Source organism: Gymnogyps californianus, chromosome 4, assembly GCF_018139145.2.
Source record: "Gymnogyps californianus isolate 813 chromosome 4, ASM1813914v2, whole genome shotgun sequence".
Classification (NCBI taxonomy): domain Eukaryota; kingdom Metazoa; phylum Chordata; class Aves; order Accipitriformes; family Cathartidae; genus Gymnogyps; species Gymnogyps californianus.
Genome location: NC_059474.1, coordinates 64,550,881 through 64,617,948, shown reverse-complemented (window position 1 = coordinate 64,617,948; position 67,068 = coordinate 64,550,881). Strand labels below are relative to the sequence as shown.

Genomic DNA, 67,068 nt, shown 5'->3' with positions numbered 1-67,068 from the left:
TTCGGCAGAGGCTGCCTGGCGCCACACACAGTAAACAGGGAGGGAGAAATGACAACAGGAGAGCTCAAGGCTCAGCCTGAAAAAACACATTTCTTCCCAGAAGAGCAGGCAAGCATGAACACCTTGCTGAAACTGCTCTGCTCAGTGAGGAGCATTTCAGGCACAAAACAACATGGAGCAATACTGGGGCCAAGGAGGGGCTGTTCCCATCCAGGGCCTGGCCTGGCACAGCAGTTGTCCCCTCCTGGCCGCCAGCCTCACCCTGACCCTGCCTAGGAGCGGGGCTGGGGGAGCCACAGGCTGCGCTTCACATCCTGCTAAATGTCATTGCCAAGCCAAGTGCTAAACATCAAATAAAGCTGAACCAAGCCAAGTGGGTTTCAGGAGGGGCCCAGAACAACCAGGAGCCTCACAGGGGAGGACAGGGCTGTCCCCAGCCTTGCCACAGCCAAGAGCCACACCAGCGCTCGCCAGGGGCAGGCTGGGTGGTCACTGATGGCGTGGGAGAAGCCACCCTGGGGCAGCTCTGGCACCAGAGCTTGCCTCAGCTTCCCCCACAGCGACCAGTCCTAGAACCATGGGGCACAGCCCCGACCCCTGGCCTGGCCCCGCCGCAGCTGGGACCCCTGCCCAGGAGTGCTGCTGGTGCAGCCCCAAACCACCCCACAGCAGGACACGCAACACCAGAAGTCACAAGCAAGAACGTTTTCCTCCCAAGCAACAGCCAGGCAAAACAGAGATGCGAGGCACAGCCACAGCCACGACCCCGACCCCGCTGCAGGTGGGGCCCCTTCCTGGGAGCAGTGGCAGCCCCAAACCACCCCGCAACAGGACCAGGACTGGCACCAGCACCAGAAGCCACAAGCAAGGCATGTTTTCCTCCTCAGCCACAGCCAGCCACAGCTTCCTCAGCTCACATGCATTTGGGGTGTTCCCACATGCCTGACCCTGCTGGACTCCCCCAGAGCATGGCAAGCCTGCCCGCCTGCTTCAGAGCACTCACCCAACATTTCCTACTGTGTCAGTGTTGCCTGGCGCTGCCTGTGTGTTCTGGTTTTGGCTGGGACAGAGTTAATTTTCTTCATAGTAGCTAGTATGGGGCTATGTTTTGGATTTGTGCTGAAAACAGTGTTGATAATACAGGGATGTTCTCATTATTGCTGAGCAGTGCTTACACAGAGTCAAGGCCTTTTCTGCTTCTCACCCCACCCCACCAGCGAGTAGGCTGGGGGTGCACAAGAAGCTGGGAGGGGACACAGCTGGGACAGCTGATCCCAACTGACCAAAAGGGATATTCCATACCATATGACGTCATGCACAGCATATACAGCTGGGGGAAGAAGAAGGAAGGGGGGGATGTTTGGAGCGATGGCATTTCTTCTTCCCAACTAACCGTTACGTGTGATGGAGCCCTGCTTTCCTGGAGATGGCTGAACATCTGCCTGCCAATGGGAAGTAGAGAATGAATTCCTTGTTTTGCTTTACCTATTAAACTGTCTTTATCTCAACCCATGAGTTTTCTCACTTTTACTCTTCCGATTGTCTCCCCCATCCCACCAGGGAGGAGTGAGCGAGTGGCTGTGTGGTGCCTAGTTGTTGGCTGGGGTTAAACCACGACACTGTGTCAGGGCCACGCTCCTCACTCAGGCTCATCCTCCTGCAACAGCATTGCCTGTGTCTGCTCGTGCCAGGGCCATGCTCCTTGCCCAGGCCCAGGCTGAGCCTTTCTGCCACTCGGCTGCTCCCTTGCACCGTTGCCTGCACTGAAAAAGCCCTTTGTGAGGAAGTGGCCGCAGTGTCACAGCCGGGAAGATGCAACTGGCCCCGGCGCCCGGCCCACACCATGGCAAACCGAGAGTCGACACTGGACCACAGCTCAGCATCCAGAAAGCAGTTAATATGGCACTTAACATCAGCCAAAGTCTCTAAGCACCTGCCAAGAGAGATGTTATAGCATGGGTATTGCGTTCCCTTAGTAGCACAGAAGTTTCAGTGATCCCTTGCAGTACAAAAGGTATTTTTAGCTATCTGTTGCTTATGTTTGATTCAGCTGTTTTCTTTTCATTACCATATACATGAAAAGGAAAGACAGAATCCCTTGTTCTTGTTAAAAAAAATGTTTTACAGGTGAATTACTATGGCTGAAGGGTTAAGGTAAAAACAAGAGAAAATTATGAGTAAAGCAAATTAAGAACCAATGAATCCTATTACAGGTGAAAACTTACTACTCTTGATGAGGGATGGTAAGCCTCCTGTTAACCCTTGTGATTATGAACATGAGTGCATCTTCTTCCCCCCATGAGGTTTATAGGCAAATTTCACAAGTCGTCAGTAAGAATATTTGTGTTGCCACAGTCAGCGGTGTGTCCCTAACGATGTTTCCCATCTCATGGCCTCTTGCCTGGTGTGGGAGAGAAATGATCTTGACCTGACCTATCTCCCTCCAGTGGGATGGGCATTGGAATAACCCAAACAGTTTAAGGGGAAATAAATTCTGACATGATTTAAAACATAGCTTTTTCACATCATAGAAGAAACTTTTAACATCACTAAGGTAGACAGCCAGGCCAGTCATGGTCCAGCATTTACATATTTTTTTGAAAAATATCACCAGTATTGATACAGCTTGTATCAAACCCAGCTGTTCACTGCTGAGACTGCCCCACGACAGTAAATGCTGGGTAGTGGTCTCTCGCCACAAGCTCATCCCTCCTTTGTCTGGTAACACACATTGTAACAGTGCCAGTGATACTGCCACAGAAAAAATCGAGTTGCTCTGCAGGCTTCTGAGCTTCCCTGGCCCTGAGGGGAAGACCTCCTCTCCTGCCGGGCACAGGCCCTCGCCAGACTAGGGAACAGGAAAGTGCCAGGTGAGAGCTGCAACGTGCAAGTGCAGCCCTATAGCGCCTGCATCGGGTCCGAAGGGGCGCAGGGATCACCTCAGGGCCTCACCCCACACCCTACTGCCCCAGCCAGGGAGCAGGGGAGGCGAGGGAGGGGGTGGGGGGTGGTGGAACTGGTGGGCAGCCTCAGCCCAGGACTTCAGGCACCTATGTGGGGACACAAGTCAGTAGGTCGTGGCTGAGACCTGCTGCTGTTACCCCTCTTCGAATCATGAGCTCTGATGACAAATATACGTCGCTTTGTTCTGAAATAAGCAGTGCTCTCACTGAAAGAGGGGAAGATACAATCCCAGCAGAGTGATATTTGCTCCTTTAAGCATATCTGATTAAAAGATACTTATTGTTCTAAACCGATTGTTCTAAGCCTTTGGTTGAAATCCCATCTCTGTGGTCTTTCCGATTATATTTATACTCTCACTTGACACTGGGTGGCAGCAGTCCTATAAACACACTATTCACTAATCCCTTTCCTCCTCCTCTTCCAATATTTTCACAGTACAAGTACCAAAGCAATAAATTGGAAGTGGTTATCAGTTTTTGACACTTTTATAAGTATTTATGCAAAATATTTAACCAGTCAGCTGTTCTTTCCCTCCTCTTGATGGCAGAAAAGTGTATTTCCATAAAACTCTTAGCTCAAATGTTCCTCAGAGTAGTGGGGGGGAGTGAAAAGGCTTTCTCTGGTTTCTGACTTTTTCCTTGCACCTGACTGATTGGCCAGCCCTGCAATGGAAACGGCAAATCCACAGTATTTCCCTTCTGAGGTGGTTTGTTTCCAGATCCTCTGCTTTGACTGTTGTGCTTCTTGGTTGCAAATTTCAGTTTCCCACAGGCTTCCCCTTGTCCTTAATGTGGCTGCATCTGTTAAATTAATTGATTATGTTGCCATTACTCCTTTAGCATATTATACCATCCCCACTGCCAGCCCCTTCAGGAGACAGCTTTTTGTCTGCAATGAGCAGAACTTCCCTAAGAATCTGCCTATTTCTCCTGCATCTACAGCAAGAGGCCTTGAAGGAAATCTTTAGTGATTTCAGTTCCAGTTTAACCATTATTTTGCAATTTAACCGCATATTTTCAGGAGAGAAACTGTTCCTTTTCTGAAATACAACTCTCAAAATGCGGCTGTGAAACCTTTCTGGCCTTGCTTTGTCCCTGGAGGGCTTCTGGCTCTTCTGCAGCACATCGGAAAGGCCTTTCCCAGATCTCCCAGGTAACCTAACCCTAAGGCTGGATTATTAGTGGTTTGTTGTTTGGGCTGGGGTTTTTGGCCTTTGATTTTCATGAATGTTCATGTGATCTTCTATTCAGGCAAATTTGTTTTCAATTAATCTTGCTAAATTATCTCAAAACATAATTGTTCAGTCTGAGTCACTCAAAAAGTAACCTTTGATGCCCATAACAAAGCTGAAAGAAACCCCAGGCCCCAAAACCATTATAAGTGAAGATGCACATCATTCACAGTATATCTAGTTACATTCCAGCATTGTTCTCCCTCATTGGCTTGATCACTCTGATTTATTTCTACGTATTCGAGTCAAAGGATGTTCAGCCCGTGATTTCTGTGACAGCTGTGTCATTGTTGTGGGATGTTTCTGGGATGACACTAGCAGCCCGTGTCTTGCTTAGGCCAGGCCTCACAGTGAGCTCTGCTTCAATAAAAATCCTAAGACAGAGCCTTTTCCGGTTCTTTGCTTGTGGGTACCACAACAGTGAGTGGTTTTCCATCCCTTGTGACTCTAAAAAGAAAGCTAGGGAGGGTCAGATGATACGCGAGTTACAGCTGAACACTGACAATTCTGGCAAGCACACTCTTAAATTATGGCCGAGTCTGTGCATCAGTTTCTGCACATGACCGTTCTTTTCTACTGTCAGTTAGCGAAACCGCTGAATGACCAGACCTCCAGCTGATATAAATCTACTTACCTTCAGTGCTTCCCATAGAGGTGTGCCGATCTGCAACTTCTGAGGCTCTGGATCTGGAGGAAAGATAGAAGCCGGAATACATAAAAGAGATTGGAAAGATAAAAGCCTTGAACGCAAGACTTTCAGTTTGCTTTTGAAAGCACTTTTAATCATAGCATCGCTAAAGGAACATGTCATGCAAATGAGTCGTTTAAAAAACTCAGGTTTAATTGGCAGGTCCCTCTAATGATGTTATAGTAAAGCTATACAGTCAGCAATTACTTTAAACTCTCTTTTATTGACTGAATTTCAAGTAATTTTAGGTATTACACCTGCCTCTAGGCCAATTCTTGTGGTTTAAGAACTATGTTCTCTTCCTTTTCAAAATGCTTTTCTTTCCTTTGTTGTGGTATGAAATGCCCATGCAAACAGGGGAAATCAAGTACTGCGCAGGGAAACCAGCTAGTCAGCAGCCGCCATCAGCCTGTGAAAACCAGTATGGGCCAAATTCTAGCCTCTTTGAGCTCTAGTAACACTAAGGGTCTCTTGTAATGAGCACTTTAAAACATTCAGGCAGGAGACAGAACGTGGGGTGTTGGTTTTTTTGCTGTATCTCTATAAATAAAATGCAAACAGCAGCATTCTGGTAGTTTTTAGGCAGAAGGAACCTGAAAACCATTAAGCTATTATTTGGGCAGGCTGGGCCCACAGATGCGCCACAGACGACATAGTTCAAGATAAGGTCCGGCATGTTTCTGTTGCTCTTCCTCTCAGTCAGGGAAGCTGATCAGAAACACCTCTAATGTAAGCTCTTGGCAGCCAGGCACTACAGCAGTGTAACGGTACAACGTTGCTCGGTGCCCTTTTGAGTCCCATTAGGGTGGGTTTCAGCTTTCTTTTTCTGGAATGCTTTTTGCTTAGCAGGACAGCATGGAAAACAATCTGCCCGGGGATGGACTTTACTTCCCTCCTGACTAGCTACACTATTCAGCAGCCGTGCCTCCTGCTATTAGCCCCATAATTTAATTGGAATATTCATTCTGTCTTTCGATGTTGCTGGCCTGCAGCTCGGTACGGGTAACAGCTTTTGGCTCTGCAAGCATATCAGATGAGCTTTAAAATTACATTTGCCACTTCTCAGCTGCCACATATCGATGAAATGCTGGCTAGTGGAGGTCAGCCACAGTATACCCCTGACTTCTGTGGATCAGGAGTTCACCTTATTTCAGTAGCTTTGTCCCAACTCCCACCAACCACCAATGAGCCACAGCATACCAGGAGTCACAACGAGCTCACATTTGGGAGTTCTGACAAAGGATGCACCTGAACACTGATGTAAATCTTGCTTCTGTGTTGCTGCTATCCCCAAAATAGACCACCGGGCAATATTTGTGTGGCAAACAATGGATCGTGGATTTGCGGGAAAATAATTACCCACCTTTTCTGTGGCTGGTGTGCAAGCCAATTTGCTTTGAACCTATAACTCCCTGCCTAGCATCACCTTGCACACAATGTACAGAAGAACCAGGCCCTCACCTCTTGCCCCTGATTACAAGAGGGTGACAAGAGTGGAGACTCTGACTCCTGAGGGGAAAAGATGCTTCTGACTGCTAAATCATTCCCTGCTGGCCTAACCTACCAAGTAAATTTGTGTTGGGTCTCAGAGTAACACCCTGCCCTCTCGTCTGGAGATGACCCAGGTTCCCAAGCCACAGGGACAGAAAGGTTCGAGAAAGACAGGTCGCAGCTGTGCACGATTATGGATGCATTTAATTTCACATCTTCACCTCTGCTCTCTGCACAGCCTCCTCCTTGCTTTCCACCTTTGGGAGGAATTATCTGGTTTTACTGACACTGCATTCTACCTCTTTTAGCACTGCCTCCCCTCTCTCCCTAAAACTGCACCACACGCAAAATATGTTAATCATAATGTGGTACAAATCCATCTTCCTTGGCCTTTCACCTCAACAGATCTTACACGCTTGAGGAGTACCACATCCATAGGAACCATTTATCTGAGTGTGGAGATGCAGCCACTTCAGCAGTGAGACATGAAACTAGGAAACAACATTCTGTAACACGCATATTCAGGTGTGCGTGCCTGTCTGTATCTCTTGATTGTTCAGCCCTAGATCAAGAAGTAAAGAAGTCAATCAGAAATGCTCAAACCCATGCCAGGAAGCAAAACAGCTGTGCTACAACATTCAAGCACAAGGAACTCAAGAGATACAGAGCACCAGTCTTGTGCTGCCTTGCAAAAAATGGGAAGGGAGGATGGATTTAGGGCAGTGTGCTACGCTACAGTTGAGAAGGCTGGCTTTAATTGTCTCTTCTTTCCCACACTTTCTACATAATCTTGAGGAAGCCAAATTGTCAAACTGTCAAAGGTGTCTAAAACCAAAGCTACACACAGCTGTCTAGAGGGCCTTCAAAAATCACCAAGAGGCTTAAATCTCTCAGAACTTCAGCTCCCACTTTGTCCTTGGGGACCACAGCAGGGGAAAGCTGTGTCTGTTCAGAGATAGCTTGTTGAGTAGTGGGAGGAGAAAGGGATCTCAGATGCTTTTCATTGCAAGTGAGACCTGTTAAATCCTGCCTGAAATCACAGAGATTCTCTCTAAATGTCAGGACAGTTTCCTCTCATTCAATGCAAAAATCTCACAGGCTTATGCTCTCTAACATCCACCCCACACCCCTTTATGTATGAATTCAAACCTTTGGGGTACTGAGGTTACTTCTTCCCCTTTCTATGAACAGATGATGCATTCAGGCATCGGAGTGGCCAGCCTCACCCTTCTCAAAGCCTGAAGGGGCAGCTCTGAGGACATCGTGAAAATTCATCACTTGCACTAAAAACTGGATGGAATTATCATATGTCTGGGAATTTTCTCTTTCACTCTGCTGCTGCTTCTGCCTACATGGCTCTCTGAAATGCTCACCTGCATCTCTGCTCTGATGTGGTAGTTGGGAAAAGGCGCTTCCATCTACGCAGCCCAGGCTAATCGCTCCTCATCTCTGTCCTCTGTCAGGAAGAATTGTCATCCCTCCTGCCTCCCGAGGCATGTTCTCTTGTGGCAGAAATACAGGGAAAGAAGCATAGCTATAGCTGGGTTTCTCAGCGCGCCACACATTAAAAGCAAAGCTGACAAGACAGAAAGGCAAAACACAGAGAAGGACACCAAAGACAGAATTCAGACAATTACTAACATATCCACAGCATGCCCAAAACCTGAATGTCAAAATCTGTCTTTCACTGACCTTAAATTAGAAAATGCAACAATAAGCATAATTTGATCATCATCATAACTGTCCATTCAATTCTCCCATGATCTCCCGCACTGTGAAACTACTTGAGCCTGAATCGCTTATTTATCGTCTTGTTTTACCACAGCATAACTCCACTGATGCTGAGTTGAAGTCTGAAGTACATCTGTCTGTTAAAGACAGTTTGGGTTAGTTCAAGTAATGTTTAGCCCGTACCGTATCAGCTTCTGCTTCTGTTTCTGGAAAACTTCAGCTCAGTCAACTGCATACACGCCAGAAATGAAATGAATCAAAGGTACATGGGAACTCTACATAAATACAAAACGATCTGTGACCTCATTTATTGTAGCTTCTTATGCATTCATTTTCTCAACATCCACTAGGGAGAACATAGTGTGAGTGGGGGACATGCTGCAAGAAATTACATCAGTGACTCTCTCTCCAGGGCAGTCTTTTCTACCTCAGTCTCTTCTGAATCATGTGGACAAGAAGTATAATTCAGGGCTAAGAATCCAGACTGCTGTATGGAGTGCGATTATAAAAAATGAATGTACTGCCCGTTGCTCTGTAAGCTTTATTTGCACACACTGTAAGCTTTGTTTGCACACACTGCAAGTTAAACAAGCTTTATAAAGAAAACTTATCCTGCAGCTGCACAGACTTAATGCTAACTGCACTAAACTTATCATACGGCTATTTCTTCACTTAAAAAACATATATATACACACTTATTTATATATATATAGAGAGAAGAAAACTACCTATAAATACAATGGAAAAATACATTCAAAAGCTTTTTATAAAACTTGGTGCAATATTATTTTGACTGTAATAAAAATATTTATGAGAGAAAGACAAACACACAGAGGAACACACATAGCTAATGTCTAGTGCTTGTCTAAATTCTGAAAAGAAAATCTGGTCTTTGGTATTGCTAAACAGAGCTAGTTGCAAGTGTCTAAAGCATCTACAGTCCCAGCTTACAGCCTCTGCTCCACCCTCTCTGACTATATATGCTTACCACCATTTTGCACAGGCTTTGCTGGCTGCAAGTTTCTGCAATAGTTTACAAGTAGGCAGGGAAACAAAACCAGCTAAACAGGTAGTGTCTTCCTCCAAAGGCTCAATCCAACCTTCATTAAATTCAATGGAAAATACTCTACTGCCTTTATTTGGACTAAATGTTATACAAAATATTTAAATTGATTTGCTGTCAAAGCAATGGCCACCCAGCAGTAAAAAATAATTGTAACCATGGAACAAACCATGGAACTGCCTCTATGGCAGTCCCTCCCTCACCCAGCTGGGATAAGTTATGACCAGCAGCTAGGAAGTCTAGCCAGCAGTCGTGCGTAACTAAACCCTTAGCACACATTACAAGTTGCCTGGGAGGTTTTCCATCCAGCATGTGAAATGCAGCGTGCTGTGGCAGCTTTAATATCGAAATATAGATTGGACTTTGTCTCAGTGGGAGCTGAAACAAATCCTAGCAGAGGTTGCAGATGCATTGATCCCATAAGCCCAGCATGACACCCAGGAATTTCCCTGTTTCTACAGCAGTTGTGGTTCATAACAGAGCGCAACAGAATTTTTCTGTATAAACCATGAATGCACAACATCCAACTGCATTTATTATCCAATCAACATTTCAAACTAATTCCCCTATTTTAACAATTTAAAGGTTAAGTGGCAAAGCCCAGGCATGTATAAACTCATATGGGAACATGCATTGTGCTATATTTTGATCATACAAACGGCTGACAGATAAAACTAATTCCTAGAGTCACAGAATCACTCAGGCTGGAAGGGACCTCGGGAGGTCTCTAGTCCAACCTCCTGCTCAAAGCAGGGTCAACACTGAATTCTGATTGGGTTGCTCAAGGCTCTGTCTGGTCCTGTCTTGAAAACCTGCAAGGAAGGAGACTGCAGAACCTGTCTGGGATCCTGCTTCACTGGGGAAACACTTTTTTCCTTTTGTCAGGTCAGCACCTCTCCTGTTCCAGTTTATGACCCCTCCTTCCTGCGCAGCTCCGTAAAGGACCTGGTTCTGTCTTCTCAATAACCTCCTTGTAGGCACTGGCAGGCTGCTGTAAGGTCCCCGCAAAGCCTTCCCTCCTCCAGGCTGAACAAGCCCAGGTCCCTCAGCCTTTCCTCACAGGGCACGTGCTCCAGCCTCCCGACTATCTTAGCTGTTTGCTGGACTCTGTCGCTCAGGTTGTTTGATGGTTCTGGTTAGCAATTTGTTAACTTGTACCAAAGTAGGTGAAGACAGAGCTTGAAGAATTGGGCTACAAATCACAATTATATTTTTATATTGTTTTTGAGAGGAGCTTGGAATTTCTTGCCTTTCTAAACCTCGTTAGTAGCCATTAGAGAGAAGGGAAGGCAGTCAAAAGAAAACAGAATATTTAAACTGATTTGTGAATAGAATTCCTTACAAGAGAAAAAAAATAAAGTTTTTGCTCTCTTATTCTCCCCTCCTATATGAGTAGAACTCAGAATAATTATATGTTAATAAGATGTCTGATGAAATACGATTTGAAATGATAGTTCGTATCTAGTGATACCAACTGGAACATTGAAATGGGTGGGAGATTTAGCATTGATGTGAACAGATGTAGCATTTCAGCAAAATATCAATGAAAACAATCTGAAAATATATTTGAAGGAAAAAATATGATTCTATACTTACATAGTTTTTTCCTGCAAGATAAATGCTTTTTGTCCATCTATTTTATCTTCACACTACATAAAAGCAAAACATTTTAAGAAATGGACACAGCTCTTTGAAGCAGTAAGGGAAATACATACCAGTCTGCTTCTCCAGGCAACTTCTATTATTTATATACCTTGTTTCCTACTGGATTTTCATTTGACCTGTTATACCTTGTCCACATATTCTACCTGGTGCAAAAATAGACTGACAAGAGAGGCAGCTTCCACAGTGATACCCTTTTAGCTGCAGCATGAGGTTAAATCAACCTTTCAGTAAAAGTCTCTTTTCTACATGCTTCTGGATCAATGCAATACTGGCCATTATGGGAAAAAGTGAAACACACAGCAGACTTCAGATAAAATGAAAAATAAATGCCTAGAGTGTCAGCTGTTGACAAATGCCACAGAGTTACTGACTTCCAATACTCACCCTCTCCATTCAAAATAAAGACATATGGTAATCTTGTTAACATAATTATTATCCAAACAAGTAGATGCACAAATGCACAAATAAATGTGCATTATCCAAACAAGTTCTGGTTGCTGTACTGTCTTTTATCCTTCAAGGAACATTGTGTTTGTCACAAACCTTGTGTAATTTGATTTTAAGCAAGAAACAAGAGAGCAGGTTTTGAACTGATGCCTATGAGTCTCTATAAATGTCCTGGAAGAAAAAAATATCAGAAATCCTTGTCCCAGCCTGAAAGTTCATCTGGAGGGGTTCCCTCTTCAGGTGGATAGCTGTCAAAGTAGCTGTAATCAGTCGGTCCAGACAACTAGGACATTAAAAACACAAACAAATGGTTGTTTCAGAAGGTAACTTTTGAAAATACTCTCCATTGATTATGCATCATTTTTATTGCTACCAGTGGAGGAATGAAAGGCTAACATGACATGGATGACTTCTTTCAATGGATGCAATTCCTCGTTCTTTAAAAGATAAACCTCCAGTAATTAAATTGTACAACAGAACAATGGCATTAGCCTCCTCATACAGAAACACTCCCCAAATACTATCAAATCCTAGATTTCACCCAGAGCCCTATAAAGTCAGTAAGAAAACTGGGCCACACTGCGTACAATTTTGATTCAAATTTGTTTAAGACCAAATCTACACTCATGGGTAGCTACTCAAAGCAGATCTCAGAATTATTTTTGGTTTCAAATCGAGTTCAAAGTGAGTTTCAAATTCTTTACCCTCAATCTTTTTTCATTTTAGGGCAAAGAGAAATGGTCCATTTAAACCAGGAAGCTTATTCAAGGACATACTGTAACTCAATAGTAAGAGAATACAGGAATTTGTACTCTGCACAGTAATATGAATAGTGCATCTTAATAATGTGCCCATTACCGAGGAAAATATATTTTTTCAGTATTTGTTTCTGACCAAGCACCATTTATTCTAGCAATGGCGAAAATCTAATGCAAAGTACACAGGCAGAATATTTTCGTTATTTAACTGAATTTAAGTTATGTATCACTTGCTGTCTCTCTTTCTTTCATTCAATTTTCACTAAAAATGGCGAGCTGTAATAATTCGAGTGCATCTTTGGGAAATTTCACTCTCGCCATCAGTTGTTTCTTTGTAGCCAAGCACCTTTATATTAGTAAAGCATTATGATATTGAAAGCCAAAGCCAATACCTCTCTTCTTAAAGGTGATGTTAATTTCCTCACTTTCAGACCATCCCAGTTAAAACCACTCAACCACCTGATTAAAAAGAGATGAGAGACAGACAGGGAGAGACCAAGAGAGAAAGACAGATTGTTTTCTGTCATTGTACTATTAACAGCTGAAAAACATGTGAACAAGGGCTATGAGACATTTTTTCATGACAACTTCTCTCCATGTGACAACACAGTTGTTAGAAGGAGGAAACTTGAGCACTGTCATTGCCATACAAGGGAGTGGTAGCGGGGGGGCTTCAGGACCACCAGATACATTGCATCTCCTCTGTATAGAAGTGCCAAAGTGACGGGCAGGCTAATATATGCATAAGCACAGCCATGAAAAGACGTATGCGTCCCCTTGGAATTCCACCTTCTTTTAACAGCATGAGAAGAGGGAGTGTCATGGTTTAACCCCAGCCAGCAACTAAGCACCACACAGCCGCTCACTAACTCCCCCCTGGTGGGATGGGGAAGAGAATCGGAAGGGTAAAAGCAAGAAAACTCATAGGTTGAGATGAGAACAGTTTCATAATTGAAATAATAATGATAATGATAATAATAAATTGTAATGAAAAGGAAAATAACAAAAAGAGAAATAAAATGCAAAAAACCCAAGTGATGCAAATGAAAAACAATTGCTCACCACCAACCAACTGACGCCCAGCCTCTTCCCAAGCAGCGGCCCCCTGGCCAGCTTTCCCCCCCGTTTATATGCTGAACACGACGTCGTATGGCATGGAATATCCCTTTGGCAAGTTCGGGTCAGCTGCCCCGGCTATGCTGCCTCCCAGCTTCTTGCACACCTGCTTGCTGGCAGAGCATGGGAAACTGAAAAATCCTTAACTTGGGATAAGCGCTACTCAGCAACAACTGAAAACATCAGTGTGTTATCAACCTTATTCTCATCCTAAATCCAAAACACAGCACTGTACCAGCTACTAGGAAGAAAATTAACTCTATCCCAGCCGAAACCAGGACAGAGAGACAACAGAAAAGTCAAAGCACTTCTTTTCCCAAGCACAAACTGCAGGGCTTAGAAACAACTCAGATAAAAAGAAAAAGCAGGAGATGTTTAATCCACAGAGGACTTTCTTCATTAGAAGAAAGAGGACAAAAACCTAACATTGCTCCAGAGCTCTGAACTACCATTCTTAAAAAGCAACTGTTTAAGGGTCGGGAGGTCTGAAAGGCAGATGCTGAACTGGCATTGATTTCTCTGAGAACTGAATTAAACCCCTGCACCAGCAACTTGTGACAAAACCACTTAACAATAAGATGGTTCTAGATAATCATGCTGAGGATTTATGTTTATATCGTTGCTTGCTGTAGTCGCAAATATACTTGATAGCAACAGAGATCTCTCTTGCGCAGTCTGCCTGGAAGTACCTGGAACTTTATGGGTTTACCAGACTGGATTCTAAAATATGAAAAATATTTTCAAATTAAAACCCAAATTTTCGTCTTGGCAGTCTCTTTCACTTACCTGTGCTTCTTGATGTCATTAATTCCATTCCTCAGATTGCCTAATCTTTCTGTAGGGTTTTGCCTTAAAAAAAGAGAAAAAGAATAAGGATAAGAATTTTAAAAATATTCTCATTTTTTTAAAAGAGCATTTATAGGTCCTAACTGCTTGCATTTAACAGTTGCACAGAGACAGAGCTTGCATACAACATGTGTTCTCATAAGGAGACATACTGAGGTGTTGCTCACTGCTCCTTTCTTTTGAGGATGGAGAAACCTTCCAGGAAGCCAAAACAGTGTCATTTTGCTGTGAGAAGCAGCAGAGGGAAATCAACTGGCTGAATTTTAGTTCCACATCTTTTTTTTCTTGGCCAGCAGATCTGGTCACAAGTTACAAAAGGAGGCAGATCAAAATTTGCAGCTACAAAGATCCTTTCAAACCTGCTGCACAAACACAGTGTATACTGTTCCTAGTGCTGTGGATGAAATCCCACTGGAGCTGGGAGTTCAAAGTCAGCAGTGTCACCAGCCACTGGTTGTGCATGCCACTATGCACTAATTCTTCTGAGTTATGCTGACCCTTTTGAAATACCACCTTTCTGCATGTTTTCAAGTGGGCTTAAGTCAGTCTTCAAGTTAATACTTAATAAGTTTTCCTAAGATGTGTTTCAGAAAAAATTCACAGCTACAGAGAAAGCCCAGAGCCTGCATTTGTAGATGATACCTCTGCAGACTGAGGTGTGACACACACTCAAAGGCATGCATGCGTACTGAATATAATCAGAATAGACCATGCTAGACATAACAATTTTAAATGAAGTTGTCAGGAATTCAACACTCTAGCCTGGATCTTAAATAGCTCAATCTATCTACGCCCAGGCTCTGCCACAAACTGCCCCTCCTACCTGCAGAGTCTGCGGATCAAATCCTCGGGCCGCCTTGTTATTAATTTAGGAAAATCCAGCTTTTCAATGCCTTTGAGAATCAAATTATATGTCATCATTTGATCAGCCCCAGAGAATGGTGGACTAGAAAAAGAAAGCAACGCAGATAAATGGAACGGCTGCCAAGAGCAGATGTGGCCATTTCTCATCAAAGTAAATATTTGAGAATATGGAAAAAAACCCCACTTTCCTAGTTTTACAACCTTCAGCCTTTCAGTCTGTTTAAGATATTAGAAAGGTTTGAACCTGAGAGGCTGCCTGTAGGTACCAGGGAAAAGGCATGATCATATGTGTCCCTCTAAGCTACCTCTGCCTCCAGCCTAGCTCAGAGAAGCTTCCATGTTCTACTACCATTGAGCATTCGCAAAGAGTTGTCATGGAAGTGTGCATGGAGGCAAAGAACAAGCCCTGCTTAAAGTTCACCCACCCCACTGTACACTGTCACCCACTAAAGGCGAAAAGAACAGTCTGTTGTCAGCTGTTCCTCACAGGAAACATCATCATCAGTTAAAGGAGCTCTACACCAGCCACTTATAGCTGGTGTCTGGCCCTTTCCTTGGATGGATAAACCAGAATTGAGAATATGTCCCATACTTTGTCCGTGGCGTTTCTGAAATGATGGAAGATAAGACATGCATAAGAGGCAAAAAGAAGTATAATTTTGCAAGTCATTCCTGCTTACTGATGGGAAAAAACCCAAACTCTTTATTTTAAAAATAACCTTGAAAACATTTCTAAAAACAAACAAGGTAAGAACTTGGAGTAGGAGGCACGTACCTGCCAGTAAGGAGTTCATACACAAGGATCCCAAGGGACCAAAAATCCACGCTGAAGTCATGGCCTTTACTCAGAATGACTTCAGGGGCAACATACTCAGGGGTTCCACAAAACGTCCAGGTTTTCTGCCCTGATCCGATCTTCTTTGCAAATCCAAAATCAACCTGATCAAAATCAACATATGCTGCATAATGCGGAGGTGTTTTGCACTGGGAAGCCTTAAGGTCTTAATTGCTTCCTCACCTCCTGCAAAGATGTCAGAGTTGCCAGTTTACAGCTAAAACAATTACACAGTGTTGTTGTGAAGGAGAAAGAAGTAATTGACTGGATTACTGAATGTTATAGAACAGATCCATTTATTCTCATGAGTAATTTCCTGAATTATTTTGCTTTTGGATAGTACAACCCATGCTCTCCTTGAGGACATGAGATTTACAGCCCATGGAAAACGGTGGGTTGCTCATTGTCCTCACAGTGGATATTTCAAGCTCTTTGAAGGGCTCTTTGCACTTTTCACTGTCACAGTCAAGTATGGCAGGAGCTCTTTACTGTGTTCCCTCTCTCTAGAGACAATGTAGAACCTACGATTGCTTGAGGCTGGACAGGGAGGTAATTCTGCACCTGGGAAATGTGGTTCCTGCCTTTAAGATTGGCTGCTGGGAGAAATTATTTTTGCTCTTTATGCTGTGGCAAGAGCTCTCAGAAGCTGCAAATCCCCAGTTTGTCTGTGGCTTGCAATGGCTTTGCAATGCCTTTGTTTCTCACTGTGCAACGAGTAGCCTGCCCTCTTTTCTACTGAAGCGTAAGGGTTATTAAACTCTGGGATCCTGGTACTATAATTACATGCTGTCTATTTATATTCCCCCTGCAAGGAAACAGGATACAGGCACAAAAGGATAACATTACAAAAGAATTACATCTTACCAGTTTTATATATCCTTCAGCATCCAAAATTAAATTTTCTGGCTTCAGGTCTCTGTAGATAATTCCTATGTGATGTAGATAGTCAAAAGCCTCTGTCACACACCCAACACAGAACTTGGTAGTAGCTTCATCAAAGCTGCCTCTGGAACAAAAATAATCACTATCCTTGCAGACAATTAACTTCTAAAAATGCCTCACTCATTAACCAGATAACATATAACACCCAAAATATTAACAGCTTTTTTGCACTGACATTCAGTACATCACTTGTGGTTGAAAACTGAACCAAACATCTTTTCATCGGACAGCCCTTGAATAGAGAACCTACTCAGCAGACATATGGAGCTGACTGGTGATTTTAAAGGACAAGGTTCCGCTTCATTTGCTGTTACCTGTCTCTCAGCAAGCTCCACAATTCCCCTCCAAGGCAAGCCTCCAGTAGCATGTATACATACTTACTGTCTTTGAATGTGCGATATAGTCTGTGGAGACAAACGGCAGCAATTTAGGAAAAGCAAAATAAAATGCGAGACTTGCAATGTCTTTTCTCCAGAACTCATATATGCCAAACCTCATTCTTAATAAAGCTGTCCAGTGGGTCAGCTGGGGGTCAACTTTCAAGGAAACCTTATGGTCAACTTACTTTACAATGAATGGAGAACATATCTGCTCAAGGATTTTCTTCTCAGAATAGATATGCTCTTGTTGTTTGGTGTCCACTATGTGTTTCTTCTTTATACACTTCATAGCAAAAGCCGTGTTCTCATTTTTCACTTTAACCTGTGAATAAAAATGATGAGTACATGTGAGGCAAAGAAAGGATGTTTTACCGATCTGTTCTCAATAGGTACACTGATATCCATCTTTTTCAACACAGCACAGGACTGAAATTGATGACTGTAACAAGGGACAAATTCCAGATTTTCTGCAGAACTGTTCTGTATGATTTTAAGTCAAGCATCAGATCTTTTTAGTGTCCCAGTCCCCACTTGTAAAATGAAAACAAATGTTCCCTGTGTTCATTTTATATATACAAAATAGCAGCAGTTTGGAGAGGTACTATATTTTACAATGAGTTTATACCACAATGGGTCCTAATTTCAATTTAAGATTTCTAAACACTAGCATAATACAAAAGAACAAAAAGCAGAGGCAGTTTATGAAGAATGTTTACGAATTATTTTGCATTACACTGAAGTATTATCCAATATGCAATAAAAAGATAGAAGTTTAAACAGGGCTTCCAGGAAACCAAGGAAGCAGCTATCGGTGTTCTACAGCTGGCTGAGCATTCAATTTTTAGCTTATTATTCAGGTGATGCTGTAGAATTTCCAAGCTGGCAGTCAACCAGTGTGGAAATTTCTTTTGTGAAGCGTGAATCGGAATAAAACAATTGATGGTCTACCTACTGTAAAGGATTATTGACTTCACTAAAATCACATGGTCTGCTTTAATTTACCATTACCTTCAGCAGCCTGCACAAGAAATGTTCACTTTTTTTTCAGATGTTTGCTACTCAGCCAGAGGACAGTGGAATTTAAGACTTTAGTCTAATGAGGCTCTTCACATCCCAGAAACACAGCTGTTCATGCTGATGAATATGACTCAAAAGAGCCATTACAAATTGTTGGAAATTTCAAAGTCAACACAGTTCAGAGCTACATCACACTGGTTATAGTTGCTGTGGGGCATACCAAAGCAATTCTAACACAGACTATGTGATGCGGGAGATTACTTCAGGTCCAGGCAGAATCTTGGGAAAAGGCCTGCAATTCAGGGAACACAATGCAGGTAGGCACATCTGTAAACTCCACATGCACAAACTGATGAATATACGTCTAGTGACCAGGAAGATACTTTTAACAGCAGGAGATGAAGGCACACAAGAACGGATTTGTTTCTTTGAACATCGACATCCTGAAACTATTTTTTAACTCTGCATTGCTTTATATAGAATTACCTCTGCCTGAGAGGCAGGAGCATGCAGAATACTGGAATCCTTCACATTTTTCAGCGGTTAAAACAATCATCTAAGACAGAGAACTACTTGAATATGTTTAAAACAAACTCTTACAAGCTCAACCCTTCCGAACCCACCAACACCCAGAGTTGTGACAACTTCTAAATTCTGGAATGGGGAAGGAGGGAACTGGGCTACTTTCTCCTTCAGCTCTATCATCTCCAAAGACACCTCTTTGGTCAACTGTCCACAGAAGGATCTTCCTCTGCATTAAGAAAATTAACACAGGTTAGTGCTTTCCTTGCCAGCAACCTGTATCACAGTACTCTAATACTCCTAAAAAAAAAAAAAAAAAAAAAAGCCTTCTTATTTCCTAACAGAATCTTAATTTTATTTTATGCAGAAGCACTTTCTTTCTGGACATCCTATGGAAGCAAAACACTACTGAAGTTCACTGAGTACAATAGAGTATTTTTATCAAGAGCTGATCCATGGTGAAGTCCCTAATTATGCAGACAGCTGCAAAACTTTGGGCACTCCAAGTTGGAGAACCACTTTCTAAAGGACTGTGCACCAGTTCCAGTAGAATGATCAGAAATAAAAATGCAGCTATATTTCTAAACAGAAGAAGAACATACTCTGCTCATCTTCCAATAATGCTCAAGTTGAAATCAGAGGCAGATAAACTAAAAGTGTGGTCCACAAGCTAAAAGCAAACTCTTTAATAGCATGAGTGCTACACAGAAACATTAAAAATAAACTGTTTCTTTTATGTCTGCTTATTTCTATTTGAAATGGCAATTAGTCTTTTGCACAGTAATACAGTTTCACTAACTCAATCAGGAGTTAAAGTTGACCTTTAGGAGTTTTACCAGTCAAAGAATTTCCCATCAGAATGCAAAAAATTATTTGAGCACACTTTCGCTTCTTTTCTGTGCTCAGTTTTCTTGGGATAGAGTGAATTCTTGGTTGGAAGTCAATATACTGAGATTCTATGTCATTTTTGTTTCAGAAAAAATTTCTTGGACTCCATAAGCATATCCAGATAGTTTTGTTACAGTGATTGCTATCACTCCTAGGGGCCCATCTCCATCAACTACCATCCATAATTTTACTTACATATCTATTACTCTTTTTTATGATTACCTGCTAAAGATGTGACTAACAAATGATCTGACTTACTTTGCATGTCGCTTTTCATCAGCCCGGGCCAGATTAGCCACATAACCTTCAAGGTAAGTTTGGAGCTCCTCATAAGTTCCAACAGTTTGATTAAATGTCCTAAAAACACGAATGAAACAGTATAAACTACTGAACATCCAGTGGAAAAAGAAAGAAACCAGTATCTGTGCTGCTGCACAAAGGCTTTACATTGCCTCTAAGTCATGACCCACGCTAAGCTTTACACTATCACTTTGACAGTACAGATTTTAAGAGCTTTGAAGAGGTGGTAACCAGCTGAAGTATCAAACTTGGTTTGCCAGAGGGTAGGGGGACAGAGTGCCTGATCTCCTCAGGTCATTTCATGTTATGTTTAAATAATTCGGAGCAGGCTGGGTGTATTTTGACTCCCACATGCACTATGGTTATTAAGTGTGGTTCCACCATCCCTACCACAGGAACCAGCTTGGCATGAGTCCAGGCTATCAGTCCTTGCATCCCAATGGATAGAGCCCTTGGTACACAATGCCAAAGTGATTGAGATCACCTCTCCTACTTCACAGGTGCGTAACAGCACTGTGGGAAAATAGACTTAGAATAGACTATTTCATTTGGAAGGGACCTACAACAATCATCTAGTCCAACTGCCTGACCACTTCAGGGCTGACCAAAAGTTAAAGTATGTTATTAAGAGCATATTGTCCAAATACCTCCTAAACACTGACAGGCTTGGGGCATCAACCACCTCTCTAGGAAGCCTGTTCCAGTGTTTGACCACCCTCTTGGTAAAGAAATGCTTCCTAATGTCCAGTCTAAACCCTCCCTGGCGCAGCTTTGAACCATTCTCATGTGTCCTATCACTGGATACCAGGGAGAAGAGATCTGCACCTCCATCTCCACTTCCCCTCCTCAGGAAGCTGTAGAGAGCAATGAGGTTCACCCCTCAGCCTCCTTTTCTCCAAACTAGACAAACCCAAAGTCCTTAGCCACTCCTCATTGGACATATCTTCCAACCCTTTCACCAGCTTTGTTGCTGTCCTCTGGACATATCCAAGGACCTTAACATCCTTCTTAAATTGCGGGGCCCAGAACGGCACACACTACTCAAGGTGAGGCCACACCAATGCTGAACACAGCGGGATAATCACCTCTTTTGACCGGCTGGTTATACTGTGTTTGATGCACCCCAGGATGCGGTTTGTCCTCTTGGCTGCCAGGGCACGCTGCTGACTCATATTGAGCCTGCTGTCAACCGGCACCCCCAGATCCCTTTCTGCAGGGCTGCTCTCCAGCCACTCCTCTCCCAATTTATACTTGTGCCTGGCGGTACACCATCCCAGGTGCAGAATCCAACACTTGGACTTGTTAAATTTCATGTCATTAATCACTGCCCAGTGCTCCAGTCTACCTAGATCCCCCTGCAAGGCCTCTCATCCCTCAAGAGAGTCAACAGCACCTCCCAGTTTGGTATCATCAGCAAACTTGCTAACGATGCATCGTTGATAAATATATTGAACCGAACTGGCCCTAGGACTGAGACCTAAGGAACACCACTGGTGACCAGTCGCCGGCCAGATGTAGCCCCATTCACTACAACCCATTGAGCCCTGCCCTTCAGCCAGTTTTTCACCCAGCGCACCGTGAACCCGCTCATCCCATACTTGGACAACTTGTCCAGAAGGATGCTGGGAGGGACAGTATCAAAAGCCTTACTAAAATCCAGAAAAACTACATCCACCGCCTTCCCTTCATCCACTAGGTGGGCGACCTTATCATAGAAGGATATCAATTTAGTTAAACAGGACTTTCCCTTTGTGAACCCATGTTAACTGTGCCTGATGATTGCATTGTTCTTTAAACGCCTTTCAATAGCACCCAGTATGATCTTCTCCATAATTTTTCCAGGAACTGAGGTTAGACTAACAGGCCTGTAGTTCCCTGGGTCTTCCCTCACGCCCTTCTTGTAAATTGGAATAACATTGGCTAGCTTCCAGTCAGCAGGGAACTCCCCAGACTCCCAAGACCTTTGGCAGATGATCGAGAGAGGTCCTGCCATAACATCCGCTAGCTCCTTCAGTACTCTGGGATGAATCCCATCAGGCCCCAGGAACTTGTGAACATTCAGCTGATACAGCTGGTCCCTTACAATTACAGTGTCCACAAATGGAAAGTCACTGTTCCCGCCCTCGTGGTCCTCCGACTCAGGGGACCAGGCAGCCCAAGGTCTACTGGTATTACTAAACACTGAGGCAAAAAAAGCATTGAATGCCTCTGCTTTTTCTTCATCCCTATTAGTCAGATGACCATCTTCAGCAAGTATCAGTCCAATGTTTTCTTTAGACCTCTTGCTATTGACATACTTAAAAAAGCCCTTCCTGTCATCTGACACAACACTGGCCAGTTTCAACTCTAACTGAGCTTTGGCCTGTTGTGTCTTCTCCCTGAATATATGAACCACAGCTCTGTAATCTTCCTGCGAAGCCTGACCTCGCTTCCAGAGATCATACAATTTCTTTTTCCTCTTGAGGTCCACGAGGAGTTCCCTCGTGTTCAGCCAAGCTGGTCTTCTGCCCCACTTGCTTGACTTATGACACAGTGGGATTGCCTGCTCCTGTGCTTTTAAAAGGTGGTTCTTAGACCTGACCAGCATTCGTGGACTCCTACGCCCTCAAAAGCAGATTCCCAGGGTACTCTGCTAAGTAGCTCCCTGAATAGCTTAAAGTTTGCTTTCTTCAAATCCAGGGTAGCAACTCTGCTGTCCTTTTTTCTCATTACACCAAAAATTTTAAACTTAACCATTTCATGATCACTGTGGGCAAGACAGCCACCTACCATCACATCCCCCCTGGTCCTTCTCTATTCACAAATAGCAAGTCTAGGAGGGCATCTTTCCTAGTTAGGTGAATACCTGTGACAAGAAGTTATCTCCTACAAACTTCAAGAATTTCCAAGACCTGCTCGTCACAGCAGTATGATATTCCCAGTTGATGTCTGGGAAGCTGAAATCTCCCATAAGGACAAGGGCTACCAATCCAGATATTTCTCCTAATTGCCTATAGAATAACTCATCAGTGCTTACATCCTGGCTGGGTGATCGGTAGTAGACACTCACTACAACATCTCCCTTGTTTTCCATCTCCCTAATCCTCACCCAGAGGCTCTCAACCACATCATCACTAACTGTAAGGGTTGTACAATCAAACCTCTCCCTTATAATACATAAGGTGCAACACCTCCACCTTGCCTGCCCTGCCTATCCCTCCTGAAGAGCCTGTAGCCCTCCATCCCAGCAGCACTCCAATTGTGGGACTCATTCCACCAAGTCTCACTAATACCAATGATATTGTAGCTCTGGGAGCTGACCAACGCTTCCAGTTCATCCTGTTTGCTTCTCATACTGCATGCGTTGGTGTACGAGCATTTCAGATATGCTCCTGAGCCCTCCGTGCTCCCAGGAGCAGTGTAAATGTTCCCACTAGCATTGCCACCCACCGGCAATGCCATGCCAACCTTTGGTTTACCTACTGCAATCCTGTTGGTATCCCCTTCCCCTAGAACGCATCAGCTTTGGCATGCTTCTCTGCAACCTATTTAAACAAGCTAAAGAAGAGAAGAGGAAAATGCATTCACAGCCCAAGATGCCATTTCCTCGGCTGGTGTAGAATCTTAGCCCTCAGTAGGAGCCTTTTTGGGATTCAGCAAGGAAAAGGATGGTGGCTGTCCACATTCCAAGTAAGCATCTTTACAGCTAGCCCTGAGAAATGTGGGTTTGCTGTTTCACTTTCCACTGGGAGCTTCCTTTCTTGTATCTTCCATCTGTTCCATTCTTTTCCACTTCAGGAAGTGTAAAAATGGCCTCTCCCTGACAAAACCAGGAATTTGGCTCCATGTCCCCCTTGGCAAAAGGACATCCTGAAACCAGGGACACACAGGGTCTTTTATTGTTCCCTGAGCCAATGAATAGCACTTAACAAATGTGAAACATCACCACCACAAGGAGAGAAAGAAAAGAATAACTCTGAACTGCTCTTAAGCTTCTGTGCTCCTGCACGTTCTGTCAGCCTCTCTCCATTAGGTCTCTGTCTAAAGCATAGCCACAGCTCAGTATTCCAAAAACATAACCACTCATTCAGTATTCACTTAAGAAAACATTGTGATTGTGCCTACAGTGAAGCCACATCTTATTGTTAACCTACTGAAAGAGGATGCAAGTCTTCCATTAAACTGTAGCATGATACTTACTCTCTATCTATAACGAGGCACTCCACATTGTATTCATCTGCAATAACGTTTGCTGATCTGACATCATCACTAAGAATTGAAACAGATTAGAAGAATTCAGAAGCATATCAAAATCCTCAAAGTACCTCACACTGTACTCATGGAGGGTCACAGCTGCTAGAGGTGAAACTCCTCGAAGGCCTCTGCAGCCTGTATCTGGATTAATATTGCTGAACCAAATACACAATTATAGCATTTTACTAGTCATTATTATTGTCTAGCACAGTATTTTTTCCAGTTTCAATAGAGTTTGGATCATGACTTCCTTTAGCAACCTTCCAAGAAATCAGGATGAGATGTAATTAGCATTACATCAGGATTTACTACTCATTTCTGAAATGATCCTCAGATGTAAAATATTCCAGAGACCAAACAATCCCTACTCAATCACCCACATAAATATGTGCTATATGAGCTATTTGGCTCATAGGTCATATCTTCTCTGTGCTCCTTTTCTCTGTTTCTTACTATCATGGGCACTGGCACAGAAATAACAGCTCAGTCAAGTAATGATGGAACTTATCCATGCTAGGAGTCATATAGAGGCTCACACAAGTTTTCATCACAGCTTTTACTGAAATATAAACAATAAGCAACAATGCAGAGAGGGCCAGCATTTGACTTTTTCAGGGAGAATCAAAGGTAGATGACTGTATACTTTCAAGTTCTCTCTGAAAAAAAAAAAACATTAAGACAAATTCAGCTATTGCCTTCATCTGCTGACTTTACGATCAAAACAAAGATTATATTCAAAACAGCCATGAGTTGTATAATCCGACACATAGTGATAGGTCCATTGAAATACTATACATCGTGAATCAGACAATGTGAACTAACCTAATGAGAGCCTTTTCTCCAAAGTAATCTCCTTTATGTAGATTTTTAATCAGCTGAGGCTGTGAGTGATCTGCAGTACTCTGGGTAACTATCACCTGGAAAGTACAGGAACAAAAATTTAGCAAGGTAAGTTTCAAAGTATTGCATGGTTTCCCCTTCTTTTCCGTGTATTTCGTAAATGTCTTAAATTCAGTAATGCTGCAGAAAGAGTTACAAATATATATAATTACTCCCTCCCCTCAAAAATTAAAACCATGAAACGTTCCCTGACACCTCTCTGATTTTTGCTGAGATGGAAAAATGAATATATTAATTATTGCCCACCCCCCAACATTTTCTCCTCATACCTTTTAAAAACAGAGCAAAATAAATCGTACTTTAATGAAAAACTGAAAAATACTTCAGTTCCCACAGTGGGCAGGCATCATATGAGCTTTTTGTCTTCTCAGCTAAACAGATAGCCTCCAGAAACACTAACTTATATTTTCCCCCTCATGAAACTCCGCTTCCACAGCAGCACACATTCTGCTGATGCCCACACCCATGAGCAAAAAACAAACCAGAATATCTCCAGACACAGACATGTTTTGGAAACTTGAAATCCCTACTGGAAGTTTATTGATGAAAATTCTCCTAATTTGATTCTTTAGAGTTCTGTGTCAGCCTCCAATGTAACAGCTGATGGATAAAGGCTGCTGCCTTACTCCTCTGGGACTAACAAATGAAAGGAATAGACTCTAAGCCACCTAGAAGGCCATTCTCCTTTAAACCTAGGACACTATTATTTCTTAGATATTTCACAAGTCTATGTTTTGCCCATCAGATATTGAGACATCCAGGAGAAGACATAGGATCAAATCTCATTTACAAAAAATTAACTTTACATCTCTGCTACAGTGTCAAGAGGCTTCAGGACTTACTTCAATTACATTATAATTAGAACAGTGTAACATGGGTTCATTGTGAATGAAAATTAGGCTCCGTGAATCTCTGAAATGCTGCTCCAGGCTTTTATCACAGTACTGTGAACTTAACAGCATCCTCAAAAACTCTCTGCACAGATTTTACTGAAGACCACATCCCTCAAGGTAGCTTTTGAAATACAGGTGTTTGTACATGTTACTTTATAAGTTAGGTTTATTATACCTTACCTTTCCTTTTGCTATTATAAAGAAGGTATTTCCTTCTTCTCCTTCCCGAATAACATAATCTCCCTTGTCATAGTACTCCTGTTGGGGGGGGAAGAGAGAGACAAAATATTGTCCAATATATCATTAGCCTCTTTGAAAATTCTGATTACTATGCAGAGTTCTTAATACATCTGGATGTTCCATTGATATTTCACTTCCTATCTCCTGCATATGTTGCATCCCATAATAATATGCAAGCATTCCACTATATATTACATGGTGGCCAATCTGTAACATAGCTTAATGCAGCAGCCCGTTATTTGTTTTAAAAAATATTAACACTGGTATCATCCTTACGAAGCAGGGGAAAATGAGGGAAAAAAAAAATCAAAAGCTCTTAAAAGAGTTCTAAATCAAAATCCCGTTTCCAAAAGTAATTTGGGGCTTGACAACTCAGTGGGAATGCCTAAATCATCTATTGTAAGCTACCAAAGCAGCAACTTTTCTCTCTCTGCTAAGGAACACTGCCTTGATTGCATTTATTGTTTAACTTTCAATCAAGCATTTTTTCCATGTTAACTTTCAGCTTTGTGATCTGTTCTTCAGAAAAAAACACCTCATTTTTTTCTCCTCCTAGTATTTCCTAAAAGTTTTCTCTTGCCAGCAATCTCACAAAAAAAAATGTCACTGCTTAGGATACTGCTGTGCTAAGGCATTTCACATAATTAACACCATGATCTCCTCCTATGGCCATGCATCACTCTATCTGCCTCCTCCAACTTGTTGGGACTGAGGCTTTTAGTTTTCTGAGGAACTTTTGTTCTCCATCTGTAAAACAGTTCCTAGACTGGGGTTCCTACAGACTTTGCCTACACAAAAAGCATTAATAGTTACCACTGCTCTTGGAAAACATCACAGCTATGACTATATATCAAGCCTTTACCTCCAAAGGCTGCTAGCAGATGCAGCCCTAAGATACACAGATATTTGGCTGGTTTCATATGTTGAAGTCCTAAGGCCTTTTTCCCCTTATATTTTGCAGTGTATGTGGTCCGAGGCATACGAAAGTATTACATATCCATGTTGCAAACAGGTAAAGCGTGATTACCAAAAAAGAGTCAGAGACCTGGACAGCAACTTTGTGCTTAATCTTAATAAAGGCTAGATTACAGATCCTCTCATCTACTTGCTTGACTCCTTCAATGCCAAAGATATAACTTACTTTTATGCCACTGAATGTTATTATTTGCTGTCAACCTGGAATTCCACTCCGACCACTCCAAAAACACTGTCATATTAAAAAAAGCTTGGTGGTTTTTTGTTTTGCTTTTACTTATTTATTCTTCTTTGTTATTTTGAAAACTTACTGAATACTATTTAAAAAAACTTAACAGTATCTTACCACCTCCAGGCAGTCCATGATCTTGGTTAATTTATCTTCAGGTAAGTTTTTCAGCAGAGACACACTTCCAGAAAACAGAAATGCAAAATAAAAAAACCCCAAAGTAGTTATCATTAACACTTTTCTCATGATCTCTTGTCATCTATAGAATTTGTACAACCACATTTTATAACTAGCTAAACTGGTGGCGCTATACAAAACAGATAATATACAACTAAATCTTAATTTGGAAGGTTCAAGCATTCTCATTTTGTTTTTTAGATAAACAGAACTCGCACAACTTACAACTTAGAAATGTGGCAAACGTTGGCCAGTTTGTAAATCAACTTTGTATTTCAGCAGGGGAATAAACTGTAGCAGGCACATGGACTAATTTCAAAATTCAGTCATACAGAATTCACTAATTGCAAAACCAAGACATTATGGTAATCCAATAATATATTTTCAAATGTACTGCAGAGACTGCAAAATCAGACAAAGGTAACAACTTCAGTACTACTTGGACAACTATTAAAACAGAATTCAACTACAGTGATGACTTAGTGAACTTGCTGGTAAGAATAAAAAAACTTCCCTTCCTGAGCACTCGGACTTGTAAAAGTTAGGAAATCACAGAGCTCTCTAGCTACTCAGGCTCAGCAAAGAAGTATTTATAGAAATCAAAGATGGAGATGGATGCAAAAATACACAAGACATTCTATTCATGGCCAGGCTTGAGATCTCGATTTGAAGCCATAACAGAATGGTCATTCTTTGTTAAAGAAAGAAAATATGAAATCAGCTAATTATGGTTTGGAACCTCTAATTTGACCTTCTTCCTAAGGAAAAGCACTGTACAACTCTCAGTGTTCCCTGCAGGAGAGAGAATTATACGACTCTTTGCAGATTTCCTAGTAATTTGTGTTGGAATTAGTTCATAAATTAAGAGAGACGTGCAGTTCTCATATTCAAGTCTCCAAGGGATGAGCAATATTCCTTAATCTACTCCAGCAGCAAATTAATTTCTAGTTGGAGGATTTATTTAACTCTATTTATTTAATATATTGCTTTAACTTCTAGCCATGTAACCTTCCTACACATTTGTTCCTTTACTTAAAATCATTCAAGCACCTATTGCTGTTTCCTAATGTAATACAGGAGAAAAACAATCAAAATGAGAAAAATTATTTTGTGAATCCTAAAAAAATCAAGAGAGGTAAATATTCAGGTTTTTGAGGCCCTTTGCATTAAGAGCGCCTCTTTCTCTCTCTGTTTATAAGACAGGTGCAGTATTGTTGTGCACCTTATGAAGTAGCCCAAACCAGTATTAGAAATAGAAATGCATTACATTTACCTTCTAAGGAAGTTTCTGTATTGCTCTTGTCTTGTTTGTGCTGTGACTCTCATGATATTTTGAAACACTTCTCTGTCCAGTGCCCATGTTTTAACATTGGTGATTGCTTTAAGAAAACGAAAACCAACAACAAAATAAATGTTTCCGAATAATTTGATGGAAGATATTACAGTATCAGGTCATGGTACAAGACAGACTAGCTCCTTCAAAATGCCGAAGGCCAAATTTTAAAATATCTAGCACCTACTGCAATCAGACTTCTAAAAGAATTCAGCTCCCAGTTAAACAATGCTTACTAAAGTAAGGCATAGATTTCCAAATGGTTCCTCCACGGAGCACTTTCCATGCAACTCCACAGGCTGAGTAACCTTGAAAACCTAACCATTTACTATGAGCACAAACAGGGCTGAACACTTGTGAAGATCTACTCCTAATCACAGACAGTCATTGCAGTCATTGCACTCAAAAGCTGCAAGGTAATCTGCAAAGGAGCTGATTTGAAAGAAACAAAAACTTGGCTGAAGTTTTTCAAAACTTTCAAACTCACCTCATAAGGTAAATGTTGAATACTATGGCTTGGATTGATCTCTAATTCAGATTACATGCAAATGTTTGTGAGATAAGCAATAAGATAGACATAACAGAGGTCAAGAAATACATTCCATCTCATTTAATCCTGTGATCCTCACACAGTTTTCCTCCAATTTAGCCATTTTATAAGGGGTTATCAAAACATTGATGATTATCTTTGAAAAGGTAATAAAAATATTAATACAGATGCATAAGATCCAGCATCAAAGATGCAAACCACTAAGCGGCCTCTGTGTGCAATCATTGACACAACAGAACACACTGCACTTTTTATTTAAGTAAAATAAGGTGATTCTATTTAATTTAATCTCTTTTAAAAGATGCTACACCATATTCAGCAGTTTTCCTTCTGTCATAAGAAGGAGCAAAACTGTTTTCTCTGGGATAAAGGAAAGCTACAGAAAAAATTAAATTGATTTCCTCAATTTATCATAAACATAAAATCATTTTTACAGGAAAGAAAAATGCCAGGTTTAAAATGATGCACAGTCATCAGTACTTAACCCTGATATACACATATGCTCTTAACTGCCATTTATCAAAATAGCTCAAAAAATATTTTTGGATGCTGGAAGGGAGAGCAAAGGTATTGCTTTGTTTTTGGTTTTCTCCTAAATAACATCTTTCAGTTTACTTTGCATGAAGAAAATATGGCAAGTATCTAAGCTATCGCGAATGCATTTCCTGTATCTTGCACCTTAACTAAATAAAGCAATTATATAGCTAGAAAAAAGCCTTTAATCTCAAAGATGAGATAGAGAAGGGAGAAATTCAGAAACATAGGAGTAAATGATGTTCCCAGTTTCAAACACAGCTACTGCATGTAAAGATGCTGCTGGGTAGCAGCAGCCGTTGAAATGATGTCTGGCTAAAGTCCTTCACTTGTCAGTTTTCAAAGACTGCAGGTAAAGGGTGTCACTAGATCCAGCATCAAGAAAGGGTTTTCACATATGTATTTACTAGTCATGCTCAGTTATGGCATTGTACTGCTCTTCCTCCACAAGAAGAAACACAGGAAAGCTATTAGGGACAGGCAGGTTTCTGCAGTGATTTTAAATATTCAAACATCCTTTCTTGTCCATAATTGGACAATTCTTGTCCTACCTCAAAACCAATTAATGTTAACAAAGGTCTAAAGCAGCATGACATCTTACTATGCAGAAACACTACTTTATAATGCTAATACTATACAGCAGGCAAAAAAGAAAAATAGGGAACGTATTCAAGTAGAACAGTGTGCTAGTAAGAAAAATAATCACATTATTGATGCTGTTCTGTTTATCAGGCAGCAACAAAAACAGATTACATGTAATAACTTCCATCTGCACAGCCAGCAATGATTAAGTGCTTAAACTGGGTGCAGAAAGAAAGAACAGAAGCTTTTAAAGCGAACAACTTCTTGTTTTATTCCATGTGCTCCTTTTTAAATCAACATGAACTCTTCATACTTACTGGCGGTTCAAAGTTCCTGCAGATTTAGACAAGAACAGAAATTAGCCTTCAAACACAAGTAATATTTATGGAATGGTGGAGAGTGGAAAAATTATTAATTTAATCATATTTGGTCACTTACTGGTGTGTCACAGAATAATTATGGCAGGTTGGAAAAGGAATCAAGGGGTACTTAATGGATGAATACCCAGTCTTATGCAGGAAGAGGGATATTTGTATCAGAGTAACACTTAACAGCTCCATCCTCGTCAGCCGGTAAACACAAAGCAAGAGCCAGCATTTGCCTCAGAGAAGCAGCACGTCTCACCTAGAAGTTTCATCTCTCCCACTACCACATTCAAGATCGAATTCAAATCTCCTGAGTGCCAGTTGCAAATGCCAGGTGCAAATGGGTCTTGGCAAGACTCAGTAACTTAATGATACAGAACCGAAAGAAGTACAAAAGCAACTAATTCCTACATATTTTATTTCCTCTTGAATTAGGCTTTATCTGCTCCGTTAAAAATGCCATGGTTCTAATATCTTTTCAAACTCACTGTAATTTCAGCCTCAGGGTTGCATTTGACAGAAGAATATAAGAGCCAAAGACCATCGCTGCTACTAAATCATTCAACATTAAAACATAATCCTTCCTTAGCAGTTAGTTTGGTACAGATCTGGCTAACCAGCATACTTTGGAGATGCCTAATTGTTTATCAAAGGTCAGGCTAGAGATGGAATTATATTCATGGCATAGTATTATTAGAGTTCCCAAGCAGAAAGAACACAAGGAAGAAAAGGTGAGCTTACTGTAGATAATCAGGACATGCAGACATCTATTAAATGAAAACTTCAAAGAAAACCTGGATATAACAGGAACGTACATACTTTTCTTTTTGAGCAACGTTGTTATAATAAATCTTAAGTACCTTTCACAGAGGCTGTCCGTGTGCAGTTGTATAGAATGGCTAGTTCACCAAATGCTGTCCACACAGGTATTGAGGAGAGTAGTTTATTCTGCTGAAAGACTTCCAGACTGCCCTCTGTCAAAAATCATCAGAATAATAGGTATTAAAACTGAGCTCAACTGCACAGAGTGAAGGGAAAACAAATCAATATATTTCTGGCTTTGCCACTCCCTGGAACACAGGAATGGGAGCAACGATGCAAACAGTGCTTTGAAACACATGTAAAAACCAGTAGAGATTTTTTTTTTTTTTTTTAAATGTATTGCTAATCTACAAATCTGCTCTGGAAGGGAGGGAAAGCTGAGAGAAACTTTTCAACACTAAGAAGGCCATGGAAAAGGGCCATTCTAAATCCTGATGGGATAAACCTTTGCTACAACAAAACAGTCAGTACTGGTTCAGATAGCCTAGTGTGGTGTAGACAAACAAGTCTTAAAATAGTGATCACAGGAGAAATTACTCATGAGGTTTGTCTGTTCATACACGTGCATGTCTATGTATGTGCAGAATGCAAATGAAAGAGCAGAAAAATGAAAAGCACATTAAATCTTCCTTTAAGAAATTGTCCTTGAGCCTTACTACAAACCTAGCAAAAGCCAAAGAAAGTCCAAATTTCTTCATAGGTTACGGCCCAAAAAAACCTTCCCTTAAACGTGTTCTGAAAGTTTGGCCCTCTTCTCTCCAAGACACCCACTGACTCCTCAAAAAAGGTCTAATGTGCCAGAAAAATTTCCAGGCGCACAACTTCTTCCTCATATTTCATCTCTTTTTCAAAATGTTATAATTCTGTCTAGCAAGAATATGACTACCCCATTACAAATTCTACCTCCTCTTTCTCCCTGCACCACCTGTTATCCCAGCACAGCTACCATCAATTTTTCAAACTAACCCATCCATATGAAGTCAGAGGACAGAAGATGTGCTTTCCAACATATATAAGCTCCTGGCTTAAATATTCCTGCCTCAACATAACATACTCCTTACAGCATGAATTCTAATTCATATGAGCCTCTGGGCCTTCTAGTGGTCCAGAATTGATGAACTATGCAAATTAATCACAAATACTGATTTTTTTTTTTTATGGTGAGATGATGAGAGTATTGCTGCTAGGAGGAACTTTCAGGTGTTAAACTTGGGCTCCACTATGGCTGATCTGTAACTTGAGATTTGAGTATAAGCATCGTAGCACTCAGCACAGACGACTGCAGTGAGATTACTTCAGACCTGTTGGCATTATTTTAGGAAAGACTTCTTATCCTAAAGTTTGTTTTTTGTTTTGTTGTTTGCTTTTTTCCCAGCAAAACCAGGCAGCTGTTTTTAAAAAAAACTCTAAGCTTTGAGAACACAAACTCAGACCTCATCTCTCAATTTCCCATACATAGAAAACTGGTATAAGCTCTCATGAATGTTGAAAAGTAAGCTTATTTCAGAAGTTGCTTCACTATTGAGCAGTTTTCTGTATTATAAGTTATATCTGCTCTTCCTTTGGAGAAGAAAGGGTTGGCTATACCTACAACAGAAAGGATTTGCTGGCCTCTAGGCTTTCAGAAATGAAAGAGGTCACGAAATAGCATTAAATCAAGGTTCAAGTTTCTAAGGCGCTTTTGTTGCTCTCAATTTGTTTCATAAAAGTCACAAGTAAAACTTGCATTGCCCTCAGCAGGGCCAGCATAAATGATTTAAGAGCATAAACATCATCATTGTGGTTTCCTGCAGACTTCTAAATTACTTTCCTGTTTCTTGCACTTGTGTGTTGTACAAGTAAGCAGTATTCACCTTTGAGCACAAAAATGTGATTGCCCGGCTCTCCCTGTCTGATGACGAAGCTCCCTTGCTGGAAAGTCCTTTCATACATACATTCCACCATATCTTGGATCTGGTGAGGCTCCAGTCTCTTCAAGAACTGATTTTTACTCAGGGCATCCGTGATAAGCTGCTTCTCACTGGTTTCAAACAAAAAAAAAAAGTTTGAAAGAACCAGCATGGTTGGGGTATATTATTCACCAGGCATTCATCTCCTCTAAAGATGCTTCCTCTCATTTCTAACACTCATATGATGAGTACCACTGACAAATGTTACAATGCTTGCAATCAATATGCATCCCATCAGCTGTGCCTGGCCTCTCTCTTCCTGTGTGGCCCTGCCTGCAGAAAGCATCAAGTTAGATGTAAAAAGGCTCCCAGTAGAAGACACGCGCCCCAGAAAGTTTTGCACTATTTCTCACCATATTCTTTCCCCATTGCACGACTAAGGTATATAACCTTGCTTATCTGAAGGAAAGAAACGTGAAAGGTACATCTTCACATACCACTGCCTGTACAGGAATAGCAACTTGTTATAAAATCAGGTCCACTTTTCTAACATTCTAATACATTTCTTCTAATATCCAGCAAAAACATAACACTGATGACAGTAATAAGGTTAAAGTCAACACTGATGGTGCTAAGACGTCATCAGGAGTTTCTCCTTTGTGGTGAGGAAAGATGCAAGGAAAGAAAAGTATGCAAAAACATGATTAACAGGTGCTGCTGTTTCTTAGGAGAATGTTAGAAGACATTGGTGGTTGGAAAAATGAAGCAAGTTGTAAACGAATGTGACTAAAAAAATGACTAGAGAGAACTTCCCTTGCACCTGCAAAATAACATTGATCCTGTGGCATTCCCTGTTCATAGCTACTAAGCAAATTTATGATCATGACACAATCGCAAGGTCAGCTTGCAAAGTACCTGTTGAACATTGTCCCAAAATTCACAAAATAAGTCCAGGATCCAGGAGAGGTGTGTGTGGAGGTGGAGGGTTAGTGCTGATCCCTCCTGTACTGCTCTTTGCCCTCCATCCACCTCCCCGCAAAACTCTTCCTACCTCTGCTGTGCCCACTTCCTTTGCACAGATGACAACAAAGGGCATAAATGCTCCTACTGTAATACGTAATCTGTCTCGAGTAAAGTAATCTTATCTTGTATGTATATAGAGGATTACAAAAGGACAGCTGATCACTTCAGGATGTTCTGAAGGCCGGTATATCTGGTGCATCTTGAAGGAGGATGCAAACAGACAGTAGTTAATCAACATTACTTAGATAACTTTGAAACAGACTCAGAAGTATTGTGGAGTTAAGTTGTCCTTTAAATGAACTGTGTCATTAGAATACTTAGAATCACACCCACAAACCTAGAAGCCCCTTACAGAAGCCCCTTCCTCTCTGAGCATGCACGGCAGAAAAAGGAAACTCTGTACCTTTAAATGAAACCAAAGACTACTGGGACCAATAAGAATCTTGAAAGATTACATGTAAACAGTATTGTCCTGACAACGAATGGTCAAACAGTATAAAATGTCCACCGTGTGTTAATCAGGTGTGCTAGCTTTATGCAATTACCACCTAGCACCCATCTTTGTGCAAACATGAAATAAATATCTTGGCTCTGTGTGTGAGATTGGATTATTGCACACCAGGTAAAAGAACCCCGATTTTGGGACAACACTACCTGAGTAAAAATCCTGTAGTAGTCGGCTCATGTGGGATGCCAAATATACTCTGTCTCTTTAACAACAACCAGACATGAGAGAATCTTCCCAAAGCAGGCCCTTTCCTCTACTGCTTTTATGAATTTTTAGGGTATAATCAGAAGTAAAAATATAACACAAGGGCTTGTGGATATAGGTATGCAGCCATTAATGCTGACCTCTTTTCTTTCTGAAGTTCAGCCTTCAGGGAAATAAACTTATATTATATTGCACTTTGGTGATGCTATAGCAAACTACACCCATCCCGAGCTGTTTTGTTGAAAAGTCTTTGGAAAAGCTTTAGGGTATCCGTAAAAGTCAGAAAAAAGGCAGGTAAAGTTGGCACATCAGTGGTCAAGGACTAGCCTGTCAGGGCCCTGAGGGCAGTAACAGGCCTTAACTACCCTGATCAGCCTCACTTGGGACCACCACCCATGCATCCTCTGCCCATTGTCTTGCATACTCTATTTAAGCTCAGGTCTGGGCATTCATTTCTTGCCTGAGATATGTTATAGAAATAATTGATTTTGGTTTTGTCTTCTGGATGGATATTGGCCCGATATTCTAAGTACTTTGTTTCTGTCTCTTGGTTAGAGCTTGCATCTGATTGATCTCTTCTTCTGTGGGACTCCTGGTGGACCCTGTTATCACCACCCTGCTCTGCCTACTCTGTCCAGACCTTGTGGGATGGTGCCCTGGTTAGTGAGGGCATTGTCTGTGTTCTAGTCACCACAGGTTCACTTACTCTTGTGGAGCAACCTTATTCTTGCTGCTCCCTGAGACAGAGCCTCTGCATTGTTTCCTGCAGTAGTAGATACATATAAATGGGTGAACTGTAAAGACAAGAACAGTCTATTTGAGCTGCTGGTGGAAGAGCCCAGTGGTTGGATTTTAAGAAGAAGAAAATGTGGAAAAATCAACACTGGATGAATCCACTAATAATGACTAACTGAGACAAAGCTGGCTATACATACATACCGGGCAATCTATGAGTTCTGATTGACTTGTGTATGTTCTGGATCAAGGGCTTCCTATAAAGCAGTGCCTTGAATCCATGCCAGAAATGAATGCAATTAAACAACTGCTGCACTGATGGAGCTTTTATGGACCTACAGAGTAGTCTTCCTTTACTGCTGAAGTGAAAGATAAATTCTGCCTTTAAGTCCCCATGTTCCTAATGAGCATGTGTAAGGAACCCACATAACAAAATAAACACCCTAACAGCTTTCTGAGGCATTTAAGGCCCACTCTTGCTTGTATTCATAAAACAATGCAACGTTATCATCAAGACTAGGTTATGTGGGAAAATCTCCTGATGAAAATCCAGGAATGAACAATCAGTTAAGGCAAGTAAGTAGACTTACAATGTTACTAGCCATATAATGACTGAAAATAAGTAAAAGTAATGAGATGAGGCAAGAAAAATAAGTAGCTATGGTGAGGATTGTGTTTAGAAATAGAGATCATATTTTAGCTTCTGCTGAAAGCAACAGGGTTATAATATAATATATCTTCTATAATATAAGAATATAAGCTCTAACTTTGTTTTCTGCTAAAACCAACCTTGCTTATTTAATTCACCCTGGCCTGCATCGTGCATACGATACTGCAGTAAATACAGTAATGGCTCATAAACTGATACTCAACATGAGCACTAAAGCTTCCAGAACTACACAATAGGAGACTATGCTGTTTTCAGAAAGTGCAGTTGGCCACAGAGCAAAGGATGCATGAGTATCATAACCATGGCTCAGGCTCTTGAATCAGTTGCTCATTTCATGGGCATCCAGCACAGTATCTATCTAACAGTTTTCTCTCTGTTGTCTTCCTCAGCTTCTCTTATACCTGTTCCACTTTTGAGAACTGCTGCTGGAAATAACCAGATGTCCTGAAAGGACAAAAGACATTTCATCCTGTACTCGTGCCAGTCACTGTCCTGATGAATACTACTAAAAGGCTAAAGAGGGGGTGCACAGCTCCACACAACTGTTCTGGTGTTGAGATATTTCTTGGTCCCACTGCTAGCAGAACTTTTCTTCACCACCTGGGGCCAGCTTTGCCATAGCATCCTTTTCCAGGCTTTGTTCCCCTCCCTGCTGTTAGCTCTTGTGGAAATGTTCCCCATACCCCTTTCAATACATTCCCAGTCAACCCCTAGAAATAGCACTTGACACTCTAAGAAGGGCTTTTTGTGAGCAGGATTGGGAATTTATTCCCATCATAAAATAGATGTCATCTCACAGGTACAAGGGTACACATATACTTTGCAGAGCAATGCTTTCTCTTAATATACCTTTCTGCTACTAATGAGAGATTTTTGGTTATTTGCTGGCATTGACTGGTAAAAGACATCAATGTCAAGTGTCAAGATAGCTCTTCCCCAACCACTAATGGGTGATAACAGAACTGGGTCATGATCCTGAGCCCGTAATGGGAAGGGACTTGATAGAGACAGCTTAAATGCTGCTGATGGTGATAGCATGCTCTGGAAGGACTCAGAAAAATGGAGAACCAAGTCCTACAGATATTGAGACACCTAGATTCTTAGCATTGCAAAGGATAAGAGATTAAAAAATTTTCCACTTGAAAGACTTGTTTGAGAGATCTGCTTTCATATACCATGTTCAAACTCTAAAATCTTCAGGCCTTAGTTAAATTTTCAATGCTCAAACTCCCATTAAGGAAAAACTCGTGTTTTTGGAAACTGAGATGGGTTTATCCAACAAGCTCAAGAGATGAAATATATACATGAGAAAACATCCACTCATATGGGATCGATCAAGAACCATTGAAAGCTTCTAAAACTTTCATTAATATCATTCATGCTGAGATACTCCAAAGAAAAGTATGGCACTTAAAACTCTGCTAAATGAATAGCATAAAATTGTGCCATTTGTTTTACAAATGTTTCTAAAAGGGACTGGTAACACTCTGGACTCAATGCAAATTCAAGAACATAGCATGGAGCTTCCCTTCCTTCTCAAATAGCTCCTTTCACAACTGCGTAGCAACACTGTGCAATTGTCTTATGCAGAAGTGGGGCTGCATTAAGTCCTCTCTCTGTAAAGGGGAGGCAGCTACTTATATCAGCAACTCTAAACACTTCTATAGACACTGTTAGGCTAAAGGATCAGTATTTTTTAATTACAGCAGACAGAATTCTGTAGACAGTGAAGGTTAGACTTTATCCTTACATGTGTGTCAACTGTCTGATTTTGACCTACGACAGTATTTACAGCCCAGGTAAGGAAACCAAATGTTTGTACCTTCCAGCATTTGGTTGTCTGAATAGCAAGGTGATGGTGGCTTGAACAAGTGCATGTGTATCACAGGCTTATCTAACTGAGAGGCATAGTAGTGCTATGTCTAAAACAGTTTTGTGGTGGTTTTTTGCATCTGTTTGCTTCCAAAGTATTTGGAAGATCAAATGAGACTTTGGCCACTATTGCATCAAAAGATATATCTGCCCCCACCCCAGAAGTCTGAGCAAGATCTTTCACTGTTACTTGATTTGTTGGAGAAAGCATAAATTCTTCCCTCTGTGACTATATTGTATGTTGGTTTATAAAATATATTTTCTATAAGGGTAATTTAAAAAAGCATTCTGGCCAGGTCTAAGAGTTGTCACAGAGCAGCATCTAATGTTAAGCTGGCTGTGGCAGGAAAAAAATGTTAATTTGCAAATGACAAATACTTTGGGTATGATCTTCAAGATTTTTTAAATTGATTATGCCACAGGAATTGAGGTTTCATTAGTATCTTGTATATGTATTAGCTCAAGTCACCCATACTTGCTGTATTGTAGTCCAAGATGTCTAGTCTTTCAAAGCCTACGATATTTGAACAAAGTCACTTTGATCACTGCAAAGCACATGACAAGTATCCATTAATAAGACAGATTTAAGTTTCAGAACCTTAGCCAAAGGTTCAAAGACATGAACTCTTGGAGATGGTCTAAACTGTATATAAAACCAAAACTAGTCTGACCTGTCTTTTGCATGACTACTTAGGCTAAAAAGAACATTAATACAAAGCATCACTAAAAAAACCCCGACAACAACAACAAAAAATCCCACCTGCTGTAATGCCAATAACACAAGACCATATTCCACTATTTAATTTTCTTCCTGACTACTGGACCATGCTCTTGGACCTGCTCTGACTCCCATGAAAGATGTTTACATGAGCTCTTTAGTCAGTTAAAACTCATACATTTATGTTAAATTAATATTTTAGTATTAAAAGTTGAAGATTTGCTTGCATGTCCAAAATTGTTTTTACCTAGTTTTGCACTGAAGCTTGAGGAGCAACTTCTTTTTTTTGTAAACACATGGCAAACTCTCTAGTGCTAATTGCTCTGGCCAAGTTGATACACTTGTAGCACTAGATAAACAAACAAATGATGAGTTCCACTTCACTCTAAAATTACTTACTCTAAGGACAATAATTAGCAGACAAATCCAAGTTTAATGGCCATCGTGAAAGACAAGAATTTAAATGAAAATTCAAGAATGTGCAAGTACTGAAGAGAAGAAAACAAAGGTACAAAAGAATCATAGAAAGACGGGGGGGGGGGGGGGGGGGGGGGGGGGGGGGGCGGCGGCGGCGGCGATGGTGTGCTCTTACTGCCAGTGCAGTGCATACTTAAGCAGTCAGTTGTTTCCAGAGGACTAAATATCAGAATAAATTTAGGAATGGTGTGTTCTAAATTGTTATGAATCTATGGGAGCCTCAGCAGTAACAATGACAATCTCTGAACCAGATTGTAAGAGATGAAAGGAAGAGAACTGCTCCTTTATCCTGTTATGGTACGCTGAATCTTTTAGAAAGACAAGAAAACAGATGGCACACAACAAAAAAGAAAATCTTTTTAAAAGTGCTGAGCCACTGAATCAAGAAGGAATATTTCTAGCTCTGTTTCTGTTGCATGATCAGCATTACATTTAGATTACTTAAGCTGCAATATTTGTTTTTGTTCTGAACGACAAAGTCTGTGCTGCACTTAGCTAATCAACTGGGTCTTCTCTTTGCTTCACTCAGTGCTGTTACAATTCTGTCTCTGAAAGTACCCTAGAAAACCGTCTGGTGCACTGCAGTGCAAGGATCATGCCAAGGAGAAGACAGGTAATTACAAATAGAACACTCCTAAAACAAACAATTGTTTAAACTGCCCAGGTACTTGTAATAAAATGTTAATACAGTTCCCTTGCTCTGGAAAAACACTGCTAGCTGAAGATATCAGCTCCTTATGGTGACTCAGGAAGCCTTTCTGATTCACAAGTGTCATGGTTTAACCCCAGCCAGCAACTAAGCACCACGCAGCCACTTGCTCACTCCTCCCTGGTGGGATGGGGGAGACAATCAGAAGAGTAAAAGTGAGAAAACTCATGGGTTGAGATAAAGACAGTTTAATAGGTAAAGCAAAACAAGGAATTCATTCTCTACTTCCCATTGGCAGGCAGATGTTCAGCCATCTCTAGGAAAGCAGGGATCCATCACACGTAATGGTTAGTTGGGAAGACAAAAAGCCATTGCTCCAAACATCCCCCCCTTCCTTCTTCTTCCCCCCAGCTTTATATGCTGGGCATGACGTCATATGGTATGGAATATCCCTTTGGTCAGTTGGGGTCAGCTGTCCCAGCTGTGTCCCCTCCCAGCTTCTTGTGCACCCCCAGCCTACTCGCTGGTGGGGTGGGGTGAGAAGCAGAAAAGGCCTTGACTCTGTGTAAGCACTGCTCAGCAATAATGAGAACATCCCTGTATTATCAACACTGTTTTCAGCACAAATCCAAAACATAGCCCCATACTAGCTACTATGAAGAAAATTAACTCTGTCCCAGCCAAAACCAGCACAACAAGACAGCCTCTAATGTGCAATGCTGGACATGATGGATGAGAAATCAAGTCTGATAACTCTCAGGTCTACTACAGTACAGACTCAAATGCACCATGAATTCTTAACAGAATAATAAAGCTCCCCACAAATCTGAGGCATTTAAGCTGCTGGCTGAAATCCAGATAGATTCTGGCTACCACCATGTTAAAACAGATACTCAGGTTATGTCTATACTGCAATGTAAAAGAGGGTCTAAGGTATGTTTAAGGATACCAGTCTGATACCTCTGTCCACAAGGTCAGCTGCAACCACGGATATTTCTGGCTCTTGCAGAGGCTAGAAATATAATTGGATTCAAAGAGGAACAAGTAAAATTAGGTTCCTATACCAAGACTGTCAGAAGCTGGAGGGCAGGAGGAAGCTGCTAAGAGGATAATCACACCATACAAAACATTTCATTATATTTTGCACCAGACTGAGTTGAAAGTGGGCTGACAAACTTTGTACACAGCTCAGAATCAGTGTCCATATTGCATTTGGGAGAGCTGAGCTGGGGCCACCTGCTCCTTCCCAAGCCATCCATGCTATAGGAATAAGAATCTGAACCCATATGAAGGCATCCAGCCTTCTGCTCATCAGTGCTCTAGAGTATAGCTTCAGCTGCAAGCACTAGGCAAACCTAGACCTGGGAAAAGGCTTAGGTTCTGCTTAGCTGGCAGTAAAGATAAATCCCAAAGCGACTATAAGAGTCTCCTCAACTAAAATACAGAGGCTACCCACCAGTCTTCATCTGAAGTCTGGGGGGGACAGATGATTCTTGGTTAAAGTTACATACAAACTCAACCAGCATCTAACTACCACAGTGACAAAGCCTATATAAAAAAGATGGATATTTTAATCTTGATTTATCATGAGGAGAGGATATCATTGTGATAAAAGTAATATCTTTGTAACACAAGTATATAATCCCCCTGAAATGAGCTCACCTGGAATCCTTTTGGACTCTTGCTTTTTCAAAGGAAAACTTAGCTTGCCTGTTCAAATCATACAGCCGCGTTGTTGGCTCTGCAGATACACCTTCCTTGGCTCCTCTCCTCCTACTGGCAGAGACTGGAATCCTTGAAGCCACTTTAAGTGGAGAAGGCTGAAGAGAGTGCTCTCTTTGAGTGCTAACAACATCCTGCAGCTTGTTCAACTGTATACACTTGCTATGAAGTTCCTTGGTGAGTTCTGCTATGACCTTAGTCTGCATAGCCAGCTGTTCCTGAAGCTCAGCAACACGACTTTGACCCTCTTGCAACATTTCATCTTTTCTCTTCAGCTCCTTTTCAAGTTCAAGCACCCTGCTGCAAAGAACATCAGCTTGCCCATTGATCACATTGATGCCTAGACCTGGGTCCTTCAAAAACTTATGGTTGCCAGAACAGCTAATAGAGAGATTTACTACATGTCTATCTGGCCGCCTCAGATGCTTGGGTTTCACTGATCCATTCCCCATTTTGTCCAGAGACCTAGGTGAGAAAATAAATTTGCATTTTTATTTCATTTCTCAACAAGAACAAAAAAAAAAAAAAAATCATGGAATGGTAAGTAATGAATTTAGCATTTAACAGGCAGCTGAACTTGAGATATACAACTATAGTAAACATAGTTGATTGCTTTCGTCCTTTCCAGTCCTGAAAGTCAGAGGAGTAAAGGGCAAAGAGAAGAGGTAGGTAGGTTGGTGGATACAAAGCAAAAGATCTGATGGCTACCACTTCTTTTTTGTGAGTTGAAGGAGAGATGTGTAAACTCTTATCAGCCTAACGAGGACAAAACAAACAGCAGGAAGGAGAAAAGCTTGCACTCTACTGCTGAAGCAAGAAAATTGTTAGAAGCAAAAAAAAAAAAAGTTGGGTCATTTCCCCACTGAGGAATAATTATTGAGTACACAGACTAATTTAACCAGTGGGTGCATATCTGCCTGGCATAAAGGATATGTGATTACTAAGCATATGTGTTAATAATAATTTTTTAAAAAAACTTTAAGGGTTATGACCATAAAAGAACAGTCATACTGATCAGAACAGGAGTCTGGCTAGCTTGGAAACTGTCTCCAACCATGGCTGTAAGGAGATGCCCAGGAAAGGGTATCAACAGGATGAGCATATAGGACGCTTGACTGAAATACTATCTGAAATTTCAGATTTCCTGAGCCTGAATTTCCTTTATTTAATCCTCAACAGATCTCTAATCCTAGTACTTGTCTCATTTCCCTTCTAACCCCTGTAAACTTCACATCTGCAGACCCTGGCAGGACCCTAGCAAGGAGTTGCACAGGTCTGCTTCTTGCGTAAAGAACTACCTCCTTTTATTTGTTTCTTCCAGTACAAAACCAGGGATATCGAAGTTAGGAAAAGCCAGTTTCAGAAAGACTTATCTCTATGAACCTTTTCTGTACTGTTTTGTAAATTTCTGTCCTACCTCTCCGCCTGAACATATGCCTGAATTCTTTCCCAGAATGACAAGTCCTGGCTTACTCAGTCCTTCCTCATACAGATACCACTCCAAAAGTTTGACCAACCTTGCTGTCTTTTGCTGATGACAAATTCAGGGCAGCACAGAGTTAGACCTAATTTACTCCTACAAAGAGCAGGCAGCTGGCACTGTTTCTACAGCTCTCTTAATCATTTAAAACTGCCTCACATTTGTTACATGTAACAGTAGCTACTGCTGTCAAGGAACAATTAATTACCTTTTATGGGGAATTACCCCTTTCCATTGTCTGCTCATGAAAAGTGAGCAGGAAAAAAAAAGAGCTTGGACTCCTGTCAGAACATCTATACTCCAAGCACTTGCTGCAACCAGCAGCCTTCAATAGATTTGCAGTGACCCACCTTCTTCCCTGGACACTACCTTTGGCATATTTTATTGTATCATTTTAAGAAGAGCAAGGAAGAAGTGCCTGCTGCTTAGGTCAGACTGTATTAAATGCACAAGTTGAGGGGGGAGAAAACTAACGCGTTGCTTTTGGGAGTCTAGTGTTCAACAATCACTAACCCACTGTACCCCAGAACTAGTCTTGGGGAGCAATGCTTGCCTATAAATCCCAGTTGTAGGCCACAACAGTGCCAGGTTACAGTTGGGTTTAGTTCAAGCCTATGAAGACCTCCACCAGGAGAGAAGGAATGAGCTTAGGGCTATATTGTCTGGGCCTTAGCACCACACAAAGCTTTTCCCAAAACCCCTCTTCAGGCTCTTGATGAATCCTGTTCAATCGTATCCTGCTATTGCAGAAGACCACGGCAAAGGAAATACCTGCCTTAGATGAAATAGAAAATTGTTTCCTTGTACTCTGATTTTTGCCTCATCAATAAGCTATTTTAATAAGTTTTATAAACATACTGGTGCACCAACCACGCAATCATGCTGTTATTGTGATCAGTCATCAGTAGGCCCAAAGTAGCTGTTGGTCTGCCTCATGCATGAAGTACAGCTTTTTCAGGTTGAACCCCAAGTTATGTGGCTTAAGCTAATCTCTTCTACCATTTCATTGGAACCAGGTAAGAACATGCCCCTGACAAGATACACTGATCAGACAACATGAAATAAATTGGGAAGCTTCAGCAATTTGCTTTTACTGACTAGTATAACCATACTTCTAACAGATGCACAATTCTATTCTGGTTTGCAGCCTTCAATGGGTTAGAATTGAAATACTTGACAAGGTAGCTCACATTGGAAATCTAGTTTTCCTTAAAACAGTCTTTCTTCTCAACTCTGTCTTGCTTATTGTGGCTTTGCATAATATTTTTCTTTTGCCCCAATTTCCTGGATGCATTTTGACAGCTGGTGCTTCAGCTCGATAATAGGCTAGTATGTCAGAAATAAAGGTAAATCTGTACTGCACAGGAGAATTTAAACAAATTGCACATCAAGGTGCCAAATCAAATAACTCTGAAGAGGGACCTATGCGTTACTGCATATGGCTTAACCAAAGATCCCAGCTCAGCATGTAACCATATTTAAAAAAAACCAAAATAACAAAACAACAACCAACCTAAACTAAATGTTACAATAAAATGGAGTAAAAATGGAGATTACAGGAAATATGTCATCACACAGAACACGGTGGTAGCTTCTGCTACTAAATGCGGTGGCAGTCACCTAATTTCAAAAAAAGGATATCACAAACATTTTAAAATTACCTTTACAAGATGATAGGGTGACTGCCCCAGGGCACAGAAAAAACTAGTATTTAGATTGTATCCAGAAACAGAACAGGTTTACTGTATAAAGAGATGATGATTAAAGTTCATAATATAACAACTGCACTAGAGTGAAAACGTTAGGAACTTCTGTCTTCCCATTGTATATGCAAAATCAATCGTCAGTGTACAATGGAACAAGCAGTCGGATCTGACAGATCCCTGTTTCCACATGGTGCCCTTTATTGGCTACTAGTATAGAAAACTCACGGCCAAGTACATAGCAGGAATCAAGAAAAGACTGACAGGTAATTCAGCATTACAGTAGTTAATTCTAACAGAAAACTTAAAACCTTATGCCTCCAAGGTTTGACCAATCTTTACTCATAAGTAACGAGACAAAAAGCAAAAACAGAGCATGCTCTACGTTTACTACAGCAAAGCGATGTTGAGGTGGAGGTGATGGTACCTCACATGCTCTTTCGAGGGGTCTGCCACTGGCAGAGACGCGGTCAGGAGCCGGGCAGACTCAAAACTCGCTCAGGAGAGAAGAGGATGCCCCCGCCCGCCCACCCACCCAGCGCGGGCTGCTCAAGGGATTCAGTGCAAGTCGGCGCCGAGTGCCCGGGCTTCGCTCCTCAGAAACCGGGTCCACCCCAGGGCGGCGGGGTGCCGGTGCTGCCGGGCCAGCACCACCGCCGAGACCCTCGCCCTGCCGGAGCCCGGCGTCACCCCGGAGAGGCCGCAGCTCCTCCAGGCTCCCCGGCCGCCGCGGCGCGGTCCTGGCCTCCCCAGGTCCCCGCACGCACCCGCCGGCGCCGCCCGGTGCCTCCTCCTCGGTCCCGGTCCCGCGGGGCTGCCCTCACCTGCGCGCTCGGCTGGGTCCGGGGCCCTGAGACAGGACGGGGCCGGGCGGCGACAGGGACAGACTGATTCTCCCGCATTCGCTGCGGTGCGGCGGCAGCCGGAAACGCCGCTGCCCGCCTCGCTCGCTGCCCGTCACGGGCGGCTGGGTGGTGCGGAGGGAACGGGAGGGGGAGCGGCCGTGACGGTGCTCGCCCGTCCCTCTCTCAGCGGTGCGGGGGCTGCGGAGACGCTGGGCTGTCCCCCGCCCAGGGAGAGTCAGGGGCTTGCGGGGCGTGGGGAGCCGCCGGTGCGGTGTCCGGGCTCGGCAAGGAGGCAGATGCCCCGTCCCAGGCGGGCAGGGTCAGGAGCCGCAGGGACAAGCCGGGCTCCTCAGCCCGTTCCACTTCGCAGAGAGGTAAATGCAGGGACCAGCTCGGACCATGTTGACAAGCGTTTGTCCTACTTGCTTTGCCCTGCCCTTTGGAGAGGTCCTGGTGTGACTATGAGGCACACAGCTGAGCTGCAGCAGAGATCCTGCAGCCCTTGTTTTCTGAAACTGACCCCCAGGCACCACTGCATAGCCCTCCTGCAAGGCACCTTCTCATATCCCAGGGTCTGTCCTCACTTGGGCTGGAGCACCACAGCTGGCCTCAGAATAGAGCATTGCCTCTGTGTTCAACATTGACTCTTGGTAGAGTACAGGTTTTACAAGGGCTGTTCTCTCCTAGTACATATCTTTATGGTGATTCAAACCAGCTGTCTTCAAATTAAGGACTGTTAGACCCAAACAGCCTGCCAAACCATGAGTGAAAGGATTTTACAACAGCTGAAGAACTGCATGCACAACTCTGCTACTGGCGCTGTCAAGCAGACTTGGTCTAACCCCAACCTGTAGCCTCTAGGACACTGGCTCTCCAATTTTGTCCTCTACACTTACCCTCTCCTTTTGAGACTGTCTTTACATTCATCCCAAATTCTTTCTTGTCCCACTCACAAACTTAAAATTGCTGATCAAAAGTGCCAGCACTGGAGGAGAAATACCAAAGGAAGTCTCTAAAGTCTTTGCTGGTATCCCTCCTATGTGCAATTCCTGGCAGCCCCACTAGTGAAAAATCTCTACAAATGCATATCTATGAAATGTTCCAGGCAAATCCATCACATGCACCAACATCAGTTTGCCTACCTATAAATCCTCCTTTGGCTTCAACAGACCTCAGTGTTCAGCGTGGCTTCCACAATTGCTGCCCACAGCTGGGATGAAGCAGCTCACATAAACTCTTAACAGGACCAGCCTGAGAAGGGCTGTGCATTCTTTTACTTACAATGGAGTTCTCAATTACAAAAGACAAAATTATAAATAAATGTCGGCCACATACGTTTCACTGACTACTCAAAACCTCAAAACACAAATGTTATAGTGATCAGAGAAGCATGTGATGAGAAAACGTGTCCCAGCAACTGCTTACGCTCTGAAAGTGAGCTGCTCTGGGAAGCAGCAATTCAGTTGGATTCCCTGAGGCATGAGGCAGTCTATCAGCACCCTCTTTTCCTGTTGCAAAGGTCCATAAGAAATGCAGTCAGGAGTCTGGAGACTGCTCCCTAATTATGGTACACCAGGGCTGTATGGCATCTTGCTCTTTGTTGGTAAAGTGAAAAAGGTAATGGGTACCCCCAGTTTGCCTACCAGGAGCCTTCAGAAATTATTTTCTCACCAGCAGCCTGATAATCAGAAAGAACACAGCTACAGTGGATATATCCTCTCATCTAAACTCCTGGATAATAAGCATTACAACTGAGCTATTGTTGATGCAGGTTTAAGGACAAACCCCATTTCCACTGAAGTCAAAGGGTAAATTTTCATTTAACTTGTTACAGATTTTTTGGTACTGTTCATGGCATGTAAGTTACATTGTTAGAAAACTCTTCCATTTTAAAAAAGCCACTGGAGATACTACTACAGATTCCAACAGCAGTCTGGAACGTAAAAGATGCGAACAGTTCACACATTGTTGTGGTTTAACCCCAGCTGGCAACTAAGCACCACGCAGCCACTCGCTCACTTCCCCCCGTGGGATGCGGGAGAGAATCAGAGGAGTAAAAGTGAGAAAACTCGTGGGTTGAGATAAAGACAGTTTGATAGGTAAAGCAAAAGCCCTGTGTGCAAGCAAAGCAAAACAAGGAGTTCATTCTCTACTTCCCATTGGCAGGCAGGTGTTCAGCCATCTCCATGAAAGCAGGGCCCCATCACGCGTTAACAGTTACTTGGGAAGAAAAAACACCATCACGCCGAATGTCCCCCCCTTCCTTCTTCTTCCCCCAGCTTTATATGCTGGGCATGATGTCATATGGTATGGAATATCCCTTTGGTCAGTTGGGGTCAGCTGTCCCAGCTGTGTCCCCTCCCAGCTTCTTGTGCACCCCCAGCCTACTCGCTGGTGGGGTGGGGTGAGAAGCAGAAAAGGCCTTGACTCTGTGTAAGCACTGCTCAGCAATAATGAGAACATCCCTGTATTATCAACACTGTTTTCAGCACAAATCCATCCAGCCCCATACTAGCTACTATGAAGAAAATTAACTCTGTCCCAGCCAAAACCAGCACACACATTAAGGATGCTACCAACTAAGATTTTTGGTAAGGAAAACCTGGATAACAAAGCATGGCTAAAAGAGTTAATCCTCTGCTTTCGTCTCAAATGCACAACGAAACAGCCCTGCACTAAGATTTTTAAAAGTGAGTGGCAAAAACTGAGCTCTTAATAAATTGAGACCTATGTCATGTATCAGCTGCAGTGACAGCCTCAGAGCAATCCTGAACACACTTCTGCACATGCTGCAGCTGGGGTGCTGGGCCCAGGCACATTGATTTCACAGAGTTGCACGGTTCCAAAATCGTGGCAAAACCTACCTGAGGCAAAATGTACTGAGGGCAGGACTGTGAAAGAAATGGTCTTGGGGCTGTGTTGGGCCAGGAGGTAGGAATGTCTACTGTTTGCACAGCACATAAGCTTTTGTTCCTACAAAATCTGATCAGGATTCCTACAATCTGACCAAGAACACACTTGTGTACAGCTGCTACACGCTTCATTATCAGCAGACTCAGTCAAGATGAAGGCCCTCCTATGCTTGCTGCTGCACAGGCATAGAATAAACAACAGTTCCTATTTTAAGAGCTTGCAATTAGAATAGATAAGGTGACCAAGGAGGGTGGAAGTACAGTCCTGTACAGGGAAAGAAGTTGCCCAAGATCACACAGAAGTGACTTGCAGATCTCTGAAACAGACGTGCTGTTAGGGTCCTGAGAGTACTAATAAGCCTTAATGGCCCTGATCAGCCCCACCTGGGGCCTACACCTACACCCATGGGCCCAGGAGCTCTATCTAAGCTCAGTCTGGAGGTTTTAGTTCTTATCTCAGGTACAGTGGTGGAGTAGCAGTAGTCTCCAGGTTAGCTACAGCTATAACCAACTATTAAGGTCCTTGATCCAGGCTTCAGCCTGGCTTGATCTTGGTCCTTACTGTCTGAATAGAAACATGCCTGACAACACTGGACCTGATCTTAACCCTAACCTGTGGACTGAGTTCCTGGCTTGAGCTTAGACCTGCCTCATCACCATGATGTTGCCTTATGATCTTGACTCTTGGTTAGACTGACCATGATCTCTGGCTCTGCTATCTCATTCAGGTACTGTGGGAGTGGGCCCTAGTCAGCAAGGCTCTTGACTTGCTAGCTGTGTGACTTCTGTGCCCCTCTCACCCTCCTGGTTCACCTTTCCTTAACAGCCTTTCTTTTGCTGTTCCCTAGCACATCAGACTACATTAGACTGTGGTCTTCTGTTTTGTGCATAACTGCAGTCACTTGTAGAAGCCAGGAATCAGTTATCTAAGAGCAACTTTGTCAAAGCTGTCTACTTCTATGTAATATTGGAAGGAGCTTACTACCAGCTTGAGAACCTATAAGGTAAAAAGATACTAGGAAAACAAAGATGGGGGGATGGGTGGTTCAGAGAACTAATCTGGTAAAGAAATACTTCAGAGATCACAGAACCAGTAATGCTCCCAGAAGTCCCAAGCTGCCCTATTCTAGAAATTCCTTAGATATATTACAGAGACTTTTTTCTCAGAACTTGTTTCAGGGTAGCAATATGTCTAGGTTACAGTTAGGGATGCTTTGGTCAATCTAGACTAGAACTTCATTTGATTCCAGTTAGTTTAAAAATTTGGAAAACTTGCTACTTGTTTTGGTTTTATTGTGGGTTGTTTTGTATTTGTTTTTCCTCCCTTTGAGCAGGGTAGTATGAGTGCATTACAGCCCAGGATTTGTGGCTAGATGCTGTACTGTGGCATGACCTACTTATAGGTGACTCTCTCCTCCACTGAAAGTCACCAAGGAACACACACCTTTCTATGCCAGAACAGATGGAAACTGATGAAAAAGCTGGAGCCAGAAATCAGCACCCCAGGCTGTCAGGTTCAGCAGTCATAATAAGGTTCTGGGCCAGCATGAAGCTGCAGAAACTGAACAGAGCCTTTTGCAGATAATGTTAGTGGAAGCTAGTTTACCAGGAGATGGGTCCTTTCAGAAAAACTGTAACTGCATTCATGGCTCAAAGATGTTTTCACAGAGAATGAAGAAAGAAGATTTTGCCTAACAGAGGGATTTCTTTCCCTGCTGTACAGGAATGTCAAGCAACATCACTAGTTTAGACACTACAGCATTATATATTGACTTCAACTTTGATGTGCTCACTGAGTGATCACTGTGCAACCTGCAGTAAGAGAGCTCATCCTGGGTCCAAATAAATGTCTTATGTCTGACTTAAGAGGCTGTGATTTCTTAAAAGGCAAAGCAGAAGTTAGGTGGAGGGCAGCACCCCACCTAGAGGGGCTCCTGGCTAACTGTGACAGCAGTGATGCACAGGACTCAGCTGGGAGACCTGGTGAAGGAAGCTGAGAAGCCAAAGGGAATGGCCACCTTGGGAAATGGGGGGGGGGGAACAGGAAAAGAGATTTCAACCAGACCTGCAGCTGTCAGTGGGTCTTCGTAATGAAGCATGTTGTGATCTAGCAGCCTCATGGAGGACCTAAAAAGAGAAGGAGCTAAAGAGAAGGACTCCAAGAGTATGTACATAGCAAAGCCCTCCACTGTTCCTGGCTGCCCTGGGCATTCATAGAGCTCCTCTAAGCTGCTCAAACAGCCTCAAAGCTTCTGCAGAGGGATGTGCCAGCAGACAGCCTGGAGAAGCAGAAGGTGCAGGAGGGATGCACCAGCAGACAGAGGCAAGAAGCATTCCTGTGCCACCTCACAATAAAAGGGAGAAGGAGCTGAAACCACTCTGAAGCAACTCAGCTCTTGCTTTCTGTTTGTTCCTGGACAGCATGTACTGAAAGAAAAAGCTGTACAATCATATTACACAAGGCCTATAGTCTGTAATTCCCACTGTCCTATCTGCAAACTGCAGGGGCAGCAATAAACCTACAAAGCACAACAGGAGTGTCCTGTTGTTAATCCTTTCCATTTCTATTGCTGTCTCTTAATAAGAAAGGGATGAGACATTCATTGCCATGAAGTATTGAGGAGCAGGAACTTGAAAAGATGGGGCTTTAGATTGTGCCTTGCTGCTGCAGAGTTCATGTTTTGAAGCAGAACAAAACTGATGGTATTAAATGTATTTTTTTTTTATTGTAGATAGGAATCAAACAGGTAGGGATTAGAAAATAACAATGCTTCTGCTTCTTTCATGCTTTGGGAAATATTTCTGCATTCTAAGAATTTTGCTCTTAATTTTGTGGCTAGCCTGTTGAATCAGTAATCTAGAAGATGCACTTCTACCTGAAACATGACACACTCCCAATGTAATCCTAGAAAGAGTGTTTTGATTGGGGTTAGTCCCTTCTCTCCCCCATAGAAAAGGCTTTTTGTGGGGGTCATGTTGTTTTTGTGGTTTTGGCTCATGAGCACCTCAGGGCACTAACCATCTTTGGAGCAGACCCATAATTAAAAAACAAACAAACAAAAAAACATTGTTTGAAACCTAAAGCACATAAATCATCTAAGCTCTACTGCTGTCAAGGGAAAAAAAAAGAAAATACAATTGTAAGGGTGCAATATATGTGCTGGATCATCACTGATTTCAGGGGCTGTCTGGCTTTAATGGTCTGCCTCATTTCCTTAAGCATAAAAACTTTGTCAAGTGAAACAGTGAAACGGATCTCAAGCTTTCCTGAGGTCATACCACACTCAAAAGTCCATTTTCCTCTTGTTTGCTCTTTGTCAAAGTTTGCTTTTGAAACAGAACTACTTGTCAGAGACCTGAGATCAGAATCACAGACTGCACAGCTGTTCTTCATTTCTAGCCGAGAGAAAGGCAAACAAGAATCATGTCCCCCACATTTGAAATAATAAAAGGTCTGGTACCTGACATGTGAATAGGGAGTGCAGCCACACTAATTATCAGCAGCTTCAGGATATACTTTAATCTCTCTTATTCCTCTCTATGCTTTTGAAAACAGCAAATAGCTCAAATAGTGGGCAATGGCAAGATTTGTAGTAAATAAAAAATCTAAGTTTTTATTTAGAAGCCCCAGAGCTGACTTTCGGCAAGGTTCCTACAGGCAGACACCACTCAGCACCAATGATTTATCACCACAGATACACTCCAAGACACTGTTCCCCACATACTCGGGAGCCCTCAGGCTGCTGGGCTCCCCAGGGTGTGTGCTGTGCCCAGAGGGGCTGATTGTACTGCAGCTGCTCCACCAAAATCCGTGGGCTGAAAGGGGGAGATGAACCAAGAGCAGCAAGAAAGCAAGCGGGAGACAGACATCCTAATGCATGGGTGCTTCCTCCACTTCAGCCATGTCAATCAGACATCATTCAACCAAATTCAGCCAAGTGGGAAAAAAAAACCCATTAATTCTGTTACAGGGATTACTCTAAGCTGGAAGACATAGGCAGGGCTGGAGTCCTGAAAAGGCAATTGACGCTAATTATTAATCTGTCTTATAATAGCCTCCCACGAGCCCTAGAGCATTTACAGCCTCACTTCTGCTCAGAGCTTTGTAAATATGCCCAAAGTTTTATCTGTGTACAAAAATTCGAGAGAGATGCCTCCTCCCCAAGGATCCTGCAGTCTATGCAACCAGGACACACCAGCACTGGTGGGGACGAAGGGAAGGGCAGAAAAATAGAGTCCTTTGGTCATAGCCGTCCAGCAGATCAGCGACAGCCCAGGTGTAGCACCCACGGCCTGATTGCCAGGCCCCCCTCACAGTCCCACCACCGCATACACCATGTCCCACCCCTCTCCTTGTTGAGAGATGGTGCTGCAGTCCTGGTTGAGGCTGGGCTCATGGCAGCAGTTGTTCAGCGCACAGCAAGTACCAAGAGAGTGTGCATTTCTTTCTGTCACCGTTTGCCAGAAAAATCCTCCTTTTTTGCCTTGTAGGAAAGGCAGCTTCTCATCCGCCTAAAAAGATCACCAGGCAAAGTTCACCACATTTTAGCGCCTCTCTTTATAATTAATCAACAGACTGAATGATGCTAGTGCATCTTGAGCAGTCTCCTACGGATATGACAATAAAGTTTATGGCATACAAAAGAGGGACTGACAAGGGAAATGGCATTGCTTCTTGATTCCCAAACAGAAACCAGTCATTTGATTACATGAAACAACTGATATTTATTTGCTATCTTTTCCCCAAATAATAAATAAACATTTGAACACCTCCTTATTTAATGTCAGTTCACTCATCAGGCTAGCTTCTACTTGGCCACAACTTCCTCTAGCCAAGAATACTCTAGCCCTTGGAAACAAAAGCACAGCAAAGGCACGTCTGGTAGCAGTCTGATAGAATTTCTGCACGGGAATATTCTTGCCCCAAACCCTCAGGTTCCACCACTCTCACTCAGTTTGACTAACATAGGATGAACACTGCAAGCTGGGGCACTGCAAGATCCAGGAAAGAAGTGAACTGCAACAGAGCTCCACCTGACACAGATCATTTTGTCACCTTTGCTGGCTCTTCTGCTTTTTTCATTGCACTGAGAGCCAGCACCAAACTCCTGAACTGCTCCTTGCCCATCTTCACAGCACACTGAGCATCAGCCCAGAGTCAGCTGCTACCCCGTCAGGTATGGACTGTGAATGTGGACAGCCTGCACAAAGCAATAGAGGGCACCTAAAGGGCCCGTGCTGGTATGTTAAAGAGCTTCTGTCTGGGCCATATGCAATCATTCAGGCTGAAAATAGTGCTATTAGTTGTCAGGAACAGCACCACCCACTTCGATCTGAACCATTTATATGTATATATGTACAGTATGTGTAGAGCCCTTTGAGCTGGCCTTCTACATACTGAGTCTAGATCTAGATCAGTTCCCACTTGCTGTCCTCCCCCACCACGGATGAAGAAGATCTCAGAAGCAAAAAGGAATACAAGTTCTGTATATTCATGGCAGCAAGAGTCAGGCAAACTCAAAAAGCTTTTAATGGAAAGAGATACAGTAGCTATTTTACTCTGGTATTAGGATGCAATCAAGATTTAGCACATATGAAAAGGCACACATTTTTTCTAGTTCAACTATCACATTCAGAAGCATCCTGCTTTTGTTGTTACTTTTTGCATGCATACCTTTTCTAGTTTTGACCTGGATCTCATTTTTACATCAAATCAAGTTCTCATGTGGGACTTCCTGTCAATTCATGCATTTGAGACAAATGGCTAAGCTAAAAAGTAAAAAAAACAACAAAAGAGTCATGGACCTCACCTGCCTGTGCAGTGTTAAGGCAAGCTGAAGAAAGTCTCCAAGCTCTCATAGCTGCATAGGCAAGCTGATCATCCAGCTGGGATCAGGAGGGCTGGCATAGCCCATAGTGCTACTGCCCTGTGCTGTTTAGCTCACTGGGCAAGTTTTAGGTTCCTGTTAAACATCTATCATCAACAGGGACACTGAACTAAAAATTGTCCTGCGGTGCTATGGAGAGATGGCATTTTCTATGTTCTTAATGTCCTTCAAGAGGCAAAATTTACTAATTTCTATCCCTGGCCAGCCTTTCAAAATTGAAATTTCAATATTGAAAATATTTTAATACCAGTTTTATGATACTTCAAAACTGTATTGTATTTGGCACTGAAAGTAAAAACAAAATGATAATTTAAACAGAAGATTAATATTATGGAAGAAATATTGTCTTGATGACTTCAACAAGGTCAAGATTTGACCCAGCACTTACAGTCTAAGTCAAAGGTTCCCAGGGGGGTTGTATCTTGCTAATGTTTTTCAGTTATAGACATATTATAAATTTTAATCAAACTACTACACCAGAAACTCTTTAACAGGGACCCAGTTACAACTGCCTGTGCCATGCTATAGCAACCTGGAAGACACATCATTATAACTATACAACTGTAGCCTGTCCAAATGCACTGTGTGACCTGAACAATAGCAATCTAATTAAAATGCTACAAGAACATGTTCAAGGCAACTGTTTAGCTATTAGTTTTGTAACATCAGACATCACTACTCATGACCATTTGCTGTGGCAGAGAACATATCTTGATTCTACTAAACCTTCTAAGCAAAATCAGATTGACATCATACAGCAGTATATCCACTGAGGTGGATACAGAGACAACTGGCTGCTCAGTTTCTGAATCCTGTGACCATGGTTATGAGGTTTCCTAGGGTCTGAATCAGTGAGATATTTCAGGCTGTACATCATTTTAAGCACAAGAACTGGCTCACTGAGGCTCCAAATAGGAACAGAGCCAGGAACCATACCACACACTACCATAGAAGCTGTTTGCTCCACACTACTTTCGCGTTAATACCTTATAAAGACGTTGGGAACAACTACTTTTTTCTCTTCAGTAAGTACACAATGACTATCACTTCTCTGTCTCAGAAAATATTCTACAGCACACTCTTTCCTGTTCAAATTCTTCATTCAGCTTTTTCACACTCCATTGAGTGGCACACAGTCTCTTTTGTGTTAATGTTTCTAAGAAAATAAATGGAGACAAACTATATGTAATCAAGTGGCTCAGTACACAGCAGAGAGACAATACAACATACATTGCCTGCCATGAAGCATTTATAAGCAACAGTAAACAACACACAGTGTCTCAAAAATGCTAGTTTTATTTCCATGTTGTGAGAGGAGCATTCCTGAGATTCATAAAGGAAGCTGAAGAATATGCTAAAATGAAAAAAAGTGGGAGGCAGCTGAGCTCTGTGAGTGGGTCTGCCCTCACTTGATCCAGCAAGGTAATTGAGCACATGGTGCTCTGTACTCAGCATACAATATCTCACAATATCTCACACATGTAGCTTGTGGTTAATGTGACCAGGGCACTGCAGGATGGCACCTTAAAGAAAAGAAAAAAATCCCAAGCCTAATAAGCATGGAAAGATAAAATTTAATTATAGGGACCAAAAGAAAGGGGAGCAAGAATTGCAGGTAGGTCTTGCACATGACAAAGGAGCATTTGAGATGTCTGTGAGTGAGACAGAGGTATAGAGAAGCCAGAAGTTCTGTCTCATAAGGAATATAACTGTACTACATCTGAAGAAAAGGCCAGCAGAATTTAGGGAGATTGCAGAGTTTCCTCAGACTGTAAGATCACAAATCTAAGCATGTTGTGCAGGCACACATTCTTCCGTCTTTAATTACATGTATAGTTCCTTCTATGGCTTCTTTATATGATTGTGTAGTCACCACATCAGCTTTCTTCACTGCTGCCCAGCTCATTTCCTTTGATCTAGCAAAACTGACTCTTGCTTATGACCATGCATGGGTTTTCTTCCTCTGTGGTGTGACAGCCCTCTGTTAGCCTAAAAGAAAAAAAACCAGTAAAAAGTGAGAGGCATATAAGCCAAAAGTGTCTTGTTTGACCCATGGGGATACACAGCCAGCTATCTGTGTCCTACAGGAGGTCACATAAGCAGAGACAGCACAAACAGAAAACACACATTTTAACTGGAAATTTCTAAGTGACAAAGTGTGAGGGAATTGTCTGCTTCTTTAATTCATGAGACTTGACAGCATTTCTTACAACACTATAGATGGAAGAGTATTTAAGATTGTAATTAAATTACTTTTTAAGTATCTCTGCAGGCAGTTTATTTAGAAGATTTGTTAAACATACGCATGCGTGTGCGCGCATGCACAAAAGCTCTGAGGTGGAGGTTAACTCCAGAACTAGAAGACCAGGGGAGCACCGTGCAAAGACACCTGCACCAGCTACACCCCAGCTGGGGCACCACACTGCTGAAACTGCACAGGCCACATTTGCTGCGTGGACATGGCAAGGCTGTCAGTCCAGGTCCTTAGTGGCTTCCTATCCCATCACAGAACTTGAGCGTCTCCAGTGCACCTCTCTCCTTTGCGCTCTGCCAATCTAACCAGGCAAGACACGCAGCAACCTTCGAGCAGCCAGGTTAAATAACCATAGCAGTGCTCCCTAACACTGATGCCAAACATGTACCTCCACCACATCCTACACCAACTGGAACTGGAGGAACCTCTCTTTTTCCTCCAAAGAGATCAATCTCAGTTCAGCATCCCTGGTGGTGGGAATATAGTCCTGGACTGTGAAACGAAAGCTCGACAAGAGAGGCCTGAGGATCATCTCTGCCTCAAGGGCGTCCAGGCCTGGCAATAAGCTCTTCCATGTTCCTTTGCACTTCCCCTCCCTGCCACTTTGGTCTCCTTTCCTTTTCCCAACTGCTCTTCTCAGGGCTACATTTCAGTTTTCTGTTCAGTGCGGACATCTGGTGGTCGAGCCGGTGATGGCAGCTGAACAAGGGAAGCTGAACAAGGGATGCAGCGTCTTTTTTCTTTCACCTTGGCCTAGTGGTAGGAAAACCAAACTCTGCTATGCAGCAAGGATCTATTTTTCTTTTTGTTCCCCCTCTACCTTGCCACTCATTTTCTCCCCTCCTCAAGCCTCAGGGATCTGCTTCTCCTGGGTGTTTAGAGGAAAGGGCGGGCTGTGCACCCAACAGACTGCAGGTTGCTTCTGCAAATGCAAATGTGCCCAGAGCCAGCCAGATGTTTCAGCTTGGACTCGATCTGCAGATCAAGCAACACACCCTCAAGCAATGTCAGCTACATAGATGCTCCATATTGCAAAGAACGGCTTCAGTCAGTCCTGCCTGGTGCAGATAACTGCATTTTACTCCTCCTCCTGACAGCCAAGAAGAGTTGGAAGCAGACAGAATTTCCAGACAGTGTGTGTGACCTTGCTGGACCACCTCCATCTGCCTGCAGTCCCCTACCTCCTCTTCTTCTTGGATACATTTTGCGTTTTCCAGTACAGGCTTCATTTCTTCCTAGATAAGAAAGGAGGGAGGGGATATTTGCCCTTCCTGCAGTGTTACCGTGTCTATCACATCCTTGGTGGCTGCTGGCACCTCTATGCTCTGTAACAATCTGTTGCTTGGGAAATCCCATCACTTTGGGCAAACTGAGGCACATCCAGTGAATGACCCGACAAGGAGGAAGAACAGCTCTGCTCTACAGGCAAAACGCGGACATATACTTTGCCTGTTAAAAAGAAGGTGGGTGAGGGAATGCAGATAACACAGTCAGAAAGAAAAACCAAAGACAGATTATTATCATATTCCTAATCCTAGGAAAACACTCAGGAAGGCTGCATCAACAGAGAGCAGTTCTTGAGTGCTCCAAGCAAAACCCATTAAATCACCAATCAAGACATCCATTACTCACTGCTTCTGCAGGAGGGCTGCTCCCAAGCAGGCTTTTTCTGACACTTACATGATCATTTTTTACATATTTCTTACAAGACATATTTTTACAGCTGCTTTATCAGAGGACAACTGCTTTAGCACTGTGACAACAAATCAGGACACGTCTTATCTGCAGGGGGTATCATTGTCTAATATCTTACTTAAAGAAGGAGTCTGAGGAGCCCATGGAAAGCACCACAGAAAATGCCCTGCACGACCGCATATGAAACCATCTTAGCAAAACCGCCCTGTTCCCTGCTAAAGAAATTGTTAGTTTCAGTTCCAACCTTTGTAATCAAACCAGACTCTTGTTGGAATTCTCAAGAGAGGCAAGCTGGAATCATGTTCTTGCTGCTGAGAGCTATTAAATTATTTTGCTTCCATAACACTGACAGAAGGGGATATCTGGAAAACTCTAGAAGATAGAACTCTCCTTATCTTTAGAAACAGCACAACAGTGCCAGCACCATGCAGATCTACCTGAGGTGAAGTGAGATGCTCCCCACACCTGAGGGACAAATCATCTTTCCTGACTCTCTTACTCCACCATCCCCACGTCCCACAGCACTCAGTGCAGCTGTGCAGCAAAACCCATGAGCAATGAGCAAACAGTAAATTTGCAATGGCAGAACTGGCTTAGAACCCATGGCAAATGTGTCGCTCGTATGGATGCATAAGAAAACAAATTGTAGTCTGAAAAAAATGCAAAAGTAGATTTTTACCAGAGCTGGCATGAACTTTCTGCTTTTCTTGGTTTTGCTTTGTTTTACAGCCACACTCTGTTTAGCAAATGCAGGATAATTCAATGGTGCTCTCAGCTTCACTCTGTTTGAAAAGCAGCACAGGGCACTAAGCAGCTCATAGATGCATTTTGCAAACGTCTCTATGTCCTGCACTTGGCCCAGATCTGTGCTCTGAAATGGGTCTGACTGGTTGTAAAACTACTTTTTTTTTAATTTTGCCCCTCTCCCAATGTTCCTGATATACAGCATCAGTGCTAAAATGTCTGAATATCACAAAAAAATGGAGCTGGATTAACACCTAATATTTTTTGCACAATTTTTTGTGTTTCAGCTCCAACCTTTTTCTAGATGTAACTTCTCTTCTTCATTAAACTTACTGTGTCAACGTCATAACAGATCATCCTGTGAGACTGAACATTAAACCCAAACTGATTTCAGTTAGTGCTACCTAGATTACCTGCCACGGTGAACAAAAATCCACCCTGGGAAATAGTAGTAGAGTTACTGGACAGGGATGAAGCTGTGGTATCAGCTGTGCCTTTGCTGAAACAAACAATCCTCTCCCAATATCCGTCCACATCAGCCTCTGGTCCCCCACTGTCAAAGTCCTTTGGAGAGTTTTGCCCTTAACTTCGGTAAGCAGGGAAACAGGCTCTGCCCATATTTCTGTGTAGGCTCTGCTGTACAGAGGGAAAGGCAAAGACCACTTTCCATATACTTCAGGGAGGAGAAGATTGGCTGCAGATGTCTCACAGCTGTGCACAACACCTTTGCTGCTCCATAAGCTCATTGTAAATCTGTTGTTCAAATGTACCTGTTGCAATTATTTTTAATTTAGAGGAGTCTGGGGACATCTCTGTACTTTATGCTTATTTATAAACATCTGTAAGGTGGTTTGGCTTGAGTTTAAGACCCCGTGCAAACCAAGGGATGAATTCTGAACCTGCAGCCACAACATAGCTCCTCCCACAAAAGCCTCCTCAGAATCCCCTTTCCTGGAACATGGTTGTATTTTGTTAATTAATGCTACAGACAGAAATAAGCAGGCCCTTCTGCACAATGACAGTTTTGATCATCCAGGTGAGATATGAAGATGATGATTGATAGATAATTTGAGTTCTATTTTAGAATCAAGCTAGAAAATCAGAGGAAAGTACATTTTTCACAAAACACTCCCATGTATTGTTGCTGCCTCTCCCCTTTTCACCACATATATTTACAGGACAGAACATTTCTACAGAAACTGAATTTTCTTACAGCTACAATCTGACTGTAATGACACCTCTGTCTCCCATTAATTACAGCAGTATGCTACTCTGGGCTCAAGAAAATTTGGCTTTGATAATTGAATCCTGTTTTACCATATTCAGCTTCAGATGAGCTACTTGTGCTCCAGTGTTCTTCATAACTCCAATCTAGTCTGCAGGCAGAAGTAATAGAGTAGGCAATATAAGGCAAAAATGTGACACTGTCTATTTTATAAGGAAAACAAAAGCTACGTCAACTCTGGAAAGCACAAGGGCTTCCACTTGGTGCACTCATTTGCCCCAGAGGATATCTGTGCTGCTCTTTAATTCAGTAAATGTTTCTGGGTCTTTCTCATTCTGCTCATGTTTCATGTTTTCCATTAGTATCATCTACCCCACATTCAGTTATGTTCACACTGAAAATTAATTTTCCTGATACCTCCAGTTCTTCTAAGAAATAAGAGTCTCATGGATGAGTAAATACAATAATATTGGGAATAAATTACCAGAACTAGAACAAAGTCCTACATGGGTTACTTGTAGGAAGCCTAATCTGAGAATGTTAACTGAGATTGTTAACCTTAGGAAACCTTTACGACAGGTGAGCTGTTTCCCAAAGAGGAACACAGCTTTTAGACCTATCGCCATAGGGATGAACTGACAGCTCTTTAAAAGAGTATGCTCAGAGTTGTACATCTACATGAGCAATACAGTATCTGAGTGTGCAAGGGACATGCGTTGTCTCAAATTCACCTTGTGCTCAGTTCCTAGAAATTCAGAAGGATCTCAAATTTTTCTCCCATATTTTCCCTTGTTTTCTCCAAAACATAATCAAGTTGAACAAATCCCTCTGGATTTGGATCTATTTGGACATTTGATATGGCAAAGTTTAGTGCTTTTCCCCTTAGCGGTGTTACTGTACATTTATTTTGCCAATCTACTCCATTAAAAGAAACCATGACTTGGTCAAGCCAGGACACAAGAAATAGCAAAAGTGAGTATACAGCATATACAGAATACTCCCAAAAATAATGAATCCCATAGGAAATAGTGACAAAGAAGAAAAAGCTATTTTTAACTTAAATACGGACTTTGTGACAATGCAGTTTCTAACTCCTCAGCAGAGAGTAGTTAACCCACTTCTGAGGCAACAGCAGTTTTATGCATTTTATAACCTAGCTGTCAACATTTGGTCACATTTCAGCTATTTATTACGTACACACTGAATAAACTAAACATGCACCAGCACCACCCCCAATATGAAAATACACCTACTCATACCAAGTACATGCTCCTACTGAAAAAAAGAACATGTTTATGTCCTAAGGAAATCTCCCCCTTTGGAATTAAAGGCTAAAATCTCATCTTCTCCTAAGGGATTTCAACAGCTGCAGAGTGAGAAACACAAACTCACTTCCCAATCCAAGTGTTCACACACCTGACTGGTACTTTTTCACCCAGGGATATAAGGTTTTCTGCAGGGCAGAAAATGATGACACTCATGATAACAGTTTCCTGGCTTTGTGTTGATTAGTCACATAGCTTCCTGGAGGGGAGGTTCCCACCCCTGGAGATTCCTTTACTTCAGGGCACTTAGGCATAGCTTTAAGTAAGCCATTGTACCATTCTATCTTTCCAGCTGGCCAGGGGTGAGAGGGAATACGATGTACCCAGTCTACTCCATGATCTGCAGCCCATTCTTGGATGGTTTTGTTTTGGAAAGGACTTTCATTATCTGACTCTAGCTTAAGTGGCACACCATAGTGATAGATATGCTTGTTTACTCCTCCTAGGATGCTTTCCCAGCAGAAAGCTTCTAGTCACCATGGTGATAGCTGTACCACTGTGAGACTGCAGCGCCTGCCGGTCTTGCTGGAACCAAGGGGGGCTATGTAACCTGCTGGCCAGGCTTCTCCAAACATGCATTTCTCCCATCATATGTGCTGTTCCATTACTCACAGTCTGTGAGCATGTTGTATTATTCCACAGATCTCAGACTGCCTAAGTACTTGCACTACGGCTTCCCAAGACAAGCCTAATCTTTGTTCTCTGTCCCCGTAAGAAATTCAGTCCCTCACAGCATGCCCAGCAGTTTTGTGGGCCCACCTGGCTGCAAACGGTGCTCCATTATGTGCCCATTCCAAATCTATGTGTTCAGGTCAGGCCAGCTGGTCAGCCTGCTCATTGTGTTTCTCCTTCTGAATTGCCTTTGAGACAGGTAAAATACTGTCAGGAAATGAGACGTTCTAAAGATGACCACAGAAGAACAGAAAACCCTATTTCTTTCTTTGTTGGCACTGTCTGGTTTTGGCTCAGTGAATGCAATGATTATAGTATAAATGAGAATAGGGGGAAATAATGTGTTCACAATATCCACTAGTTATTTGTAGCATTTGCAGCTCTGCCAGCCTTGCTTCGGCTGTGCAGTGCAATCTGGAAAGTGGAATTCTTCTGCAAGATAGAGCCCACTATTTCTAGCAAGAGGAGAAAAGAGTTAACACATCACTTTGTTTTAGTACATGCTGAAGAAGAACTGCTTATGCAAGACACAGATCCTTCAATGTATGATGCATCTGGAAGGGTCTTCAAGCTCTCCCACTGCAATCAGTAGTAATCCATAAATGTAAAGAAATGTATAGGGTCAAGGACTACTCCATACTCCATCTGCTAAAGGTGGCATCAACCCTATTTTTACCTTTTCCAGGAAGTGCCACAAAGAGTGAGATGACTTTCACTTCACTTGAGATGAGATGAATCAAGTTCTGGAGGTGCCTGGTTCTTTCCAGTGTCTTAAACTACATGGGCACACCCTGGCTTGTAAGTGTGACATCAGGTGAATCTCTCAGTATACAAGGCTCTGTTGCCTGAAGAGCCAAACATAAATGTAATTTGACACAAAAGACTAATCTCAAGAACAAGCAGATAATCCCAATCTCTAGCTGCTTTCTGTCTCTATCTCTGTTCAGTGTTTCTTCAAAAATTTAGCGTGTTTCCAAGACAAGTAATTTCCTCAACTTCAGATGACTTTTTTAATGCCGTTTTGTTTCCAGGTGTTTGTACCTTGAAAAGCAGGAGCAGAGGTGGCCAGCCTGTTGCCTGAGCTTACTTACATCATATAATTTGTTCTATAACCAAGTAAATTCCAAATTGTAAGCTAGATGACTGGCCTGCTTACAGGAGGTTGTGGAAGCAATGTGGTATCAAACTGATACATGAATGGACTCACAAAAGTAGCAAGAACATGATTTGAAGCAACATGGTGAGAGGCACCACTTGGAAAACATTTTCGCATTTTGACCAATGCTGGTAAACAGGGTGGGGGGGAGGGAAAAAAGGGAGAATGAATTTATCTAAAAACATTTTTATATGCTCATTGGATTCATTCCCCAAGTATTTAAGTATTTGTTTCCAAAAATCTGTTCCGGGTTTTCAAAGCCCATCTCTCTTTCTGCAGTTAGAAGAAAAAAGGAATTACGAGAGAAAATTTATGTTGAATCATATGCCCCATTTGGTCAATCCCAAGAGAAACATTTCAATGAGTTCAATTTTGACTAAGTAGGATGTAAAATTACAGGGAGAAAGCTCTGCTCATGCTCTCAATGCTTTAGTTTCTTTCATTTTGCATTTTACTTTGTCCCCATCTCCAGAGTATCTGAACACTGTTCAGTGGGGCATTAAGCAAGATAACATGTCATGTGCTGAATCTCATTTCCTTTACTCCGAAGAAGCCAACTTTCCAGTTGGTGCAAAACAGGCTGTAGTGTCCTACCTGAATTGCTGCTTGTTTTTAGCTTTATTCCAATTACAAGGTACCTATTTCAAGGGAAAAGCTCAGAGAAATGAGACTGTCTAGGAAATATGCCCCAGTAAAGTTTATTATGATGTTTAATTCTCATTGGCTTCACACCACAGCCTCAGACAGTTTCCTGGAGAAGATCGACCTTTCAAGGCACATGAACTTCCTCCCCACTGTATTACAGAAAGGGGAAAACCTGAGAAGTTAGTCTTCATGATGAAATTTTCTATTATCATTCATACTGACTTGCTAGCAAGTTAAATGTTCCCAGCCTGCTATTAGAACCAAACTGTGCAGCTCTTCAAACATCTCAGGAAGCAGTTTATTTTATATAAATCAAACACTGTAAGTCCTGACAAAATTTAATCCATTAGCAAAGGAGATAGTATCATACAATGTACCACTGAGTTTTCAGAGCCACTGAAACATCTTTCATAGGTAAATTGACTTCTTTCACAGATGACTATGAAGTGTAACGGAAGATGTAAATGAGGCTTTAAATCTTAGCTTAGTCTGACAGGGAAAAGAAAGGGAAAAGAAAGGCATTATTTATGATAAGCAGTGCTGGTGATGTACATGAAGGAACAACTCTGAAACGGAGACTGGGCATACACTAGCTCTGACACATCAAACCGTCTCTCCCTTTGCAGTTTGGGTCTAAGCTGAAGCCTGAAGCACTGAGGACTGCACACAGGATGAAAGAGAGCATCACAGCACAACTTCTCAGTCCCCTAGGCAGCACAGTGGCTAGAGGAAGATGGAGAGGGGGAGGGAAGTCTGATTTGCTTCTCCTCACATGTGAACAATTCTGGGAATCTCATGTGTGCTGGCTCCCCCAACAAAGTTCCTCCTTTAACAGTGAGAAATAGAGCATGCAAAAGCTCACACCAGAGGCTGGGCTTGAACAATCCACTACAACCATTTATGCACAAGGCCGAGGTTGTACGCCAGGCTCCCTGGCGATTTATTTTCTTATGCGGAGTAGCCACGGACAGTATGGAGAAGGGTCCAACACAGCATTGCCAAAGCCTTGTGGCCTGGCTGTTCAGTCCTGACCCAGACTGGTCTGAACACTGGATGGCTAACAATGAATCTCACCTCTCTTCAGTCAAACCGTTCTGAGATGTGCTGCATCTTCTCTGTCCTAGTGGAGCTCCTGTTCTGTGCTGACCAACCTTACAGCCCTGGGGGTAAAGGTGCTCCCTCACACCACTCCAGTACTTTTCTTTCCCTTTGTCCTCATCTAATTGGGAAGGCCTGTTCACCCCACATTTGTTCTGCTTCACTATCATGCAGAAGATAACAGGCTAGATTTACATGGACAAACAGAAACAGTCACACGACCTATGAAGAAATTCACAGTGCAGGTAGAACACATAGGAGCTAAAGCATTGGTTATATAGACGCAACCATGCGCTAAGCAAAGGCTTTCAAACACAAAAGACCTAGAACAGATATACATTAATACTAAGGCAAAAGGGGCTTTGTAAGCCTGCACAAACCTCTCCATTCCTACACACACACACACACACACACACACAAGCTTTTAGAAATTACGTGCCAGAAAATGCTGGACTCAGCCTTTCACCAGTGTCAAGGGAAGTGCCATATAGTAACATGGTGTGACACATGAGGTGGGCAGAGTTTTTTATGCTCAAGATCTTTTGGATTACAGATCTGCCACCTCTCCACAGGAAATGCACCTGGCCAGAAGGTTTTCAAGTAACCTAAAGCACCACAAACCGAAAATGATCAGGGAGAGACCTGGATTTGTCAGTTGTTTGGGAAAGTGAATGATTCCTGACCAGGGCTTCTCTGATGGGAGCACATACCACCGGCAGCCACCCTGTGGTTATCTGTGTCAGTGTGTGTGCCACACTGCTCTGCCAAGCAGCTGTCCAGGACAGCCAGCTGGCCAAAATGTCTTCTGCAGGACTCAGATGAAATCCATCTCCAGCTCCAAATTCCATAGGCTGAAACCAGTCTGTTCTCCCAACCACTCCCTGTCACCCTCCACAGGAACAAAATTATGCCCTTCCATTCACTGTTATTCTTTATGTGAGGTGAGGGGCAGCCTCACACAATGGGTGCAGAAGCTACACCCCGCTTTTGGCCCCATCACCCCAGGGCCAGCATTCACCCGTGGGCAGTCTCGGGCCAGGACTGTGTTGATGCTGCTCTCTGAGGCTGCTGTGACAGGTGAGGCTGGGGCACAGCGAGGCCTCGTGGCGTCCCCGAGGACTGAGGACAACGGCTCCCGCTGCCTCGCGGCTGAGAGGGCGCCTGCCAGCGGTCTGGCGCCGGTTCTAACGGCCGGGTGCTAGTGCTCCACGTGCCCAACGGCCCCGCGCGCGAGCGCCCGCGAGCGCCCCCGAGCGCCGACCGCAGCAGCCACCTCCGGCACTCCTCGTGGCACCCCAAGCTGCTGGTTGCGTCCTGCGGTGCTTCTCGCCGCACCAGAAACAAAAGCTGCATTTTCTCACAAAACGCCTCATACAGC

General features: G+C 42.5%; 1 protein-coding gene across 1 annotated transcript; it reads right to left on the bottom strand.

Annotated features, from left to right (window-relative positions):
• Positions 1 to 11,467: 11,467 nt before the first annotated feature.
• Positions 11,468 to 46,094, bottom strand: PRKG2 (protein kinase cGMP-dependent 2). Its single transcript, XM_050895687.1, has 19 exons — positions 46,056 to 46,094; positions 41,989 to 42,513; positions 33,435 to 33,601; positions 31,620 to 31,733; positions 28,669 to 28,774; positions 27,336 to 27,399; positions 25,955 to 26,032; positions 24,804 to 24,898; positions 23,928 to 23,996; positions 19,707 to 19,805; positions 18,639 to 18,789; positions 17,207 to 17,343; positions 16,956 to 17,045; positions 16,564 to 16,705; positions 15,640 to 15,803; positions 14,824 to 14,946; positions 13,941 to 14,003; positions 12,431 to 12,497; positions 11,468 to 11,563 (listed from the first exon to the last, which is right to left on the bottom strand). Exons 2-19 carry the CDS (start codon positions 42,498 to 42,500, stop codon positions 11,468 to 11,470), a joined length of 2,337 nt encoding a protein of 778 aa, XP_050751644.1. The 5' UTR covers positions 42,501 to 42,513; positions 46,056 to 46,094.
• Positions 46,095 to 67,068: the final 20,974 nt, after the last annotated feature.

What these genes read in the sequence shown, in the direction of transcription:
- PRKG2 (XM_050895687.1), bottom strand. Translation starts at nt 42,500, where the DNA reads ATGGGGAATGGATCAGTGAAACCCAAGCATCTGAGGCGGCCAGATAGA. An exon ending in TTATAATAGCAAAAGGAAAG is followed by an intron (nt 24,899 to 25,954) that starts GTAAGGTATAAT and finishes TGTACTTTCCAG; the next exon opens with GTGATAGTTACCCAGAGTAC. An exon ending in GATGAAAAGCGACATGCAAA is followed by an intron (nt 18,790 to 19,706) that starts GTAAGTCAGATC and finishes TTCTTAATGCAG; the next exon opens with AGGAAGATCCTTCTGTGGAC.